Source organism: Canis aureus, chromosome 22 (genome assembly GCF_053574225.1).
Source record: "Canis aureus isolate CA01 chromosome 22, VMU_Caureus_v.1.0, whole genome shotgun sequence".
NCBI lineage: Eukaryota > Metazoa > Chordata > Mammalia > Carnivora > Canidae > Canis > Canis aureus.
Genome location: NC_135632.1, coordinates 25,906,326 through 25,978,414, shown reverse-complemented (window position 1 = coordinate 25,978,414; position 72,089 = coordinate 25,906,326). Strand labels below are relative to the sequence as shown.

General features: G+C 42.4%; 2 long non-coding RNA genes across 3 annotated transcripts; one reads left to right on the top strand and one right to left on the bottom strand.

Annotated features, from left to right (window-relative positions):
* The first annotated feature begins 41,822 nt into the window (after positions 1 to 41,822).
* On the top strand, positions 41,823 to 51,435 carry LOC144293931 (uncharacterized). Of its 2 annotated transcripts, none has more exons than XR_013361285.1 (4): positions 41,823 to 42,012; positions 46,049 to 46,716; positions 47,066 to 47,197; positions 49,166 to 51,435. It is a non-coding gene; the product is annotated as an uncharacterized LOC144293931 (long non-coding RNA). The 2 variants fall into 2 exon arrangements; XR_013361286.1 differs by having other exon boundaries at positions 46,049 to 46,134; positions 49,166 to 51,434.
* LOC144293932 (uncharacterized) lies at positions 43,845 to 57,293 on the bottom strand. The gene is made up of 3 exons (XR_013361287.1): positions 57,051 to 57,293; positions 56,085 to 56,437; positions 43,845 to 49,188 (listed from the first exon to the last, which is right to left on the bottom strand). It is a non-coding gene; the product is annotated as an uncharacterized LOC144293932 (long non-coding RNA).
* Between the last annotated feature and the right edge of the window lie 14,796 nt (positions 57,294 to 72,089).

Here is a 72,089-nt window from a genome sequence, read left to right as displayed (position 1 = left end):
TTAAAGAAAAAAAGTAAAAGTCCTGCCACAGAGAGGGAGCCAGTAGAAAGGGCAGAGCAGGGACCGGCATTGGCATAAGGAATGTTAGCTTCCTCTTCTCTCCAGACCATTCAGCTGACACTCCTCTTTGTTTTCATGCTGAAAAGGGAAAAATATTTTCCTGGCAGTTGGGAGCAGAGTTTTTCCATTAATCTTCCCTTTGCATGTTGTTTCACCAAGATCCAAAGTGACACAAAACAAACCCCAGAATTTCACACCAAGGTGGATGGAAAAATACACCCTTTCCAGAGCAGGGCACAGCTGTTCCCAGGCAAAGGAGAAAAGGGCTGTTTCATTGGGGGTATTATCAGCACCCCTACGGCAGTACCCCAAGAGCACACACAAAGCAGCTTCCCCTAGATCTCCCCAAATATTTGAATGCAGTCCTCAAACATTTCTGGACATCTAAATAAAAATGACTTGCCTAGGAAATATGAAGACTGACACTGGGGGGCCAGCCACCACATGAGTCCTATCTTCTGCCCAAAGTCTCCATCAGGGGCTAGACCCCAATTTTTACATTCAGGGCCTCATCAGTTTCCTTCCAGCCATGCTGAATAATATTTAAAGTGGATTCCTGTGGCCTGTCCAGTCTAATATCCTGTCCAGATATGGGCACTCAGATATGGAATGGATCCCCCTTCACACATATAGAATGAAATAAACAGGGAGAAGAAAACCAAACAACATACTGGCGCCGAGTCTAGTTGAGATTGACTAGAATGTGCCTTGAAGTATTCCCAGTGTTTGGCAGAAGATCAACCTCCTGGATCAATGGGATGGTTGTTTTGCCACTGAATAGCTAGCTATTGATTTTCCAATGGGTCTTTTCTTTTTCACCAGGATGGGACTGGGGTTGGGAGGGTCAGTCAATCATCTGAACATGAGGATAACATCTTGGCTCTGGACACTGTCCTGCTACTTGGAGGTCGCTGGGTCAGCAGAGGAGTGAGGAGAGAGAATAAGATACTCCTAATTTGTTCATGTCTCCCTCCAGAGGCATGTGGAGCTGTGGGACTGGTTCCTGTCCAGGCTCTACAACTCATGGCTGTGTGTGTTTGGGATGGAGGAGGGGGCCACACAGCAACACAGGCTCTCTGGTCCATCTCAAAGCCCCTCTCCCAGACCCTTCCAAGAGACTCATCCCTCTCCTTCCATCAGCTGAAGAATAAAACCCTTTGTGAATATTGACCCAAGGGTAGACCCCCAAGAAGTCATAACCTACCAATTCCACAAATAGCCAGACTCAAATCCCAGTGTGGGCTTAGCTGGAACACCCCATTTTCTTTGAACCCACAGGGTCTACTCACTCCCTACCATGGTTGAGAGCACAGCTAATGTTTACATTGATACCTTCATATGCATCTTCCCATTTAATCTTCACTCCCATCCTAAGAAGATGAGGAGGAAACAGCAGTAGGACATTGATGAACTCCATCAAGGTCACCCATGTAATAAGCAGAGAGCAGGGATTACCACAGCTGAATATTCTCCCAACATGTTTTGTTGCCTCCCACTGGCTGGATAAGCAAATGCCCCTCTGAGATGCAATTTTCTTATGTGTAAAATGGGTTTTTCTGATGTTTGCATAAGTTAATGTTTGTAAAGAGCCTCACTATGTTGAATACATAAGGCCTTTTTCTCCAGCTAAGTGTGTGAGAAGGGGTGGAAAATGGATGTTGAGTAAGAAAATTTTTAGGAAATTAAAGTGTGTGAAATGGATCTTTTCTATCCATAGATAGCCAGCCCTTTCTGAACACATTTTGCTGGTCCCTCTCACTGCTCACCACTCTCTCCTCCCAGATGGCCAGTCACAGAGTGACTGTCACAGAGTGCAACATCTAAGATGTCGATCCTACTGGGGGTTGCAGAATTATGCCATTTATGATTTTGGGGTATTTGCATCTTTTAAAGGGCCATAAGGAGAGGAATGCTTCATGTAATGGATATAATTACTTGTGGTGGGATTTGAGGCACTGAGGTGTTTAAAGTTCTGCCATTTAGATAGCCTATTCATAAGGTTGGTCCTCCAGCAGCTGAAGACCAGAAGCATCACTGCCCAAGAACCAGCAATGGCCACTGTTGAGGAGCACAAGTCTGGGTAGAAAGAAAGGTAGAAGGGTTGACTCTAGATTACGAAGCCACCTTCATTCCCATTAATAAAATTCCAGAAAGGGAAGAGTGAAGTGGGACCTATCCTGGGCCATGAAGCAGAAGACTTGAGTTCAAGCTCTACATGCCTACTCTAGACCTGGCTGTGAGCCCCGCCCAGGCTCTCCACACAGTGTCGCACAAACATCACACATCCAGCATCACCTCATCCCAACTTGCCTCTCCTCTTGAATTGTTCCCAGCATTCCCATGATGGACTGATCTGAAAGCCCCTGACATCATTGGCTCCCTCTGACCCTTGGCCTCCCCACCTTACATCCACGAGGTCTCAGACACATTCATTCACTTGTTCCCTCAGTGATGTGCAATGAGACCTGACCACAGTCGTGAGGAGCACCACCGTGACTCTTCCTGTCCTGTCCTCCCCATCAGGGCCCTCCTTGAGTAACAGGTATCACCACCCAACCTCTCTGCTCCTTCTTATCTGCCCCACAGCTTCCGGGGGAATCTTCCTAAAGAATTGCTTGGATCAGATTACTTGTTCCCTCCCTCTTAGCCCCAACATTATCATCTGTAAAAACTCAGAAGGATAAGCACCCTGGCAGAACTGTAGTGAGGAGTGAAGGAGACCACGTAGTATAGAAAAACTCTCAGCTACACAACACATATTCAAGAACAATTTGTTGAACTTACCTGACTTGTTTGGCTTTGGCCAGATTAGCCAGCTACCAGTTACCAGGGACTTTCGGGCCTCCGGGCACTGAGCCAGGTAATTTCTACACATCCTCCTTTGTTACCTTCTCATCAACCCTGTGAAGAAGGGTCTCTTATTATACCCATTTGTGGCTGAGGAAACTGAGGCCCGGAGAGCTGAAGTAATCTGTCCATGGTGTCTTAGAGCAGGGGCAGAGCGGAGACTAAAATCCAGGTCTAACTCTTGTTAAAGAGTTAGGCTCCTGAGAGCCTCTCTCAATAGTTTCCTTCTTTGTAAACACAATGCTCGGTGTCCTTCCCTCCTCACAGAGATGCTTGGAGAATCAAATGGCTAATAAATCCAGAATGGTAGACCTGGGAGGGTCCTCAGAGACCATCCTGTCCAAGCTCCTCATTTTGTAGACTAGGAGACTAAGGATCTGAGGAGAAATTCATCCAAGACCCAATAGTTACTGGAAGAATCTGGAACCACAGGTTTCTAACCACTCTTTCTTTTCTTGTGGAAAAAAATGCCATGAACACAGAAAATCAAATGGCTTAATAAAATATTTAAAATAGCCCTTGACTCAGCAAATACACTCTTGACCCAGCAGTCATGTCAAGAAATAAAACATTCCAGCATGCCAGAAGCCCCCTCTCATGCCCTATGCCCTGTCCCGCTCTTAAAGGTAACCACTGTCCTGACTCTTATGGGAATCATTTACTTGCTTGTCTTTAGAGTGTCATCCCTGAAGTGTGCATCCCTAAACACTGCAGTTAATTTTTCCTAATGTTGAACCTAATAATGTAATATCACAGTACGTCCCCTTTTGTGGCTAGCTTCTTTCACTAAATACTGTGTTTGAGAGTCTCATCCATATTGTTGCATGCAGCTGTAGCCTACTCATTTTCATTGTTGTGTAGTATTTGTATAGGGTAGTATACTGTCTCCCAAAAATTCATGTCCACCCAGGACCTCAGAATGTGACCTTTTTAGGAAATAGGGATTTTTTTTTTTCAGATATAATCAGTTGAAATAAGGTCATACTGGATTAGAGTGGACCTGAAATCCAATGATTGGAATCTTTATAAATAAGATGGCCATTTGAAGACGCAAAGCAAAACAGAGGGGAGAATATGATGTGTAGACAGAGGCAGAGACTGAAGCGATGCAGCTACGAACCAAGGAATGACCATGATTGCTGGCAACTACCATGGAAGAGACATAGAATAAATTCTCTCTCAGGGTCTTCAGAAGGAGCCAATCCTGCAGACATTTTAATTTGGGACTTCTAGCCTCCCAAATTATGAGAAAATAAATTCCTGTAAGTTTAAACAACCCAGTTTGTGGTACTTTGTTATGGGAGCCCCAAGAAACTAATACAGTATTCCACTATATACACCAGTCACAGTTTGCTTATAAATATACCACCATTTCTTGATCCATTCTGTGGTTGAGGTAGTTTGGCTATTTCAGGTTAGAAATGATTATGGATAATGCCTCTCTGAGCATTGTTGATTTATCATATGTCCTGATGCAAAAGGACATGTGATTCTCTGGATGGCATGCCTCCAATGTATCCTACTGCTACCTGAGTGGTCATCCTTCTACAGCCATGGCAGTAGAACCTCCTGGTCCTGGTCAGATGAAGGCAAAAAGGACAACAGTGCAATCAGCAGAGCTCTACTGGTGATGCAGCCTCTGACCTGCCCCAGCTCCAGCCCAAGCTTCACAATCAGGGACCTCTCAACCTCTTCTGCCCAAACTCTCCCCTACGCCTCCATCCCTGGCCTTGCCATGGCACTGACCCAGTCATCCCTTCTTGTGTTCAGGAACCACCCTCCTCTGCCCTCCCTGACTTTGGCCTTGCCACCCCAGCCAGAGTCTCTGAATTCCCTTCTTTTGTTGGTTGCCTGGGTTTAGGACCCTACTCTATTTTTTGTTGTCTGCTGGGGTCAGCCAATGCATCTCAGACAAAAAGTCCTTAACAATGGGCCCTTCATGCAAGGGGAGGCTTCTGAAATATTTTCTTTCCACCTACCAGGAAATCCATTGGCTTTAGAGAATGGCCACTCCTAAGGACAGAGAAAGGTTGAAGACAGAGAACACAGGCATTATGGTGCAGGAGAGGTAAATGGTGTATGTAGTAGAAACAGAGATGCCGGTGCATATAGCTGTAATATCGTCTTCCAGTGGCAAAGTCACAAGAAAAAAAGAATGTTTGTGTCAATCTCCAAAGGGCTGAGGTAAACGGCTGCCTTCACTGAGTGCCCATTCCTCAAGATGAGTCACTTCCTAAACTTCCAGTGTTATGAGTACGATTGTTTATCTGACACGAACATTGAGCTTGTTTTCATTGCTGCAATACTATCCCAAAGCATATTGGGTTGCCTTGTTTCTGAGTAACAACATCCTCTTATTATGAATTCTGTATTTCATTTGGACCTATCTTCATAGCATTTGTATTACTCTGTACAACTCGTTCTGGGAAATTGTGAAAATAGCAATACTGAGGTGGATAGAATTCTTTTTTTCCTTTTATTTTTAGGGAAATCCTACTGCTTTGATTTTGAAATCTGATGACAAATCTGTGGTTAACTCCACCCATCAGTGCTCAGAAGCCAGGAGTTGAATATTTTTTTCTGTGAGGATTTCAGTAGCCAATATTCATTCACTCTTTCTAAAAGTCCTACAGAGAAGATCTGAGAAGGTGGTGGGTGAAGGGGAGGTGCAGTTGAGAGCTAAAATGCCTATAGTTAAGGTAAATGCAAAATTTTAAAAAAGAACCATGACTTTTCAGTGATGCCAATGTCTTCCCTCCCAACTCATAAGTTAATTGGGGGTTGGAGGTATATTAGTCAAGGTTCAATTAGGGAAGCAGAACCTTAAGGAGTAACACAGAACAATGCAGATTTTGTATTGGGATTGACCTTGAGTAATGGTGGGAGCCAGGGAAGATGTCTGTGCAGAGCTGTTACCTCTCATTTGGTGAGGGGGGGGAAGGGTCAATCCTGAAGTTGCTGTAGGTTGGCAGGCCTGGAATGGAGGGAAGGTAGGACATGAAGTGGAGGACAGCAAGGAAAAGATAACTATAACATATGGAAACAAACAATAACCCACAAGAACAATCTGAAATGCATGAGGACCAACTGCAACCCATATCTGTCTCCCATCATCTCAACTTCAACTTCATGGAAGCTAGGACCCTTCATCATGGAGCTGCACACACACCTGGCCAGGACTCAGAGAAGCTACAGGAGGAAGTCCAAAGAGAGTAGAGGAGATGCAGGCCCAGTGCTGCCTTGCATCAGCTGGGTCAGCCTGCAGATCAATGGATGAACAGCGGCAGTACCTTGTGCCCCACTCTAACCTTCAGAGTATGGTGGCTTCAGCTTCACTTCCAGCTTCCAAATCTCATGCAAACGTTTCATATGGCAGTTCTAGCCCAGACCATATAGGGAAAAGAATTCTGGGAAATGTGGTTCTGGTAGCTAGGTTAACATAATACAAAACCATCACAGAGGTGCAGTCAGAAATACCAGGCAGATGTTAAGTGTGGTGCTCCATTCAGGAGGCATCGCTAAGCTGACATAGACATACTACTTATGTGCCAGACACATTTCTAAGTATTTACATATATTCATTATATATACTCACTTAATCCTTCCAACAGCCCTATGAAGTAATTGCTTTTATTATCCTTATTTCACAGATGAGGAAACTGAGTCCTGTAGAAGATCACAAAGCTAGTAACCGAGAGGCAAATCCTACCACAGCTGCAGTAATGCTAGGAAGTCTTTCATTCATCCTTGTTTTTGTATGACTTGCCATTCTTTAATCCCGAATTCTACTTTTATTTACTTTTCTATTTTTTAATATATTTGTCCCTCTGTCTGAGAACTGAGGGCCTCTGGTTAAGTTCCATCAATGTATTGCCCTGGTATGATTATAGCTCTCCTCTTCCCTACAAACCAACCACCTGAAAAAGAAATCTATGTATTTTCTCATCTCTTCTTCATTCCAGGGTAAAATTCTTTGCCTGGGAAGAACTCACCAGAGTATTAACCAGGTTCATTTCTCAAGGTTATATAAGGCGGCGATTAAGAGCCCAAAATTTGAATTTCATCTTCACTGGGTACCAGCTGAGTGACCTTGGGCAAATTATGGGCAAGCTGAGCTATTGTTATTGTTGTTGTTGTTTGTATTAGTTAGTTATTGCTGCATAACAAATTAATCCAAATACTGGTTTAAACAACAATTATTAATTCTTGCTTGTGAATCTGAGGCTTTGTGTGTCTGTGGGTCTGCTGATCTAGGCTGGCATCAGCTGGGTGACTCTACTTCAGCTGTGCTTCAATCTTCATTGATTTAGAGCCTATGTCTATTCCATGTGTTGCTAGGAGGCAGCAGTGACTGAGCACAAGTTCTTCTCATGGTAATGGAAGAGGTGCAAGAGAAATAAAGCACTGCCCCTTTAGACCTAGGCTCAAATCTGTCATACCATCATGTCTATTCACATTCCATTGGCCCAAGTGCAAGTCAAGGTCAGGGAAGTACAAATATATGTGGCAAATAGAGATGGCAGAGGGTGTAGACAAAGAGGGGGAAGAACTGGAGCCAATGATTTATATTTAACATTATTATTATTATTATTATTATTAAAAAGCAAACAACTATTCTTAAGTTCTCTTGTAAATACATTTTTAGATCTCAGAAGTTTAACTTTCAGAAGAAAAGCAGAAGTGAGTGGATATTTCCAATTTGGACAGTTGACTAAATGGACAGCATTCAGAGAATTTCAGGCTTGTTTCTTTGCTCTCCTCCTAACACCTCTAGGTCAAATTCCACCCCATGATATCCATTGTAAATTCTTGTGATCCATGGGCATGAGTCCATTTGCTAATGTCATCTACATAGTGATATCCTTCCCAGCATCAACTGCATGCCTTAAATATGATTAGATATACTTGAAGCCTGACCTAGGAGACACAGAGCCCACTCCAAGGTCTCACCGTCCTCCATTCCTTTCTAAACACCCAAGGACATTTCATCCCCAACATATAAAATTTGGGTCATGATTCTCAAGAATTCTCGGGAGAGATCTTGCTTCCAGGGAGAAAAGTCTGTTCCATCTTTGTGACTCAGGTATATCAGAAGCACATAGTTTGAATTTCCTTGCTTCTACACATCTGCATCCTATAGCTTCCTATTTACTATGTTAATGTGTCATTTATTTTAAAAAAATGTTTTGTTCCTGTGGTGATGAGTATCATCCATATTTACTCTCTTGGGGGAGCTTTCTTCATTTATCTTCTGGAAAAAAATAAAAGCATGTTTTTGGAGCAGAATTAACAGTGGTCAGCTGATTTCCCTGTAATTGGGGCAGCCTTCCCCTGAAAGAACCTTTTACTTGCAGAAGTCTTAACAACAACAACAACAACACCAAATCCCTTTGCCAATTCCCCACCACACTACAGACTCATTGAAGAAAACAAGTCATATTGTCTTCATATTTAAATGTACACGAGGCCTGGTACAGTTGGAATTCAAATTATCTTTGTTAATTAAGTGAGTAAATTCCAAACCTCCGTGACAGTCCTTGTGGCTTCTACTTCTGAAAACAAGAACATTGCCATGTTAAGTTGCAGTGGGTGTAAAAGTTATTTTACAGGGAAAGATCAATTCTAGGCAAAATTATGAATGGACATACAATTCTCTTCAAATCTCAGAGTCTCAATTCTGTAGATCTCACTCTTAAAGTCCTGCTACCCTACATTTCTCTGGCTCCTTCCCATAATGCAAAAATATAGATGGGATTTAAGTCTATTTCTTTATTTTTATTCTCAATGATTAAGTGAGCACCTACTGTAAGTTGGGCAATATATAGGTTTTAGAGATTAAAAAGTCAAATACGGCATGGTCACTGCCCTTAGGGAGTTCACAGTTTAATGGGTGATATAAATGTGTAAACTGATGATTATCATACAGCATGACAAACTCCCACATGCAATAGGAATCCAGAGAAGGTATTCCCAGTCCTTCCTGGAAGAGGTGACATCTGAAATGATTCTTGTTGGACAAATAAGAGTTGGGGGTAGGGTACAGTTCTAGCAGAAGGAACAGCATGTACAAGGGCTCATGTTGGACAGCAGTGAACATTATTGGAACACCACAGAGTTCAGCATGACTGGGGAAAAGGGTGTGATTTTGGGTGTGGCCAGAGCTGTAGCTGGAGAGGGAAGCTGGATCATGCCTGCCACCTATTAAGGCATCTTGAGAAGTGTTGATTTATCCTGGGGGCAATGGAGAGTCATCAAAAGTTTGTAAACAGGAAAATGACTTGATCAGATTTGTGATTTAAGAAGATACAGATGTGAAATCAGGAAAACCAGTTATGAGACCATTGCAATTATCTGGCAAGAGCAAATGGCCCTGTCCAGAGGTCTCTGCTCAGTGACAGGTCAGTTGTGATGCAGAGTTTCACACTACAATGATCTGCACATTCTTTGGTCTATGTGCCTTTAACACGTTACAAGTTTTGGCTACTTTATTCACACTAGATTTGAATTTCCTTGTTTGGTGGTCATTTCATCCTGCCAAGTTTGAAGTTTACAGCCTACAACGTTTGATGGCTTTTCAGTACATAGTTTTTGGACGTTTTATTTTTTCTTTAAGTGGAAAACTGCGGGATTTTTCATGCTTCAAACCCAGGAGTGCATGAATGACTTAGTTCAAACTTCTCCCAAAATATTGACTTTGGGTAAAGACCAAATAGCTGAATCTCAGGCCAGAGCTCAGTAATAGGTTAGATATCTTTGTTGTTTCTTCTTTAAAAAGAGAGAGAGAGAAGAGGAAAGAGAACAAGAGGTTCTCATCATTTGAAGAATTAGCATCTGAAAAAATAATATCCATATAAAGTTCTCTGATTCTATAAAGGATGGCAGTATCAAATTAGAACCTTTAGATCAAAATGTCAGACACAGTATTCCCCATCACGCTGAACCCACTCCTGCCACCTTCCTTTGCTCCCTGGCTGTCTCAGCAGTCTCTCCCTAAATTGTCACCACCGCCAGGGCAGGATCCCAAGCAAGAGTGGCTTAGGCTGCTTGTCACCAGGATATAAAAGAATTTTCCAGTGATTCTCTAAAGAGAAGCAATTAGCAAGTAAAATTAAAATTTTGCTTTCCATTTTCTCAGTCCTAGCAACCCATACCTGATGCTTAAGGCCAAGTATAATGAGATGGGATATAACCCATTTGCTGTCCCCTCATAACTCCTTTAGACCAGGGCTCTGAATGGTGTGGAAATTTAGGAGTGTTTTGGTTAACTATTACTGCACAAAACCACCCAAGGACATAGAGACTTAGAAAAACAAAATAGCTTATTTTTTCCCATAATTCTGTGGATTGACCAAGTGTTATATATGTCTTGTTTGTGTTGCCTGGGGTATTGGGATGGTTGGAAGGTTCTCAGTGGTTTCGCTCACATGACTGCAAGTTGGTGCTGGCTGTCGACCAGGAGCTCAGTGGGGACTGTCAGCTGGAGACCTCAGTTCTCATCCACTTGGACCTTCCACATGGCTAATTGGGCTTCCTCACCATGAGGCATCTGGATTCTAAGAAGGGGTGTTCCAACAGGGGAATGAAGATAGAAAGTTGCTCTTCTCCTACATAGAGTATTTCTACTATGTTTTGTTGGTTAAAGCCAGTCACGCAGCTAGCCCAGATTCAAGGGGAAGGAAAAGAAATCACGTCCTGCAGGAGAAATGACAAGGGAATATTGCAGAAGAGCCCGCAGGATGGGAGGTGTAACTGCCATGTCTCCAGCAGGAAGTGGAGTCTGCCATTCTTATTGGCAGTGAGTAAACAACTACCAGGATGCTCAGATCCTCACCCTCGGGAAATTTTAATGCAAAAAATGAATTGAGAAAGGGATGGTGGAACAGAAAGCTGAAAAGATGAAACAGAGAAAAAGAGAAGCAGAGGCAAAAAGCAGCTAAGTCATGAGGTTCTGATGGACTCAATGGGGCAGAAAGAAGTTCTGGGAAAACACTCAGTTCTAGGAAACAAGATGTTTGAGACACAGAGCAACTGTTGGTTTGAACAATGAGCCCATTAGTTCTCTTTACATCTGACATCATCACCTAGCCCTCACCTTACTCCCTGTACTCCAGCCCCACTGGCCTTTGTACTCCTTAAACTTGCCCAAATTCTCACTTACAGAGCTTTGCACCAGCCGATCTCTATGCCTGAAAGACTCTGCCCCAGCCCTTCTCCCAGCTGGCTCCCCTAGGCTCTCGAACCTCGGTTACAGTGCCGCTTCTTCAAGAAGTAGTCCTGGTCCATGTAATCTGAAGTAGCCTCACACCCTTCTCCCTTGTTCCTCTCCATCACATCACCAGATTCTTTTCCTCATAGCACTTGTATATTTGTATCATCAGTCAACCCTCACTTGAGTGGAAGCTCCAGGCAGGCAGGAACCTTTCCTACCTTATTCACCGCTAGAGTCATCAAAGCCTGGCACACTGTCTGGCATGGTTGGTGCTCAATAAATGTTGGGTTAGGGAGCATTTTCTTCATTCTTCACAACTTAAAAGAACCTCACACAGTAGGTCAAGAGCCTTGAAACCCTTCATGGTAGAAGACTTTGTGGTAAGGGACCCCTTACCTACAGCAAGGTAGTCAAAGTCATAGAATCCATCTGCACTGATGAATATTTGAATTTCCTAAAAATAGAACAGAAACTATTCCCCAAATACAAGCGAAGCTAAGGACATTTTGTTCCCTGTTAATTAACAATATTGGACACTTTCCATTCACACCCAAGGACAGTCAAGATGAGTCAAATAATTTCTGCTCAGTGGAAACTTTTGAGGATCTTCCTTCCTTCAACAACTCACCATCTGCCTTCCCACCACCGCAAACACACATTTATAAATATGTTTGGGGGCAGCCTGGGTGGCTCAGCAGTTTAGCGCTGCCTTCAGCCCAGGGCGTGATCCTGGAGACCCTGGATCAAGTCCCACATCAGGCTCCCTGCGTGTACCTTGCTTCTCCCTCTGCCTGCGTCTCTGCCTCTCTCTGAGTCTCTCATGAATAAATAAATAAAATGTAAAAATATATATGTTTGGGTTTGCAGATGATATGCAGAAACTATGTGTGTATTTTTCTGAGTCTGGCCCTCTAAGCAAGCATTCAATGTCCAGGGCATTTTAGTCACTGGGTATTATAGGAAGAGCATTTGTGGCCAAAAACTTTTGAATGCCCTCAAAAATATCTGACACCCGAGAAAAATGATATTGTTTTTCAAACAGAATAAATATAACTTAAGAAATGCTTACATTAAACATATACTGGGGGATCCCTGGGTGGCGCAGCGGTTTGGTGCTGCCTTTGGCCCAGGGCGCGATCCTGGAGACCCCGGATCGAATCCCACGTCGGGCTCCCTACATGGAGCCTGCTTCTCCCTCTGCCTGTGTCTCTGCCTCTCTGTCTCTCTCTGTGTGACTATCATGAATAAATAAATAAAATATTTTTAAAAAACGTATACTGGGCATCATACAATGTCCATTTGTCCATTGCACTATGTCTATGTGCTTCCCAGGGAGAAGAGGGATCAGAGTACCTTTTAATATCTTTGGGGGGAATGGGGATGCTATCAAAGGTAGTGTGCTAAGCATTGCTGAACCTCTTTAAATGGTTCTCACACTTTTTGGTGTGCCTAAGACTTGACCAACGTGGCCATCTACACATACATCTGTACGTGAAATCCTTGCCACACTAACAAGGTCTAGAGAAGTAAATTGGCATGTACTTGATTTTTTAGTTAGGGCTTAGTATGTGATCTGTGACTAGGATTCTTAATTTCCTGAGAGAGAACCAGTCTCAAGTACATTCCATTCACTCTTTAGTACATTTGTCCTCATCAGATCCCCACCCCACCCCCAAACCTTTTTTAATATAGAGGACAAGGATCTCAGTGTGTGACTGGGAGAAGGAAGAGGACAGTGAAGGGAGTCTCAGGATCAAGGTTCCCCTGACTCTGTCTCCAGGCTGCCTCTCTCATCCCATTCTCCTGCCTCCAAGTTTCCCAGCAAATGCAGCAATAAGGGATTAAGGACCCTTCAAGAGAGTCTTCTGGAAGCCTTGGGAACTGGAAGAGGAAGGAGGTCAGGAAGCAAGGAGGGATAGTGGGGAAAGCATGCAGAGATTACAAACTCCCTTAAATAATTAATGGAGGTGGGAGGTTACTTAATGGGAAAACCTCTGTCAGTCCAAGAGAGGTGGGTTTTGAACCGCCATTTCTGTGGTGGACATAATTTTCCATACAAGTTAACTCTCAGAAGTTCCCTGCCAAATATTAATTTCCTTCCTCCACATTGGAGTTCTAGTGTCCGAGCTTGTTGCAAAGCATCTTCAATATGTGTTTAATATTGCGCGGGCAATTGAAGAATGTGGGAATTTGTAACAAATCTAAAACAGCTTAAAATCAAGGGTTTGCTGTAAAGAAAGAGCTTTGCGGTTGTCATGTTTTCAGTCTGTTCACAGGCTGTCATTCCAGACCATTCCAGAGTGAAAAGAAGTCATCCTATTTTTAAAGACCTCCAAAGTACATTCCACTGTCTTCTTTCACAGCCTAGTCTGGTGCTGACCAGCTCTCGGAGCGGGCAAGTCCTGCTTAGGATCTAACTAACTAAACTCTACCTGCAGGCTCTGGCCACCCAGCCATGGGAACCAGAGGAATCTGCCACCATCTTTGATGCCATCTTCCTTAGGCCTTCCAGAAGGTCAGTGAGCCTTTGGAGCCCTGATAATCCTAACTTCCATAATCTCCTTTGAATCTCCTGTTGTTCTAGAAGCTCAGTATTGAATTTCCCCCACTAAAGAGGTCTTTTCACCCTCTGGAGAGAAGGAAGCAGCTCCAAGTAGCACTGTGAGCAGAGCTTAGTTTAGAGGGTGAGTGGGTGAGGGAGCAATAGGTCCTCGTGCCCACACAGGCCTGCCTGCTCATACTCCCAGGCCTGCCAGCTGCCATCAACTGCTCCCCCAGCACGCTATGCTCCAAGTCAGGGGACTAACATCCCTCCCCCACGCATGTCCTTTGCTCTTCAAGGAATAGGGGCCAAAAGTGTCAAGGAAGCATGGCCTCACCCAAGAGGAAAAGGAAGCTCAAAAGCTGGGTCAGAGGGTAAGGTACTGCTGGGTCGTAGGATGCATCTGGCCTTAACATTTCCGAGAAAGGAAGGGAGGAAAGAAATCAGATCCTAGTGGCCTCCTGAAAGCTGTTCAGCCTCTGAAATTTTTCCTACATCCCTCTGATTGCCCAGACTAAGGCTTAAACTGGCTTGAGAATCTCTTTTAGTTTATATCCTGACTCCAATATAAAGGCTACACAAGAAAGAGAATGTAGGTCATGAGCAGGAAGGGTTGCCATGCCAGATGATTCCAAAGGGTACTATTTGCACAGGAAGGTGGAACCCTGAAAAGCAAATGTGTGTGGGTAAAAGGTGTATGGGGGTGTACTGCCTATATTGGGATAGTGTCTCTGAATATACGCACAGTTTAGGAGCTCCCAGACTCCCTATGGCCCTGGTGTATGGTGTCCAGAATACAGGCTATACTGATGTGGGAAAGAACACTAGTCTTCAGGTGAGAGGTCTGATTTCCACCCTAATCTCTAGGGAGCCACTGGAGGTCTTAGATTTTACTGGGCTAGATCAGTGGTTTCTACAGAGGCTACCTATTTTGTGCCAAAAAATCTCACAGACCTCCATGTGACACATCTTCCATGGTGAGTTGAGTTCTAAAGATAAAATATTGGGTAAAACTCTTGCCCTATAAAAATGCCCCCTTGGGCAGCCCCAGTGGTGCAGTGGTCTAGCACCGCCTGCAGCCTGGGGTGTGATCCTGGAGGCCCAGGATTGAGTCCTACGTCGGGCTCCCTGCATGGAGCCTGCTTCTCCCTCTGCCTGTGTCTCTGCCCCTCTCTCTCTGTCTCTATGAATAAATTTTTAAAAAATCTAAATAAATAAGCCCCCTTAAAATCCTTTAAATTACTTGCAAACACAGAGATATACTTATTTTGATAGGACTTTGCTAAGATCAGAGACCCACTGAGGGGAAGTAGGCACATCTACCAATCATGCCCAGCCCAGGAATCCCCTAAATGAGAGGAACTGCAGCAAATTGCTAACGTTATTAAGTGGCTATGGGTTTAATTTTTGTTTTGTTGTTTGTGAGTTTGTTTGCTAAAGCCGTCTCATCAAATTTGCATAGGTTCAGTACACACATGATACAACTCTATCCTAAATGTATTTAAAAAGATTTGTTGATTTTAAAAAAATGCATTGTGGTAAGTGTGACTAGCAACTCAGAAAAGGTTTTATAGGAATCTGTGTTTTATTTATTGCAACAGCATCTATGCACATTTGCAAAAACTTTTTAAAAAGATATATAGGTGTGGTGAGATATGTGAATTATCCAGGGATAGATGACGCTAGATGCAGATGGACCAGCTGGCCTCTGGCTATATGGCCGAGATGGGCAAGTGGGAGCCGAGTTAATGAGATGGGCTAAACTATGCACAGCTTAAAATCTTAACATGTCTATGCTCTCTAGATAAGCCCACGCTCATTGACGCAGAGCCAATACCTTGGCTTTCAACCCACATTTCAAAAAAAACAATTTTGAAAAAGGGTGGTTGGACTTATTTTTATTTAGCCCCTGGATTCCAATTATACATGCTGCCTTGTCATTTTGAGGATTATCTGTGGAGCTTTGAACAGCCCTGGGAGGCAGTGAAAATGAGTATGTTTCCCATTTTCCAGACTCAGAAACCAAGCCTCCAAAATCCAGGGATCTTGTCTGAGATCCAACAGGGTAAATAAATGCTAGAATTGTAACCAGAATCCAAATTTTCTAGTTTAAAGACTATCTGAATTGTTAATGGTTCCAAAACATTAACATAAAACATAAATTTTATCGCGGTGCTTATCTGGAAGGGTTTGTTTATTCTTGCCCAAAACAGAGGAATGCCTATGTGACCGCTGAACTTTCCTTCCAGCCCCAGAATAATTCTTTAAATTCCCAGCCTGAATTCTTCTAGATGGGTGTCCTCTGGACCCTGTTCGTCTGCCCCCCTCTGGTGGCCGTTACACAAATAACAGGTCGTAGAGCAGCTCCTAGGGCAGCAGTTGCTTTCTCTCCCATCAATCATTCATGCCAACAGCACCTACTATGAGCCGGGCTCTGCACGAGGTGCTGGGCATAAAATAACAAAACCAAAAAAAAAAAAAAAAACCAACAACAAAAAAATAAGCTAGGGCATTGCCTTCATAGTGGTAGACAAGTGAAAAGATGACTACAAAATAGTGGGGCGAGGGGTCATGGGGAAGTATGCAGAAAATACCTGGAGTGTACCAAAGATGCCTGGGCCGGCCTTCTGGAGGAAAGAGTAGTTAAGAAAGGAAAGGCAGTGCCCAAGCTGAGTTCCCAAGGCCAACTAACAGTAAGAAATGAGAAGAGGTATTCAGGGAACTGCCAGGATCCAGTTCAAGATGGTGGAATTCAGACCACAGGTTGCAAGGACAAAAGCAAGAGGTAGGTCAGAAAGATTGACTGGGGCCAGATTAGGAAAAGCTTTCTAAAGCTTTGGAGCTCTGGGAACTCTGGGTGGCGCAGCGGTTTGGCGCCTGCCTTTGGCCCAGGGCGCGATCCTGGAGACCCAGGATCGAATCCCACATCGGGCTCCCGGTGCATGGAGCCTGCTTCTCCCTCTGCCTGTGTCTCTGCCTCTCTCTCTCTCTGTAACTATCATAAATAAATAAAAATTAAAAAAATAAAAAAATAAAAAAAAATAAAGCTTTGGAGCTCAAAACTCCTAGGCTAGTGGTCTCCAAACTTTTAAAATCATTTTCTCCATCAATAAGAATATTTAAATGTGCATCCCCAACATATGGGTATTCATTTAAACATTTTATACCCAAGCAGTGTTGTGTTATGATTAAGAGCATGAGGTCTAGAGCCAAATTGACTGGGTTCAAATCCTGACTGTGTTACTTATTCACAGTGTGATCTTGAACAAATAACCTCTCTGTACCTCAGCATCCTCATCGACAAACTGAGGAAAATAGCAGACCTAGCCTGTAGGATTGTGGGGAGGATTAAGTGAATTAATTCAAGGGGAAAACTTGCCTGACACATAGTACAAGTTGTATTAGCTAGTATAGTATATGCGTGTATGATTTCGTGTTATTATGAAAGTGGAGTTGGGATTTACAATAAGTAAAAGCTGGGATCCCTGGGTGGCTCAGGGGTTGGGTGTCTGCCTTTGGCTCAGGGGTGATACTGGAGTCCTGGGATCGAGTCCCACATCGGGCTCCCTGCATGGAGCCTGCTTCTCCCTCCTCCTGTGTCTCTGCCTCTCTCTCTCTCTCTATGTCTATCATAAATAAATAAATCTTTAAAAAAAAGATAAATTCAGATTATTCTAGTACTTGGTTTTGAAATAACTGAAAAGGAGCTTCACCAACATGCATAGATACCAAGTGCAAGAAGCGCTTTATGGACTATGCCTAATAAATGGTGATATTCATCTTCCTGTCTCATCCATCAATTATGCAATGTATTTGTGAAAATTTAGCTGAGACTTTGCATTTCTCCTAAAGCCAATCAGTTGTTCTTGCAAAATAATTGGACATTTTACCTTTTCAAACTATTAACAAATTAGTTGATTTTAAAAGATTTGTATATACTGGGACACCTGAGTGGTTCAGTGGTTTGGTGCCTATCTTTGGCCCAGAGCATGATCCTGGAGTCCCAGGATCAAGTCCCACATCAGGCTCCCTGCGTGGAGCCTGCTTCTCCCTCTGCCTCTCTCTCTCTCTCTCTCTCATGAATAAATAAATTAAGTCTTTTTTTAATTGTATATATAACATTAGAATATCATGTTGCCAAGTTTTTAAAATAAGTAGATAAAAAATAAAAATAAAATAAAAAACAAAGCAAGTAGATAAATGAGCTTTTATAGGTGTCCCACTTACATAATTTTCAGCCTCAAAATCACTAACTCTGGAGAAATTTCCACTCTCATTTTCAGTATAAACCCATGCTCTCCAAAGCATGGGTTTATTTTGAAAAGCTGTTACTTTCTACCACTTTGTTACAACATAACCTTTGCCTCCAAAAGACATGTGTATTTATTTTTTTCCAAATATCTTGTAGGTACATTTTACTGACACCACTTTCATCAGGGAAAAGGTCAGCAGATTGAAAACATTGTCTATTTATAAAAGAAAGATTCATAATGTGTTTACGCTCGATATCTCTAAGTACTCTGCCACAGGGAAACCCTTCTCACTTTGCCTCATATTGATGTGAGACAAGCTAGATTTCTTATCCCCGTTTTTTTCAACTTCTGGGTATGGAGTGGTACTTTGCTTTTCTCTTCTTTTTATTAAAAATACTCATATATACACACATAAAACAAAAAGCCCTCACTGGGCCTACAAATGAAATACATAACCCTCCTGCCTAGCATAATTTTAATCCAGAGGTATGCAGTTCAAGGTTTAACAACCAGGAATCTTAAAAGAGGAAAGACCCTCCCTGATTTGTAGTATTTGTCGACTTCTGTGGTTAAATATTCTCACCATGGGCAGTTTCAAGCTACCAACATCCTGTCCCTGATCATAGAGTTGAGAAGAGATGCACAGCAGCAGACCATTATATAAACTGTCCATCATCCAGATGCAAGAAATGTAAATGACCTCAAGAGCATGCATAATAGCAAAATGTAGTAAAATAATTAGGAAGTGATAAGTATATTTAAATATGCATTATTTTTGTTTTTAAAATAACTTAATTATAAGTTTCTGTAACTTTATTTTTAATAATGGCTGTGCTTATCACCCAGCTCACAAAACTCCTGAATATTTAATAATATGCTCTCATGGCCCATCATAAAACTGTTTCACACACCACTTTGACTCTGTTATGCTAAATCCCATCTGCATCTGTATTTGTACATGAGTCCATTATGTGCATGTTGACTATAAATAGTCTTTACTTCTGAAGGAAACACTTTATATGACAGACTTCTGATTTTTTAATATAATGAGCTTTTAAATTAAATATTTTTTAAAAGAATAATTTGGTCAAGTTTTGACAAAAAATGTTAATAATCTGTTTTATATTCATGTTAAATGCTAATAATCTGAATTTAGATTGTATTTCAGGGATTGGTTTGAGGATAATCAGCATCTTTTCAATATTGACTTTGGAACTATAAATAAACATGTCTGTCCATTTATTCAAGTTTTCTTTGTCTCTCTATAAAGTTTTGAAGTTTTCCTACTGTTGGACCTTTTTAAAAAGTGTGCTACTTGGTAATACATAATTCTAGTTGCCTAGTTGGCTAATAGAATGGATGTTTCCCTGATATTTCCAAACTGGTTTTTAATATTAAATGTAAAAACTACTGATATTATTTATAAAACTTACCTTTTAAATATTTATTATATATGCAGAGTTCTTATTGGAAAACATCTTTAGTTTTAAACAATGTGTAGCAGGGCTCCAGAATCAATGCTCAGAATCCCACACAGCTCCAAAATAAACGGATTCAGGTTGGAATCCCAGCTCCACCACTCACCACCTACTTTACCTTCTGGAACTTTATTTCCTTATCCATAAAATGGAAGCAACAATAAATGTGTCTCAGAGTATTCTTGTGAGGATTAAATGAGCTAATACCCATAAAGCACTTTACAGAGAACCTGGCAGGCAGGAAGCACTTAGACAATAAAAATTATTTTATATTCTTGAGGTACCTAAGTGTCTCAGTTGGTTGAGCACTTGATTTTGATTTATGTCATGATCTGAGGGGTGGTGAAATGGAGCTCCGCAACAGGCTCAGCACTCAGCAGGGGGTCTGCTTGAGATTCTTTCCTCTCCTCCCCTGCCCCCACTCCTGTTTCTGCTCAATAAATAAATAAATTAATTAATTAATTAAATTTTAAAAACTTTTTAAAAATCACTTTATATTATTTAACCTCTTGGATTTGCCACGTATATTATCACAGCTATATATAGTAATACTTTCATATTCCTTCTTAGCAACACTGACATTCTCTTTTTTCTCTCTTTTTAACTAAGATTACTGGGTTCTTTTTTTTCCCTATTGAATAGGATTGACCACAATTTTGAAGATGTCAAATCATGTTATTGGCCTCCCAATCTTACCCTTGACCTTGCTAAGTAATGCTTTAGCCTTTCATTGTTAAGTATGATGATGACAATCAGTTTAAGAAAGATATTATTGCTCCTATTTGTTTAAAAAGTTTTCCTATTTACTATTTCTTAAAGGAATAAGTAGAAGATACTTTTTCTCTTTTAGCTACTAATGAGGTGAATTATGAAATATTTGAATAGGATTCTTTTATTACTTTAGTTACTCAAGCAATATTTGACCATATTCTCCTTGTAAAAATGTTAAATAACACAGAGCTATACAGAAAAGATAAAGTTGGGCGCTTGAGTGGCTCAGTCAGGTAAGCATCTGACTTTTGATTTCAGCTCAGGTCATGATCTCAGGGTCATGAGATCAAGCCTAGCATCAGGCTATGCACTGGGCATAGAGCTTGCTTATGAGTCTCTCTCTGCCCATTCCCCACTAAAAAAAGAAAAAGAAAAAATTTTTAAATTCAAAAAGATAAAAAAGAAAAGGCTATGTTCTATTCTTTGGTCCCCATTACTATCTCCATTAACCCCATTCTCATTTCTCAAGATATCTTCTCTAGAAAGAGCCTCTTTATATTAAATTACAAACACATCTATAGATACATAAATACATAGTTCTATTTTTAAATATTAATGGGATCATTCTATAATATAATTGAGCCTACAAGTCTTGTTTTGTTGTGTATTTTTATGTAATGTGTCAAAGATTTTTCACTTTCAGTTCATATAGAGTAACACATTCTTTTTTAGTAGCTGCTTCATATTCCTTAGTATGAAACTAACACTGATTTAGTCATTCCCTTACTGATGAATATTTAGGTTGTTTCTCTTTTATGTGATAAAAAAAAAAACCCACTACAGTAAACATTCTTGTAGACATTCTTGTGCCTATACAAGAATATTTTTTAGGACACAGCTATAAGGGATTGCTGAGTCACAGATTAGATGCATTTCTAAATGTAGTAGATTGTACTAAGTCACCATTCTAAAAGGCTATTCCAATTTATTCCCCCACCAACAATATCTAAGATTTTTGTTATTGTCATGGATATATTTATGTTTTCTTCATCCTGAATAGATTTTGATCATTTTCTTCTTAATAGAAAATCATTCATTTAACCCACATTTCAAAACCTCTAGTACAGAGTTCAACATAATAATCTATATAATAAAACCTATAAATCTCTCCTTTATCTGTGCTTATGTCCCTTTCCTTATCCTATGGTGTTTGTTTTTTCCTGTTCTTTTTTCTTAATTAGCTTTGAAAAAGGTTTCTCTTTTTTTCTTGTGAAAAAAAAAATGTTTCTTTTTGGGGGGGGATTTGCCACGTATATTATCACAGCTATATATAGTAGGTTTATACAATAGCTATAATATAGTAGGTATAAAAATGGTTTCTCTTTTTTTCTTGTGACAAAAATGTTTCTTTTTTCAAAGAAATATGTCTTTGATTAACAATTGACCCTTGAGGGGATCCCTGGGCGGCTCAGCCGTTTAGCGCCTGCCTTTGGCCCAGGGCGCGATCCTGGAGTCGTTGGATTGAGTCTCGCATCGGGCTCCCAGCATGGAGCCTGCTTCTCCCTCTGCCTGTGTCTCTACCTCCCTCTCTCTCTTTGTCTATCATGAATAAACAAATAAAATCTTTTTTAAAAAATTGACCCTTAAAAAAAAAATAAAATAAAATAAAAATAAAAAATTGACCCTTGAACAGCACAGGTTTGAACTGCGAAGTCCACTCCTAAGCAGTTTTTTTTTACAGTATAGTATCGTAAATGCATTTTCTCTTCCTTATAAGCTTCTTTGTTCTAGCTAAGTTTATTGTAAGAATACAGTATATAATAAATATAACACAAAAGACGTGTTCATCAACTATGTTATCAGATCAACAATAGACTATTAGCAGTTAAGTTTTGGGGGAGTCAAAAGTTACATGTGGATTTTCACTGTGCTGGGGTTGGTGCCCCTAATTCCCATGTTGTTCAAGGGTCAACTGTACCTACAAACTTACTGATTTTCTCTTTTCTAACCACTAATCTGTTTTTAATCTTTATCAATTCCATCTTACTTTTCTTAGTCATATTTTCTTGGCTCTCTTTTTTTAACTTCTGATTAAATGGTTTATTTTTATTCTTTTTTCTTGTTTAATTATAAAAGCTGTTAAAGCTCCTAGTGGTTCAATGTGCACAGCCTTGGCCTTCTTGCTTATGTAATGTTCTTGTTATCATTGTTTTCTAAATAATCTTTAATTGCACTTTTGATTTCTCTTTGATACAAAAGTTATGTAGGAGTATGTGGGGTTTTTTTCTTTTTTAAGTTTTGGCATTAGCATTTGATTTCTCTGCATTGTAGTCCAAGACTGTGGCCTGAATGATTTATTCTCCCTGGAATATGTTAAATTTTTTTCCTGTGGCCTGATCACTGATCACACTTCACAAATATTCCAGGAGCTTCAAACAGAGGATAGATTATCTTCAGGGAACAAAGTGTGATATATATCTGTAGTTGGGAAAATATTTTTATACAATCTGATTAAAGTCCGTCAACTGAATCACTGAATGGAGTTTTTAACTCACAGAAGAAGTGCTTCTTTTATTGTAAGGGTCAGGCTTTGTTGAGACTTTAGAAGAAGGAGAAGGAGGAAGACAAGGAGGAAGAGTAGGAGGAGGAAAGAAGAAAGTTAGTTTGCTCAGAATTCTAGATACTAGGGTTTAAATATTAAGAACCAATTTTGGAGGACTAACTAACTATAGAGATTTGTACTATCAACCCTAGACTTAAGAAGGCATGAGAAATAATAGAAGCCTAATTTTCTATCCTCAAAGGGATAAGTGCACAAGGAGAACAATTAGAGAGGGCATAAGAAAGTTAGATATGGGTGAGTGTTTCTGAGTGGGGGCTGTGGTCCTGCCCCCTCCCAATGTTGAAACTCTGAAAGAGGGAAGGGAGGATTTGGGTTTGAGGATCTGAAGAAACCCCTATTTTTCCTCTGCAGCCCTAGAAGAAGGGACCCTCTCCAAGTGTTCTATGCCAACATGGTATGACCACCATGGAGTAGAAAATGGTGACAGGGCTGGCCTAGACTCCCCCAAAACTTAACCACTAGTAGTCTATTGATGACAGCTGCGAGGGCTGTCAGGGGAGTTCACCAGGGCAAGGAGTGCAGGGACATGCATGAGATAGTCAAAGGCTTTGGCACTGAAGTCACAGACAGACCTCAGGAGATCTGCCAGAGCTGACATGAGGCCCAAGGCTCCTGGGACCCTCGAGAGGGACACAGATCTGGCCAAGGAAACAGACTAGCTATGTTCTTTGGCCACCAAGAAAGAAGGCTACCATCAAAGACCAAGTGGGACAAGATTGTGCAGTGAATACTGGCCTTGTCTCACACATCCTCCAAACTATAAGGTCATCTGAGCCTTTTAAAGTCAAATGAAACCCAGAGGAATGGGAAAAGTAGCTTTCAAAGAAGCAAATTTTCTTCGTATTTTAACATCACTGGGAGGGGGATGTGAGTTATAATCAATGGCCCCTTATAGTTAGTTGCTCCCAGCTGGCCAGTTTGTAGTCATGACATAGTTGCAATTGTCTATTTATGTGTGAAGATCAAAAATACCAATTTCAAAACTTGTAGAATAAATGGGAATTAGCAACTTGGAAGAAAATCCCAAAGCAATAGGGAAGCATTCATTACCCTTAGGAATAAAATGGTTGTATGGAGGGATGGGAAGAGTCAATTAAACAGGGCCCAAAAGTAGGGGTTGAAGGTTGGGTTCCCCAGGAAGTAGATGCTGAGATGGAGATAACCATGCAGAAGTTTTATTAGGGAATGCCCTTTGGGATCAAAACCTATGGAAGAAGCAGATTAGGCAAAGAAAGGAATTGAGCTATAATGTAGTCACAACGAAGGCCTCAGCCCAACCCATGGGGAGCTCTGAAGCTGGCCAACCCTTTACAGTAGTTTCAAGTTGGGGCAAGGGTCCAGACCTTATATGCCTGTGTTGGCCAACTTTCAGGAGGCATACCTTGGGCGAAATGACCCTCTTCAAATAAGGCAATCTGCAAAGAGAACTGACAAGAAAGTGCTCTCTGCCAGGAACATTCCCAGCAGCTGGGGGAATAGGAACTTCCTGGCTGAAGGAGAATCTTGGTGGCACATCACAGCTTTCACCACTGCAGGCTTGTTCTACCTATTTGAAGATTTAGCTTCAAAAGCACCCAGCATCAAAGGCTTTTAGGTTTTTTACGGATTCATTTTAAGAAAAGCTATACCACCAAAGCTCTTGATGGCATAGTGGACAGTACTGTGCAGAAAACACATAGATGATTCTGAGTCAAAAAAATGATACCACCGGATAATGGTACTGCATACAATTGTGCAGACATGAAGGCAGACACACACCCAGGATAGGTGTCCATTGCTGTGAGAACAAATAGCCACCAAGTGATCAGTTGGTCTCCTGGAGGAGAAGTGCTGTATCAAGGGCAGAGCTTGGTCTCTGTTGCAGGCAAGTTGGACATTCAGAGTGGGCAATAACTGTATCAGTTTTTTTTAGTGGGTGTCCATGCAGTTAGGTCCATGTGGAACTTCTATCTCTGTACCATGGCCACTCCATTCATGGGCGCATTAGGTAATTTATCATGCCAATTCTGGGAAGAGCTAATGATGAAGTCTGGCTGATGTCAACTTTGGTTTGGTTGGGTACTTTGTCCACTTGGATATTCAATTCTGGTTCTGTGGTGGATGCTTTATGGTGGACATGAGCCTATAATACAAAACTCTTCACACTTGATGCTCAGTCCCAGAGGTTTATCCACTTGTCCCTACCCCAGGATTTTTTGTTCCGAATCTTCCAGTCATTGTCCTTCTAGACCTCTAGACAATACATCAACCCTTTGACCATTGCCTATGAGTACATAAATATTCTTATCTTGCACTACTTCTATTTCCACACAAAGTACATAGCAGGGGTACTACCTGCAGCTCTACCCAACAAGCTTTTCCCTTACCATTTTCAGTGCCAACCCTGAGTGTGGTTGTGACACAGTAGCTTCATTTTCAGCTTTTATCCACATACTGAACCAACAGAAATGTACATCAAGTTAAGGTTTTTCTTCTTCCATCAACTGGTCTTATGAGATCCCTCATGAGGCTATAAAAGTAAATGGAGGACAAGTACAAGTGCAAGGATGGTGGGTAGTGAGGGCTCTGAACTAGCTACCTGCCCATGAAGTTTGCTCATGTCCTCTAGTCTTGCTTAGGCTCAGGTCCAGATGTACCATTTCCATTTTATAGTGGATTGCTGCTCAGCTCACCAAATTTGTGACTGAGAAGATCCAATAGTTTTGTATGAGGAACTTAATTTCAATGTCAAAAATCAGAATCAGTGGTAGCTAGATTTTCTCCTTCTTTGGATCCACAATAAATATAGCATTTAGAAAGATTTCCCAGGATTTCAAGTTTCCAGAAGGAACAGAAAAAAATGGGACAAGAGATGATTTGGTTGTGAGGTAGGGATCCATGATGATGGGAATCTGGGATTGGGGAGCAAATACAGACTAGTTCTAGGCAGTAATGCCTGTTTAGGGACAGAGTTAGAGGCAAAGAAATTCCTAAAGGGAGTGGTTGACTAAGATGGGGGCATTCTTAAACAATGAGGCTACGTATTCTGAGTATTTATATATTCGAGGTTCCTTAAGTACCTCTTTTATTAAGCACAGCAGAGATATGAAGCACAGCTGAAGGTGAGACTGCCTGTATTTGGTTATGTAATAGATTAAATACGGTCACAAATTCTTTGCCACTCCTCCTAAAGTAGAATCTCCTTCCCTTGAATAGAGGCAACCTCTATGACCTGTTTTGACCAATACAATATTGTAGACATGCAACTGCTATGCAACTTGCAAGATTAAACCTTCAGATCACCATATTGTAAGGGAACCAAGCCTCTGAAGAAAGAGAGGCCATTTGGAAGAGCACAAAGCCACCAGAGATGTGCACGAAGTCGAACTTGATGCTGAATGCCGCCTAATGAATGATCCCAGCCAACATCTCCTGCAGGGGAGGAACACCCATCTCATCCCTGCCTGAATTCCTAACCCACAGAATAGTGAACAAACTAAATGGTTGCTGTTTTAACCAAGTAAGTCTTAGGGGGGTTTATTGTGCAGCAGTAGATAACTACAACAGATTCCTACAGTGTTCAGTGAAAGTGGGCTTAAGAGAAACCATAATCTTAATGATGACTCTTACCTCTCTAGATACAGTAGAAATGAAACTGTCAGCAGTCTGAGTGAGGAGCCGTGGAGAGAGAATTCAGAGACAGTGATTCAGTAAGTCTGTCTCTTTAAAGGAAAATTATTTTCTATTTGGTTTTCCAGGGCTCTCTGTCATAAAGGAGACACTGACTTTATTATTAGAGCAGCTCATATGATTAAGCTAATGTTTCTATATTCCTCCTCCTCAACCACACCTCCTTCTCCCCACCTCCACCACCACTGAAAACAACAAAATCCTTGCTTGAGGCTTATTCTGCAAGTATGACATATGTATATAAAATCATCCAAATAAAAGAACTTTTTCAATAAAATGAATTTAGCCAAAAAAAAAATCTTTTTAGAACTTCTACAAAGCTTTCTTGATCTTGATGAACAAGTAATTGCAGCAGGTCCCAAGGGCATCTGTCCACTCAGCTTTACAGAGAGCTTCCCAGAACTTATCCCCCTTAAATCCAGTTATCAGTGAAAAAAAAAAAAAAAAAAAAAGCCAGGACTAGATGGTGGTGTGGACTCTGGCAAGGGAAAAACTGATTTCTATTCCCAGTTGCCTCAATATTTGTGCCTTCGAGTAGGCCTCAGATTTCTCATTTTTAAAATGGAGTGTTATTCATTCAACAAGTATTTATTGAGCTCCTACTATGTGCCAGGCACTCTTCTAGGCATGGGATACACTGGCATACAAAATAGACAAAAAAAGACAAAAATATCTGTCCTCTTGGAGCTTACCCTCAACTGAGGAGAGACAATAAAATACAATGAATCTGTAAATTATATAATATAATAGAAGGTGATAAATTCCATTGGAAAAATAGAACATGGTGAGGAGCAACAGTATTACAGGAGGAGGGGAGTAAGTTTTAGTACTGAATAGTACCACACCCATTGGGGTAGAGATCAGTGAGGAGATGACTTTTGCACAAAGACTTGGAGGAGAGGAAATGACCGTGTGGGTACCTAGGGGAAGAGAGTTGCAGATAGGAGGAACAATGAGGGCAAAGGTCCTGATGTGGGAATATGCCTGGTGATTCAAGAAACAAGAAGATCATTGTAGCTGGTGAGGAGAGACTAGTAGTTGGTGGGATAAGCATCAACCACATAGAACTTTTGGCTATTGTAGGGTTTGGCTTTACCTCTGATCAAAGTGGGGGCCATTGGATAGTTCCTAGCAAAGGAATGACATATTCTGATGTGCCTTTTCAACAGAACCCCTCTGGCCTCTGAATTGAGAACAGACTCACAGGGAGCCAGGAAAGAGGGAGTCTACCACAATACTCTAAGAGAGAGCCGAGGATCCATGCCCTGACTTTCTCATTTGCTTGCTGTGGGGCTCTTTGAGTAGATGGCACATAAAACACGGGGGAGAGAATGAGAGGAATGTAAATGGTTTTTCTGGTTCTCTTTGACACACAGACTCTGTACTAGACTATAGCTGGAGGCTGAACAAGTACCAGCTGATCTTTTCTGGGGGTTATGACAAATGTGATGGAGGTAGTGAGGGAGAAAGGAAACTGTTTCCTTCCAAGTTTATTGGCAATAAACTAGAGGAGTGGCTGGCCAATCCAGAGAAATCTGATCCTCGCTTGACGTGTATTTTGGGGAACTGAGTGGTCATGCACTCTTTGATCAGGAAATTCAGGGAGCCTGTCAATAATGGCTGAGTTTTAAAGACTGAAAATACTCTCAACTAGGAGCACTGGCATCCAAGTTCCTTCCAAAAGAGTTGGGAGAGGAACCTGCAGCCAAATATGCAGCAGGACATGTGGGCTCAGAAGACAGTAACTTCTCCTGGGCTTTTGATCTTTTATTGTCACTTCCTTTTACATGTGATTCACAGATAATCTCATGCCTTCCCAATTCAAGGGAGTGTACAATGAATGTTATAAAGGAAACCGTCTGGAAGGATTTAGCCCGAGAGCCTGAATTCATCCAAAACACACATCAATTACTTGGAGTGAGCTGATTACCTTGTGACTCGTCTTACTCCTCTAAACACGTGATCATCGCTAAACAAATCCACTTCATCAAGGGTTCTTCTCAGTTGTGGTTTGGTCAATCAAAACTTGCTGCAGTTTATACAGAAGTTTAGGAACCCTGAGGAAACTTGAATTCAAAAGGCGGTCTATTGTATCTTCCATTGTCCTTTTTCTGTACATGTGGCCTCCTTTTCTCTTTTTCCTCAGCTCAGCCCCAAGGCTCTCACTGTTTCCTTCAACCAACACCCTTTGGGTGCCTTCTATGTACTAAGCACTGAGCTCAGCTTTACAGATTCAGAGTGAAATAATTCAAAATCCCTGCCTTTTGGCTGTATTTGCTGTAAAAAGTAGAAGGATATATACAGAACCCAATGGACTGAGAACAAGGGATGCAACTAAGTACCCCAAAGAAGGGTTAGGTTGGCCTCTGTACCAGGTCTTGGGCTGTGAGATAAAGAGAGAAAAGCATATTCATAGCAAAGGAAATAATAGCTAATAGTTACAACCAGCTCCCCCCCAAATATGTGTATACATATAAATTAATTGTAAATTTGTTAATAGGAAAGATGTATAGCACACAATTGACCAATAATAACAAAATATACACTCATTATTGTAAATTCCATTATTGCTAATTAATTCTCATAAAATGTTTTCATTCATTTTTGCTGAACTATTGTATCCACAACCAATCTATGGTTGCAAGTGACATGACTAGTGGTTGATATATTTTTTTAGGATTTATTTATTCATGAGAGACCCAGAGAGACTGGCAGAGACACAGGCAGAGGGAGAAGCAGGCTCCATGTGGGGAGCCTGATGCGAGACTCGATCCCAGGACCCTGGGATCATGGCCTGAGCCAAAGGCAGATGCTCAACCACTAAGGCACCCAGGCCTTCCAATATTTTGTTTACACTAATGAGTGAGATAACAGTGAGATAAAAATGCATGTCAGAACTTTACTCAGTGGTTGGTAACATGAGCAACTTTGCTGAGTTGGGTAACGGTTTCAAATGCTGGAAGAATATTTTCTCAAGTTTTTATACTATTCATAATATAATAGCTATAGACATGGCACATTTTTTTATTTAATCTGTTATTAACATGTATCCATCATTTTCTCAAGTCTAGGCACTCAACAAAACACTGCATCAAATCCTGATTTGTAGCATTTGCTGATTTCTGTGGCTGCCATAGCCAATTTCAAACCACCAATGTGGCAAATAGATGCACAGTAGCAAGCTCTCATGCAATATTTCTAGAATACAGATACAATAGACACAACCTCAAGGGCATAAATAACAGAAAAAAAATGTAGCAAAATGTAAAGTGAGGAGTTTTGAGCACTTATTTCCCTTTTTAATATAATTTATTTAGTTAAAGGTTGATATAACTTAATGTTTAATAGTGGCTATGTTTAACTATCTTGCAAAATTCCTAGAAATTGGACACTTGGCTCTCCTAAACCTGTCCAAACCACCTCCACCACACCTCTGGACCTAGCCCACAGTAGGAATTCAATTAGTGACAGCTGACGTGCTTTCTTTTATGAAGGAGCAAAAAATAGAAATGGATTAGCCAAGGTGGGTAAAAAAAAAAAAAAAAAGATTGGCATGAGTCCATGAAGAACAGGCTTTCCTGAAAGCATCGGTGATGTCTGCCCCTCCTTTGTCTGAGTGCTTTCTGTGTCATTTTCTTCCGGAAGTGTGTCAGGCCCGCTTTGCTCTGTGAAGGAGAAAGATCTCTGTGGAACGACCCACATGTGTCAGTCTCCCTCCTGAGCAGGCTGAGCGTGATGGGCTTCCCCACAGAGCAAATATTGCCCTCGCTTTGTGTCCAGACAAGGGCGCTCACCCCTGCCTGACCTCACACACTGTGTCAAGTGACAAGGAGAGACTGTCTCCAGCAGCTCAGCCATCTTCACACCCAGCAAGATCTGGAAATAGTTGTGACTGTGCACAAGGAGCATTTCTCAAGTGTCAATCAGGAAAACAATCCATCCTTCTGAAATTCATGTGACAAAACCCACAGGGAGTAAGCTACTAATATTGAAATAACAAAATCCATATGTTCCCCGACAGCAGTTTGGGTTTTAAAATACACCTCATCATCTCTGTGAGCTAGTGCTTAACAATGCCTCTTCAGGCACCTCCACCAAGCAACAATGGGCTTGCTCAGGATGGCAAAGAACCCGTGTTCCAAGTGGTGGTCCTAAGGGCTTTGTAAAATGTGATGGCACCTTTTACTTGGAGCCCTCAGCTAGGTTTCCTTTGCCTACAGGCTGGAGAGCGGGGACAAGTAAAGAGGAACAGAGAGAGTAAGAGGAAGTCACATCTCCAAGCTAAGCAAAGTTATGGTCAAGCTAGTAGGATTCCCATTTCCCTGGTTGAGTGCCCAGGGATGGCGCTCCATCTTCTTTCTCAATGGCTGTAAGAGATGGCAGAGAGGACCAGCCGACACTGGACATCTAATACTTTGTGTGACACTGTCCCTGCTTCTTGGATTTTGCCTTCCCGTTTTCTGAGAATCAAGCCACATGGTTTCCAAGGAAGCAGTGCAATATTATCCTGCTCCTCTAGCTACAAGTGATCGGTTCAATGGATAGGCATCCAGCCCAATTTAGGCTAATCAATCTTATCTCTTAGGAAATTTTGACTTTGGGCTTTGGAAAAGGGATGGGTCTCCCTCTAGGATGCTGAATCTGCCACATGGAAAACTTCGGTCCAGTTGATGGCCATGTTCCTCTATATAGATTAGGTAGGAGACAAAACTGGTCATTACAAGAGAGAAAGGAAAAGAAGACAGCAGAGAAAAGCAGAGGCAAGCCATGGTGAGAAATTGCTTCAAGTCCTGGTTCCATTGGGATCCTGAGGCCCAAATGCCCTGCTATCTCTAGGTCCATATTACTTCTATAAGCCTTTTCAATCCCTAAATAAAGAGCTAGTTTTCTAGAAAATTCTGTGGTGGCCAGCAGTGTCTTCTGATCAGCTGATTAGTCTACCATAAGTTTCCTATTTGCTGCTATGAAAAATTACTATTTTTGAACCCTTATCAATGGCAATAATAATAATACTTATGAAACATTAACAGGTAGCAAAACAGTGCATTAAGAACTGTACCTGATTTAATTAATCTAATCCTCCCAGTGATCCTGTACAGATGGTTTTATTATTATCCCTACTTTATAGATGGGTAGCATTGAGTCTTTGAGATTTCTTTTTTTTTTTATTTTTTTTAAAGGTTTTATTTATCTATTCACGAGAGACAGAGAGAGAGAGAGAGAGGCAGAGACACAGGCAGAGGGAGAAGCAGGCTCCCTGCACGGAGCCCAATGTGGGACTCGATCCAGGGACTCCATGATCATGGCCTGGGCTAAAGGCAGGTGCTCAACTGCTGAGCCACCCAGGCTTCCCGAGTCTTTGAGATTTCTATGATTAAGTGTCTCTACCTCATGACTGCACTAGAATACCTGAGCAGTTTTGTCCCTTGTGCAGTCCTATTTGTCTCACTAAACATCATGATTTTTGTTTCATAAATATAGCTATTCTACTCACTCATTTTTTTTTTGTCTTTTGTCTGTTTGAGGAAAGGATTTGAGGAGCACTTCTTTAAAATATATATAAGTGTGTGTATGTGTGTATATATGTGTGTATGTGTATAGTTATATATGTGTGCGTGTCCATATAAATATATTGCAGTGGGAAATAATAAATTTCATTGAATGCTCAGTTGGGACAAAGTGCAAATATGAAGATATGAATGCAGGAATAATGACAGTGCAGCCAAAGCATCAGACCCAGGATAATAGGGAAGACACTGATCACAGCATTGTTTACAATAATACAACACCGGAAACAAAGTATGTGTACCACAGAAAGAGACAGAATATATCGGGACACATCCATTTGAGAAAATGTACCATAAAGTCAGACTAAGAACATTGAAAAAATGCTCATAATAATTTTTTTCATTAATAAAACAGAATGTATGTTGTAATACTAACTTTGTAAAAATTTAAGGGAGATAGGAACAGATCTCAGGCCACAAATCCAAGTCTGCAAGAAATAATACTTCTTTACTTTTATAACTTTTGAGTAGTAAGAATGTACTCACATAACAGCTACACACGTACCCAGAGTTCTGGACACTGTATCCTGAAAATTCGATGGGACCGTGTTCTAACTCTTCCTACCTGTGCCTTTTCCCCATTTCCTTTGTTCCCAATTCCATAGACACTTTGGCCACTTGATAAAGCCTAAGGAGGAACAAAAATCCATTTGAAGAAATACACGTCAATATTCTCATAGGGTATGTGATACGTTGAATTATTAGTCTGCATTTGTCACTCTCTTATAATAGTTATCCACATCTAGCCAAAGATCCACAGAGGCCGCCCATGCTGACTCTTGACTGGGCTAGACTGTGTGACACAGAGTCTTGAAATGTGTTTGCATGACTAAGCCACTGTCTTGCACGGTTGGATCCACTATGAGAAAAATACACTCCAGGTAGTTGCTGTCTCTTTGGTCTGAGCCTCTATGAAACTGACCTGAACCCAACCAGAGATGGGAGCCTGGAACAGAATGCCAACCCAGCTAGATTGTAGCTGACCCACAGAACCGTGAGCATAGACTAAAGGATTGCTTGACACCACTCAACTTTGGGATGGTTTGTTACACAGCTTTGCTGTGGTAATGGTTTGCTAATACACGTGCACCATCTCCCTCCCCACAGTACTTCTGCTACAGGAAAACCACCGGATCCTACCCCTTTGAGAAGAAGAATGCATAGCTGAGCGGTTTATCCAATAAAGTTATTTGGTGTAAACAAATATCCCTGTTGTCTTTCTGACTTGGTCTCTGACAAGAACTTAGGTAGGCCACCCCATGGTATTGCTACCTCAGCATCTGTGTTGTTTGGCCAGCCTATATGGGCCTCCAATGATAGTAGCCCTCCCATGCCCACCCCCATGCAAGCATGGGCCCTAGATAATAGCCCACAGAGTCACGAGCAAATGTAAGTTCCTGATATGACTCCCACAACAGCCTCTATTATCAACAGTCTCCTTCACCTCCCAGGGCCTTCTTCTTTGTGCCCCTTAGATAGGACCTCCATGGAGCTTACCAAAACTCTGCTCTTTTTGCTTTGTATCGATCAATATGGCCTTAGCCTGGGAACTCCAAAGCACTCCCCTCATGGACCCTAGTAAAGGCATGTGCCCCAGGGTCTGTTGCTGTGTCTACACCCTGCCTGACCTCCCTCATGGCCCCTGGAAGCATGCTGTGTACTTCCTCCAGGACTCATGAGTGATAAGCTGATTTCAGTTTCTCTTGTGGCCTGTTGTTCACTCACAACTCATGATTCCAGACCCTGTGCTTCTCTTAACAATTTTTTTTTATATTTTACTTATTTATTCATAGAGACACAGAGAGAGAGAGAGGCAGAGACACAGCTAGAGGGAGAAGCAGGCTCCACACAGAGAACCTAATGTGGGACTCGATCCGGGGTCTCCAGGATCACACCCCGGGCTGCAGGTGACGCTAAACCACTGCGCGCCACTGGGGCTGCCCCCCTTAACAAATGTTAATTTAACAGACCCCTACTAGTCTCCTTTTCCAGTTCATGGGATCTGTCTGAAGTGTGTCCAGAGAGGAAACAAATGGACATGACTCAGTATGACCTCACTGCTCAGAGCCACATAGTTCAGGTGAACATCAAAACGTTTGCTAAAGACCCCAAACCCCAGGGTATGTTTCCAGTGTGGAGACCAATTGTCTCTCATCTAGGGTACATTGTCCGGTATTTCCAAGGATGAAAAACAATCATGTGTGTAAAGCTTTGTCGACCTGTGCTCCCTGGTGGAAGTCCCAGTCATCTCATATTTGAAGTAGGAACAGAAAGAGGGGCTGATACTTGGGCATGGGCCAGGCTTCCAGCTGAGGGAGAAAGCAGCCAAGCCAAAGAACTGTGTTCCAAATGGGTCATGAGGGAAATGGGGAGACTCCTTCATCAGAAGCTGGAGGGCAGAGACAAATGGGCCCAAAGAGCTAAGAATGTAGAGGCAAGAAGCAGTAAGTCATCATAGGTGAATGGAAGATGGTCTACAGAAATTCAAGAAAAGGGGGATTAATTCCTAGGACTGGAGTCTCCATGCTCCTTCTGAGGATGTGAATGGCTCTCCCTAGAGATATGCAATCTGACTAAAAAAACCAAGCCTACTGCCTCATTCATAGTAGATATTTAATAAATGGTTTTGTTTCTTTCTTTCTTTAATCTCTTTCTCTATGGCTTTTCTGAGTACTTAGGGATCTCCTTCTGGACTTCTAATATTCAAGGGATCTTCTGCCTCTTTGCCCCTCCAAGTCTGCTAATCACTGTTCTCATCCAAGTCTTTAGACAGCCAGTTTCTGTCTTCCTCAAACACAAGGTTTCACTGTATGTCATAAAGTAAAGGGCTGTCTATGAAAAAAACAAGCATTCACTTGTGTCTGTCAAAGGTTCTAAAGAAATAATTAAAATGTTTAATTTCTTGAAGTTAAATGTGACCAAAGATCAGTGCCAAAAATTGGTAACAGACATCTTTTTTCCAGCAAAGATGTATTGGAGAGAATTCAGAAGTTCAAGGAGTGGGGTGAGTTCTCCTGAATCAGAAAGACCACATCTAATATTACTCAGCCATTAGAAACGACAAATACCCACCATTTGCTTCGATGTGGATGGAACTGGAGGGTATTATGCTGAGTGAAATAAGTCAATCAGAGAAGGACAAACATTATATGGTCTCATTCATTTGGGGAATATAAAAAATAGTGAAAGGGAATAAAGGGGAAAGGAGAAAAAATGAGTGGGAAATATCAGAAAGGGAGACAGAACATAAAGACTCCTAACTCTGGGAAACAAACTAGGGGTGGTGAAAGGGGAGGTGGGCGGGGGGTCGGGTGACTGGGTGACCGGCACTGAGGGGAGCACTTGATGGGATGAGCACTGGGTATTATTCTATATGTTGGCAAATTGAACACCAATAAAAAATAAATTAAAAAAAGAAAAGAAAAAGAAAGACCACATCTCCTATCTGGGTCTGCATTGGTTTCCCCCACATGGGCCTCTATATCAAGCAAGGAATGTCAGTGTTATCAATTGACTCTGTAAAAGAATAAGCCCAGCCAACCCCAGGAAAAACAAGAGGAAGAAACACTGCTATTTCCAAGATTTGTTGATGATGGAAGGAGGGTTTCAGCCCAGGAGCTGCCGGAAGAAGGTCTGAGAGAGAGAGAAGTGCCAAAGAGCTAATGGGTAACAAGCTATAAACTGGAATAAGCAATGCTGTTCCCTGTGCCACCCAAATAAATTAATATCCCTCGTCTCCTCTTCTTGGAGTCTGCTTCTAGGGAATCCAGATTAAGACATGAAGATTGCTCAGATGCTTTTCTTCTTGTAGAGAGACTGTCTTTTTGATACAATTAGCTCATAAACTGGGTGTCTTAAATAACAGAAATTGTTGTCTCACAGTCCACAATCAAGGTGTCAGCAGGGTTGGTCCCTTCTAGGGCAGTGAGGAAGAATCCGTCCCGTGCTTCCCTACCTTCTGGTGGTTTGCTCGCAGTCTTTGGGATTACTTGGCTTGTAGATGCATCACCCAACCTCTGCTTTCATGTTCTCCTGGTGTTTTCCATATGTTCATGTCTATGTCCAAATTCTCCCTTTGTACAAGGACACCCGTCATGTTGGATGAGGAGCCCACTCCAGTGTGACTCATGATGACATAACTAATTATGTCTGCAATGAACCTGTTCCAAATAAATTCACATTCTCAGGTACAGGGAGTTAGGACTTCAAAATAAGAATTAAGAGAGGGGGACAATTCAACCCACAACAATGGGTTGAAGTACAGTATAATAGTTAAGGCGTGGAAAGAAAACTGACTTGGTTTGAATTCATACTGTGCCATTTCCTTGTACCATGACCTCGGACAACTATTTAACATCTCTGAATTTTAGTTTCCTCCTCCATAAAATGAAGATGCTAACATTGATCTCAGAGAGCTGTTGGCAGGATTAAGTTCAGTGATGATTCTAAGTGCAAAATAAATGAGAACAAATAATTCTTATTACTGTTGGTAGCTTGTTGCCCATCATTCCTTGGCACTTTTCCCTCTTGTGAAGTCTCTCTGGGCACCAACCTGGGTTGAAAACTTCTTTCCCACATTACAACTTGGAAATAGCAATGTCTCTTCCTCTTGTTCCTCCTCGGGTTGCCAGGGCTCTTCTTTCTTCAGAGTCTATTGATAACACTGACATTCCTCACTTGGTATATGAGAAAATGGGAATATGGGTATATGGGAAACAAGTGTTGTGGGAAATGGGAAAGTGAATCAGGAAAGGGGAATCTCCAATCGAAAGTCTCTGAGCATCAGGCAGCCACCATGGGCAGCTGGACCCTAATTCCACAGAGGGACTCCAGGAAACAGAACACAGGCCTCAGAGTCACTGCTCAGACGGATAGAGGAGCCAGGGTCTTTATACACATCAAATCCCATTAATCCTGCCTGAGAGCTACTCCCAAGGAAGGGTAGCACTGACCTCCTGATACTCCTGGCCCACAGTGTGGGCAGACAGAGAGGCCTCCTATAGCTTCAAAGAAGGCCCTCAGGCAAGAGTTGCAGATACTGGTTGTTGAAATTCAGCCTATGGCACAGTGAAGGCCCTAAGGATATGGTAGAGACACTTCTTTAGATTTTTACTCAGGTCCAATCAGCATCCCAATGGTTTGGTGAACCATGTTATTGAGAAAATTAAAGTTGAGCATGAACAGCAAATGATCCAGGACCAATATCACAAGAGCCACCAAATTAAAATTAAAATTTCTGGAGAATACTCATTCTCATTAGCAGGAACACTGCTAGCATAAAGCCAAATTCATTTTCAAAAGCAGTCCAGGGAACTTCATATGAGATTAGGATCATTAATGTTAGTAAATCTGGTGCCAAAAACCAAGTGCCAGTAAGTCCAGGGTGTTGGCAAATTCAGAGCTTGGTATTGTCTGGGTCAAAGACACCTGGGCTAATGACAGGTTCCAGCATCCAAGGAAATGCTTTACTCACAAAATAAACTTCTGGACTTGTGTTTGGGGCCCTTTCTTCGATCCATGTGGTACCTTTTTATCCATCCAGATAAAAGGTGCAGGTCAAGTTCACCACTCCCTGTCCATCCGCCCTGCAGTAGGCGCTTGGTCTGAACTTTCAGAACACTTGTCTGCTCTGGTAACATCCTAGGATGGAGTGTAGCAGGCAAGAGGCTGCCCCGGAGTCCAGCTGGGACATGTAAGTCCTTCATGCTCGCCCTCCTCAAATGAGGGTGGGCTGCATCAGAACCCTCAAGTCTGGGTCTCCTCTAAGATATCTCTTCTATCACTTATGTTCTTATTGCCTTATATTTTTTTCTTAATTCTCATTATTATTCAAATGTCCCTGCATACATTGTGTCTCTGCAAAGCCATCATTAACTCCTTGAGGGCAAGGATGACTAATTCTATGGTTTGGTATACCCTGTAGCTTATTTGGCCTTCTTTCTTGCCAACAAAACTCTTTTTTTTTTTTTTTTTTTTTTTTTTTGAGAGAGAGAGAGAAAGAGAACAGAAAGGGAAGGGGCAGAGAGAGAAGGAGAGAGAGTATCTTAAGCTGGGTGTGGAGCCTGACTGGGGACTCAGTCTCAGGACCCTGAGATCATGACCTGAGCTGAAATCAAGAATTGAATGCTTAACTGACTGAGCCACCCAGGCACCTCCCAGAACTCTAATTTTGTTCAGGAAACAAAGTGTCCAATTTTTGGACAGTGAGAACTGCAAATAAATCTGTTGTGAGGGCTTCTGGGAAGGCTTTTGCCTTAAATACGAAGAGGGCAATAATAGTGATGTTGGTCCCCTTTCCTACTTTGTTTTCCTTCGAATAGAGATGTGATGACTAGAGCTGAAACGATGGCCTTGTAACCATGAGGGAAAGCCTGAAAGAACTGCACAAATGCTGATCCTGACATTGCTGAACTCATAAAGCCTACATCTAAACTTCTTGTTATATGAGAAAAATAGGCCCCTGTGTGTTTAACCCACTGTGGATAAGTTGTCTGTTGCTTGCAGCTTCACAGTCGTCTTTGCCAGAAGAAAGAGCAGAAACAGTGGGAGCACAACCTCCACTGCACTGTGTTCATTTCTGCTTCCCAAATCCCACAGAAGTACATCCACTTGGCAAAACTTGTGTCTCCTGTGAAATCTGAGCTATAAATAGATATCTGAGATGTAAGGAAGTATCCGGTTTTCTAGTGTTTAGATTGCCTACTACAAAGGGGTTGGGATGGAGTTGAGAGAGCTAGTCTGCACTACCTGCCACACTATGATAAGTAGGGAAATGGGAGTCCCCTGCAGGCATTCCTAAACCAGGCCTGTTGTATCAAAGTACCACACTAGCTGCTTAGCAGACAAATCCCAACATCTCAATGGTTTAGCACAATAGAAGTTTATCACTTAATCCTGGGTCTTGCTAATTGTGGAAGGAGGATGGGAGTGCCCTGTACTGCAGTCATTCTGGAGTCCAGATTGACTTCTTTAGTATTAAACTGGGAGAGAAAGAAAAAGAAAGAAAGAAAGAAAGAAAGAAAGAAAGAAAGAAAGAAAGAAAGAAAGAAAGAAAGAAAGAAGAAAGAAAACGAAGGGGGCATGCTCACTTCTTAAAAGTCTTGACCTGGAAAGGACACTATTTCCGCTTATATTTCATTGATGAGAACTCACCATGTCAATTCTACCTCATAAGATACGAGAAACATGGTCTCTGGCTTGGCAGCAATCTCCCTACGATACTTCTACTTCACAGATGGAGAGAACATATCTTTGGTGGACAGCTAGCTGTCTGCCAACCGCTAAACTTGATAGAATCACTTTGGATGGTTTCCATCCCTAACACAGGGCATTGGGGCTCAGTGAGCCTTTAGTAGATAAATGGATGAATAAACGAATCTTTGCATCTCAACTCAATGATTAAATTTAAAGAAGCTAAAATCTTTTTAATGTCAGTGTCTAAAAAATCATTTTTTCGTACAAAAAAAAATCATTTTTTCCTAAAAATCATTTTAAATTGTTGCCAAGTCTTTTGAAGCAGTGGAAACATTTATTAATAATTTGAATATATCATTTTAAGCTCATTTTATGATATTGAGGTTTGGGGGGGGTTACATTTATTTATTTATAATCTCTATACCCAATGTGTGGCTGGAAATCACAACCTCTAGATTGAGGGTCGCCCGAGTCACCTGAGCTACTGACTGAGCCAGCCAGGAGCCACCAGTATTGAGGTCCTTTTTATTTATTTATTTTTTATTTTAATTCCAGTATTTTAACATACAATGTTATATTAGTTTTAGGTGTACAATATAGTAGTGATTCAACAATTGTATACATTATTCAGTGCTCATCATGTAAGTGTACTCTTAATCCCCTTCACCTATTTCACCCATTCCCTCACCCACTTCCCTTCTGGTAATCATCTGTTTGTTCCCTATAGTTAAGAGGTTGGTTTGGGGGCTGTCTCTTTTTATCATTGTTCATTTATTTTGTTTCTTAAATTCCACATATGAGTGAGATCATACGGTATTTGTCTCTGGTTGATGTGTTTCACTTAGAATTACACTCTCTCAAAAAAAAAAAAAAGAATTACACTCTCTAGATCCATCCATGCTGTTGCAAAAGGCAAGATTTCATTCTTTTTATGGCTGGGTAATATTCCATTGTATATATATCTACTACCTCTTCTTTATCTATTCATCTATCAATGAACACGGGCTGCTTCCATAATTTGGCTATTGTAAATAATGCTGCAATAAACATAGGGAAGCGTGTATCTTTTCAATTAGTATTTTTGCATTCTTTGGGTAAATATCCAGTAGTGGAATTACTGAATCACAGGGTAGTTCCATTTAAATATTTTTAAGGAAATTCCCTGCTGTTTTCCACAGTGGCTGCACGGGTTTGCATCCCCACCAACGGCGCACGAGGGTTCCTTTTTCTCAGTATCCTAAGCCAACACTTGCTGTTTCTTGTGACATTGTGGTTCTTAACCTAGGAAGTCTGTGGACAGGATTCAGAAAGTCTGTACTTTGGATAGGAAAAAGTAACATTTTATTTTCACTAATCTCTAATTGAAATTTCACATTTCCTTCAACTCTGGGGGCAGGTAACCCATCATAGGAACGTTAGCAGCACCTGTGACTGTCACTAAGCAAAATCAAAGACAGTTTTATATTATTTTAACATCGTTGTAGCTAACTTAAATTATTGCTAATGCTCATCACTGCTTTGAAACTATCATAGTCAGTGGATCTGCTACTAGGTCTTGGTTGCATGCTAGCAGAGAAGCACATATTCTCTTTTAAATATCTTGATAGTTGTGCTTTAATAACATAGTTGTACTATTTTTATGCATTTAAATTTTTCTTCTGCAGGGAGGTCCAGAGGCTTCACTAGATTGCCAAAAGGATGCACGGATCAGGTGAGATTAAGAGGATGGAACTGGAGGGTATGATGCTGAGTGAAATAAGTCAATCAGAGAAGGACAAACATTATATGGTCTCATTCATTTGGGGAATATAAAAAATAGTGAAAGGGAATAAAGGGGAAAGGAGAGAAAATGAGTGAAAATATCAGTGAAGGTGACAAAACATGAGAGACACCTAACTCTGGGAAATGAACATGGGGTAGTGGAAGGGGTGGGCGGGGGTTGAGGTGACTGGGTGACAGGCACTGAGGGGAGCACTTGGCAGGATGAGCACTGGGTGTTATGTTATATGTTGGCAGATTGAACTCCAATAAAAAAAATATTAAAAAAAAAAGACCTCCTGCTCTGGAATGTGTGAGACTGTTCATGCAAACAGCTGCCCACCACCCTTTTAAGTATTGTTTCTTTCCCTTTCGCCCCTCCCCCACTGCACTGCCAGCCTAGCCCCCCTCCTCCATTTTTTGGGGGTTCTTTGATTGTCCTGATCTCTTCTCAGAGGCTGGTGGGAGGCCTGTATCCTGCGGAACTGGATAGGGTGGGCCTGGCGGTGCCCCGAAGGGAAGGAGAAGCAGGGGTGGGGGTGGGGGGATGTGGTCACGGCTGATTCCTCAGCCTCACATCAAATCACTGCACATGTCTGAACTGTGAGGACACTCTCCCCTAAGACCCGAGGGCACCAAAGCAGCCTTCCTGTTTCAGCTTTCTTCTTCCCTCCCAACAAGCCCAGGGCTTTCGCCTGAACAGACAAGCTTTGGCAATGAGGTGCAGAAGGGTTGCTTTCCTCCCTGGCCAACATTCAGCTTCCTCTTGCACTGTTCCAGGAGATGTTAATAAGTGCTATTAATTGGGGCCTGATTTGCATATCTTATGGATTATTAGCTGTTTGTAGCTAAAGGGGATCAGAGCTTGCGCATACGCCCCCACCCCCCTCACGCCCGCAGGGGCCTGGATTACCCCAGTCTGCTCTCCCGAGCCTAGTGACAACCGGGAATACCAGGTTTAACATGCCAGGGCCAGGGCGCCCCTGGAGATGCGGGACACCCTCTCCCAACTGAGGGAGGACACAAAGGAAGCCCTTCCGCGGCGGCGCTTGGGAGCACGGCTGCTCGACTTTGGGGCTGTGCTGTGTGATTTCGTCCGCGGTAGGAGATTTTTGCTGGCACCCCTGCCCCCAAGCCCTGCAATCACAAGCATGCTGGTATTAGAATTTTGAAGAGGTTTTTTTTGTCTGGTTTTGGGATTTTTTTTTCTTTAAATCATGGTCTTTAAGCGCTCTTTGTGCTTATAATTAGTCGTAAGCCCGGGGATGGCTCAATTCGCTTCGCAGTGCCGGCCCCGCCCCCCCTGCTTGCCCAAGTGCTGTTAATTAGCGCTGCAAAGATCCGCAAGCCTGATTGGCAGCAGCTTTTGCAAAGGTTCCCGGCCCCCTCTCAGCAACAAAGAGAAAACGCCTTAGCATCTCGACATTATAGCTGTCATCCGATTCTCGGCTTTTTCGTTTTGCCACTGCTGAGGATTTCATGGACGCATTTATTTATTTAGAAATGTGAGCACCAATGTTTTGGTAGGAATTGGTAAATCTTGTGTTGGAGAAATAACGTCATGTTCAAGAATTGTCACAACGGTTAGAAGGGATGGAATGGGGGCAGGAAATTCATTTTTAGATTAAGGATAGGGCTAACAGTTTAGAAAACTGCTTGGCAGTGTCACTAAATCTAAACAGAGCCACACGCCCAGACCCAGCAATTCCACTCCCGGGTAGTTCCCACGGAAATGCACTGAGTACTGCGCCCAAAAAATACGGGATTGTACTATCATTGTAGCCTCCTACTGGAAACTGCCCACAAGCCCATCAACAATATCATGACTTTTTTAAATTGGGGGAATTCACACAATGGATCATGATACAGCAATGAGAATACAAACTGCAGCCACATGCAACAATGTGGATGAATCTCAGAAGCGTAAAGTTGAGCTAGACACAAAAGACAATGTACTGTGTCATTCTGTTTACAGAAAGAACAAAAATTGGTGAAAGTAATCTATGCTATTAGTCCAAAGAGCTGTGAATTTTGGGTGAGAGGGGCAGTAGTGACCAGAAGGGTTTCCTGGATGCGGTCATGTTCTATTCCTCGACCTGTGGGTTGGTTATAAGAAAGCTGACAGTGTATGAAAATGTATTGAGTTATAAACATGTGTGTACTTTTTGTATATTGTATATTGTATTTCAGTTAATATTTATTTTTTTGAATGGGGCTAGGCTGAGGTTACTTACTCAGTAGGAAGTTTTAAGGTTGACCTGCTCATTTAGTAATTTGGAGTCGGCAAGGTTGATTCTCCTCCCTGGCTAGGTGAACCCTGTGTGGAATGTATTATTCTAGAGGGCTGGGCTGCTTTGAGGACAGGTCCCTTGGCCATAGACTGTGGTTCTGAAAGCCTAGGAAGTCATCCTAGTCACAGCTCAAAGAAACCCATGTAGAGAACCTGAAGAACGGTACATACAGCGGGGAAAGTCAGGGATGCAGACAAAGGGATGTGACTGCATGCAAAGTCAGCCAAGTTCATCTCCTAGGCCCCCTAGGCATGGTGTCATTTAAAAACCCTATGAAAAGTTTTGAGGGCTTAAAAATACGTGTAATGATTCCAAATAGCAAAGCAGAAAATTATATGATTGAAGTCAATAAATAATTAAATGTCTACAAAACATAACATTATGTAAAGTAATTCAGTGTTTCTCAAATGTTAATGAGCATATGAAACCACTGGGGATCTTGTTTGAACTCACATTTGGATTCAGTAGGTCTGGGATGGGGCCTGTGACTCTGCATTTCTAACAAGCTCACAGGTGATACCAAAGCTTCCAGTCCATGAACCACACTGAATAGCAAAAAGCTGCAGCTCAACCCAACTCTTACACAGTTGCAAATATGATAGATACCAAAAATATAAAATGAATATTTCATTTCTACAAAACTCAAAATAATAATTTTTATTATGGTAAAATATACAGAATGTAAAATGTACCATTTTAACCATTTTTTTAATGTACGGTGAAGGCACAATAACATTCATACTATTTTGCAACCATCAAAATAGAACTCCCATCTCCAGAACATTTTCATCTTCCCAAACTAAAACTCCATTCCCATTAAACAATAATTCTTTGTACCTGCCTCTCCCTAGCCTATGGTAAGCACAATTCTACATTCTGTCTCTGTGAATTTGTTAGCTAACACATTTGAATTTGAATTTAACTATCAGTTATAGCATGTAAGTAGAATCATACAATATTTGTCTTATTTCACTTAGCGTGATGTCCTCTAGGTTAATGTCATAGCATGTATCAGAATTTCACGTATCTTTTAGACTAAATAATATTCCACTGTATGTATATACCATATTTTGTTTATATATTCATCCGTTGATGGGCATCTGGGTTGTTTCCACCATTTGGCTATGCAGCTGAGTGTGCAAATATTTATGTCCCTGATTTCAATTCTTTTAGGTGTATATACCCAGGAGTGGAATTGCTGGATCATGTGGTATTTCTGTTTAATGTTTTTGAGAGCCACAATAATAAGTATTTTGAGACTTATGGTAAATTATCATTTGGTGACCCAGACGAACATATCTCCCCATATTTATGCCTGATGTAATTCCCTCCTGCATTAACAATCGGCTGGGCCTGTCACTGCTTTGAGTAAAAAAAAAAAAAAATGTAGAAGGAATGCTATGCCAATTCCAAGACTAGACTTTAATTGATCTGGCAGCTTCTGCTTCCTCCCTCCTGGAAAGCTTACTCTTGGAACAGTCCTCCCTGGAACTCAACCACCATGCTAGAAGGCAGTCCAAGCAGCCACACGGAGAGGCCCACAGGAAGAACCAAGGCCCCCAACTGATAGCCCCAACTGAACTCCCAGTCAAGCTCCACCTGACTCCAAATGCCCAGGCATTCCAGACATTTCATCCTCAGCTGAGCAACTGCTCAAGCATTCGGACAATTACAGTTACCCGCTGTTCTAGCTAACCCTACTTGGAGGAGAACCATCCCTGAATGGTGATACATTGTTGTTTTAAGCCACTAAATTTTTAGGTGATTTGTTACACAGCATTAGCTAACTGAGACAAAACCCTTTCAAATGTTTTAGAGCAAGAGCAATATGCATTTGATGTGAAATTTGGGAAGAATGTAAGATATTTGATAGAGAATGAAATTGGCCCAGAATCTTCAAAGACCTTAACTATCCCAAGAAAGATGCAAGGTAGCTGGTGGGAGTCAGGCTCCTGAATAACTCCAGTCCCTGGAACCAGCAGCTGCTGCAGGACTTTTGTAGTTGTTGTGGCTGTTGTTTTGTTTGAGTTAAAGGCCTGGCAGGCCCAGATCAGCCTGTCAGTTAGCTATTATCATCCTTACATCCAAGAAGGCAGCTGGGTATTTTCCCACATATATGGCTTGGCATATGGCTTCCGGGGGATCTGAACTCGTAATTAGAAGCTTCCTTTTGCCCAGAAATTATTGTGAAGCTGAGCGATAAGAATGAAATCAGCCAAGTCTGGTCTCAAATTCCCATAAGCATGGCAAATAAGCAGACTGAACAGGCCTCCAAAGAGTGGCTGGGATACGATAACCACTCACCCTGTGCCTGAGTCCCTGAGCCCTCTCTCACTGCAAGACAGACAAGGCAACTGGCTTCTGCTTTGCTCTGCTCTCCCAAGCTGGGGCCCCATGGCCCATACCTGCAGGAACCACCCTGACCTGAGGCAGAAAGAATGGTGGGCTGTGGTTCACTCATTATTCGATAATATATATTATGAATGTCCTATATGCCAGGCAGGCATTGTGCTGAGCATATGTTGGTAGATAGAATAGATACAGTCCCTCCTGTCATGGAGGTTGCAGCTCAGTGGGGGAGACAGATGATCAACAGGTAAGCACATAAATACCATCCAAATGCATCTATTCCTACCTTGGAGATCCTTTGCATGATGTCTTCTGGAGTTTCTCTTTACTCTCATACTTTTGTTGTCAGGTGTCAGCGTCAATGTAACCTCCTGGCAAAGGCCTTCCCCACCACCCAGTCTAGTCCATCCCTCTGATTTCATTCTTTGAGTAGCACTTACTATGATCAGATGTTTTCTTATGTGTTTATTAGTTTATTATCTCTTTCTCATCCACAGAAGGTGAACTCCAAGAGGAAAGGATCTCATTTATCTTGTTCACTGCTGTGTCTGGAGCCCCTAAAACATTGCCCAGCATATAGCAGGTGCTCAGTAAATTTGAATAAATCAATGAATAAACCATGGCATATAGTTGGCACCTCACCTTCATACCACCAAAAAAGTTTTCTTTTTTATCATGTGCAACTTCGCTGCTGATTTTACTTACTTTTTGGCTTAAATGAAAGAAAAAAGAAAGATTGTGATTATCTGCACATTTTTCTTAAAGAACAAGTATGTACTGACGGCCAATTTTATCTCCTCATGAAAAGCCTGGGGTCATCAGAGAGGACTGACAGTATTCCAGCCAGAAACAATGCAAGGGGACATTTTAGTCAGGGGCATCCTTAACCTGCGTAAATGTGTTACATCCAACAGGCCTTTAGCAATCTTGAATAGTGCCTGCACCCACATTATGATTGTCACAATCAAGTGACAATCCAGTCAACCCTGGAACTCATTATCAAGTATTTCAAGATCATTGTCCATCCAGCCCTCCACTGAGCACCTACCTGCCTGGTGTGGAACAGATCCCTTGCTGGACAAGGGTCTACAAAGATGAACAAGACACAATGTCTGACCTCAAGGTGTTCAGACACCACAAAGGAGGCTAAGACCCAAACCAACAGGTATTACCTTGAGATTCATGCAGTGATGGAGCTGGGCAGAGGAGCACACTGGTAGGATATCTAACACAACCTGGGAGGGTCAGGGTCAGGCGCTGCCCAGAGGAGGCATTTCCCAAGTTGAATGTCAATGAACAGGGAAATGGGAATGGTGGAACAGAAGGGACAGAGAGGAGAAACAGCTTGAGAAGTCAGAGAATAACAAGTAGCAAAGGGTGCTGGAGCAGAGGAGGGGAAGAAGAAAGGGGTGAGAGATAAGCTTAGCCAGGCAGCAGGAACTATTTGGCACCACCCTGGACCCCAGTTCTGATGATGAGATGCTATCTTGCTCCTTCTGTCCTTCCTGTCTTAGTCTCCCACGTGGGACCTAGTAACCTGCTGTGCAAGAACAGGATCCAGATTGATGAAGCGCAGCGTGAGCATGTTTGTCATCGTTGTTCATTTCTTTAGGAAGACTTTTTCGCCTACATTAGAGAGTCTGAAGGTAAGCATTTTTCTCTTGTCCTTCTTTTTGCCCCTAGTAACAGCTAGCTTTAAAAAAGTCAGCATATGTCCATTAACATTGAAAAACTGCAGCAAAGAATCCAGGAAATTTCCATTGTTTGGACAACTGGCGAGGAGCTTTCTCCCAGCATCAGGCCACTGTCTCCCCCACTCTGCAGTGGGAGAGAAGGATGAACAGCACACTGGAGGGACAGATTAGCATTTAACAGATCCTGATTTTTGCTGTTTTCTTAGAAACCTTGGAGACCTGAATTTTGTTTTCCTCTTCCACAATGAAAACGTGAATATTTCTTGTGGTTCCTTCTGCTTTGTTAATAAAAAATTTAAAACAATTAAAAAAACAACAACAACAAAAGAACCTTGGCCACTAAAATAGGAGCCATTGTGCTGTGAAACCTGAAAGGGAAAATTTGGAAGAAGCCCTTCTGGAGTAGATTTCCAGCTCCCCTCCCGGGCTGTTCACCAAGGGGCAAACTAAATCCCTTTTAACATGAACTGCTCAGCAAGAAATGTTTTGCCCACATTTAAACTGATACCCAGAGTTCCCTTGTTCTCTTAAAACCTGTCATGCTGGATTTACACGCACTCATGTTGGGAGACTTGGAGTGGTGGGGGCCAAGTGCTGTGGAGCCTTCCAGAGAGGAGCAGAGGGACCTCAGATGAGCCTGTGGCATCTCCTGCGACATGCTGTTCCTGCAGCTGCCTGGGGGACTAGGGACAGGGGGCCGAGAGCAGCAGGAGACAGCAATATTAACACCAGATCATGGCCACTGGAAAGGGCAAGGAAGTCCCTTTTGCCCCACAGCAGTATGACCCTGAGAAATGATGATAGGTTCGGAGACAAAGGGGAGAGATTGATCTTGTAGTAGGGTTGCCAGATTTAGCAAACAAAATTAGAGGATGCTCAGTGAAATTTAAATTTCAGATAAAAACAAAAGAAATATTTTTTAGTGTAAGTCTATCCCAAGTATTACATGAGATAGCCTCATACTTTAAAGTTTTATTTTCCATTCTTTTAATCTGACATTCTAATTTAACTGGATGTCCTCCATTTTACCAGTGAACCCTGCCTTATAAATCTGTAGCCCATCAGTCCCTCCCCCTAGCATTTTCTTTTCCCTTTCCTCCTCTTCTGGCACACCTTCTTCCTCCTTCTTCTCCACCAATACAAGAAAGAATCTGACAACAGTTCCCAAAAGACTGAAGCTCATTCAGTACCAGTATGTTCTCTTGCCTCAATTGGCATGTGGTTTTTTTGTTTTTGTTTTTGTTTTGTGGTCATCAAATGTCTGAAGACTTCATTCCCTGCTAAAGTCACCCAAGCAATATGCAGCCAATAAGGGGAGAGATGGAGGCAGCCTGCCTTAATTCAGGTAGACGATGCTGAAGTGTTGGAGGGTTTGAGCTGTTCTCACCAAACTCTCTACTATGGCAGCACCTGCCCTGAGAAATTCAGTTCATAGCCTGTGGATCTCATTGTTGCTACCAAAGCCTGTTGCTGCTCAGGAGGCAGCGAGTAACCCCCGACTATTGCATGGGCAGATCTAGGATCTTTGTTAGTTTCAGGGAGTGTCAGAGTTTGCATGTGGGGTGATAATTAAGTGGTAGGTGGTTTGGGGATGGGGGGAGGGGGGTGGGTAAACTATCAACATGGAAGCTGATGAAAGGCACCTGGGACCTAAACAAATCAGCAAAGTTAAATGGGTTTGGCTATGTAGAAGGAATACTAATTACAGTCATTTGGTGCGCCTTCTATCGTGGATGCCTAACTGATGCCACAATACTGAACATGTATCGTTATATATGCCTTCCACTACCTCTGTTATAAGTGGAATTTGATTAAAACAGGAGACTCCGTGGGTGCCTGGGTGGCTCAGTGGTTGATCCTTTGGCTCAGGTCGTGATCCCAGGGTCCTGGGATCGAGTCCCTTCGTGTCATCCCTTCCAGGGCAGACGGGACCTGACTTGCTCCTGAAAAATGGAACACAACAAAAGTGATGGATGTCACTTCTGAGATTAGGAAAATGCCTCTGACTTCTGCCCTTCTGGCCATCTCTCATGCTCCCCTGCTCTCTGGCTTGCTCGCTCTGGGAAAATCCAGCTGCCCTATGGAGAGGCCCACACGGCAAGAAACCAAGACAGGCCTCTGGCTAATAGCCAGCAAGAACCTGACACTTGCCAACAGCCACACAAGTGGGCTCAGAAGAGGATCCTCCCCAAGCTGAGCTTTGAGGGGCAGGCAGCCCTGATGGTCTCCTTACTGCGACCTTGTGAGAAGCTCTGAACCACAATGCAAACTACTCCACAGGAAGTGAGAAACAATAATAATTATGGTTATTATTAACTTAGTAATAATAAATGTTGGTTGTTTAATCCTGCTAGATTTGGGGGTAATTTGTTATGCAGCAACAGATAGTAAATATAGTCACTTATTCAAGACTGTACCTATGGGGTGCCTGTCTGGCTTAGTCAGTAGAGCATGAGACTCTTGATCCCAGGGTCATGAGTTCAACCCCTACATTGGGCAAAGAATTTATTTAAAATTAGAAAAATACTATGTGATAGGTATGTCACTGAGAGAAGTGGTTGGAAGTATAACCATTCATTGTATTCTACAGCGCAGACACAGCAACGAATGAGGAATCTACAATGCATGCCCGTGTGTGTATATGTGTGTGTGTATGTGTGTGGTGGTTGGGGACCAGATAGGAAGAAAGATGTAGAAACTGGTGGTTTACTGCATCAATATTGCCAAATTCTTGTAGCTCTAGCGGCATTCCTGCCTGTCACTGAACAATCTGGAAAACTTGATATTATCACTCAGACCTGCTGACTCCTGTTTGCAAACTGAATCTCCAGTCACTGTCTGGACCCCAAATGGTGTCTTTCTTCTCCCTTTGACTTATATTTGTGGGTCAGCTTGTGCCAGCCGGGTCACAGACCACTTCTTTCCCTGACTCCCTGGGTGTTAATGAACTCTTTGGGAAGGTATGCCAGTTATTCAGAGCTCTTGATCTTTGACTTCAAACCTACTCTTCTGTACTCAGCTGTGTGACCAAGACCCTGGGACTTCACAGACTCAAGTTCTGCTTTGTCAGCGGCTCCTTGCCAGGTTCTGCCAAGAGGGGGCGCTAGAGGGCGCTTGCAAGGCTGACGGAAGAGGCAAAGACTTGTTCCCTCAAGGTTGTTTCCCCTTTAGTTTCCTGTTCCTACAAGCATCGCCCCAGCTGAGTCAGGTCCTGTGGCAACAGCTGAATACAGCTTGCAACTTCTTTAACACTGTACAGCCAACCTCAGGGGTCCCCTCAGAAACACCAGCATGCGCTGAGTAGCACCCACTTCTCAGAGGTTGGGGGTCCCAGTCCCCAGGACCTCCTTTGAGTTCCAACTTTTAATAATATCAATTTCTTCTTCGAGTCCCCCAGCCCGAGGAGTGGTGGCTGCTTCCTATAGTTGCTACCTCCACAATACCTTAGAGAGCTTGCCTTTTCAATTACCTAATTAACAATTATGTCAATCAAGTCCTCTCTTGTAAAAACAAATGGATGTAATCTCTGTCTTCTGATTGTGTTCTGGCTGATACAGGGGCTCCCCCTCTACTCCCAGCCTCTGACCAGGCTCAGTGCCAGCTTCCCACCTTACCGCTCCAAAGACAGCTGCCCACCCACAAGGTGCACAAGCCTGTCAGGGCCTCTGTCAGAGGTTGTGCGCCCTAGGCCCTTGCTGACTTCACCCCAGTCCCAGCCTGGTCCTTAGGAGAGAGCCAGGAAGTATGGACCAGAGACACCAGCCAACATCAGGGCCAGACACATCGACAGTAGGGGTGGAGGAGAGAGGCCAGTACAAAGAAGCCAGAGCCCAGCTCAGAGATCACTGGTGCCTCATAATGATGGTCTCTGACTTACGATGGATCAACTCAGATTTTTCAATTTTATGATGGTGCCAAAGCAATGTGCATTCAGTAGAAACAGCACTTTGAATTCTGAAGTTTGATCTACTCTGGGCTAGTGATATGCGATCCGGTCCTTGCTCATGATGCCTGGGCAGAGGCAGCAAGCTGCAGCTCCCAGGCAGCCACACGATCACCAGGTACACAACCAATACCCTTACAACTGTTCTGTTTTTCCCTCTCGGTACAGTATTCAATAAATTACATGAGATATTCAACACTTTGCTATCAAATAGGCTTTGAGTTACATGATTTTGTCCAACTATAGGCTAATTAAGTATTCTGAGCATGTTTAAATTAGGCTAGGCTAAGCTATGAGGTTATGTGTATTAGATGCATTTTCAATTTACAATATTTTCAGCTTATGATGTCCTGACGTAACCCCATCATAACATGAGGGAGATCTGTATGTCTATACTCAGGGGGAGTCACAGGTGACAGTTGAGAACAGGCGGTTATGTGGAACAGTGCTGGGCCACCGCGTCTGAGTACCACGGGGGCTATGGTTCACCTGCTGTTGGCTGGTTTTACTTGCTGATGCTACACCTTCATGGTTAGCTCTGTCCTTTCTTTCTGTCAAAGGGCCCAGTGTCACAAGTCTCCAACTGACAGGTGGTCCTGAGACCAAGGAAAGGACTGTATTTTTAAATATTTTGGGGTGACTTAGGGGGCCCTTTAAAACACAATTGCTAAAGAGAGGAGGCCAGAATACAAACTTAAATTTACATGTGAAACTCACTCAGTATACCGGGCAGGGTCTAACCAGAAAAACTGAATTCAATATAAGTATCTAAGCAGACGGGGATATAATGCAGTGGATTGGTTACATAGGCAATGGAAAATCTGAGCGTCCAATCAGTGCATGGTGGGGCCCCCCAGAGATTAGCACCACAGGAAGCCACTTCAAGGCAGGAAGGACAGGGGGAAGAAGTGGTGTTGTAGGTCGGGTTCACCAAAAGCAGACTTAAGCATAGTTTGGGGTGTAGGACACTTAACCAGGGGTCAACCCCCAGGGAAGGGAAGCAGAAGCAGCCGGACATCAGAGGAAGAAGGCACACCGCCTTGTAGACTAAGGCTCGGCCAAGCCTGGAGGGCGGCCCTCTAGGGTGTCTCCATGGAGTCAACATGAGGAGGCATTTACTACCCCACCCCCTCAGTCCCCAGCTGTGGGCTGCTTTGGAGAGAGGCATGACCTCCAGCCAGGCCCACCCTGCAGGAGCTGATGCTTGAAAGCCTGCGGGCTGCACCCCCTGCTGTGGGGGCAGCCAGTCCTTCCATGAAGGAGATTTGACCATTTTGTGTTTACCACAGTACCAGAACCCAGGGATTTAGGTTCTCTGCATGAGGCAGGAAACACTGGGGACCTGAACAGGGGAGGTAGAGCCAGGAGACAGAGCTGCTCACTGAGATCCTGCCAAGGCAGAGAGGGAAGGGAAAAAACACCTGCCCTCCTCCTGTTCTCCTCCTTTTAATGTCTGACCCGTGGCTCCTGCTGGCCTGGCCAGAAAGAGCTAGCAGGGAGCTCGAGGAGCTCCTACAGAAGCTTGAGAGACTCAGCCTGTGGGTATCAGCAACCTTGGGCAGAGCTGGGGAAGAGAAAGGACTGGGCCATCAGGCCCAGGAAATCAACTTCTCCTCTCATTTTCTCTGCAAAGGCCACCTAGCTCACCTGTGATAAGCTCTAGGCTGGCCCACCCAGCACCTTCTCCAAGAGCAAAGGGTTCGCCCTCTCAGCTGCTGGGAATGCTGCTGGCAGACAGCCCTTCAGCTGGGACCCTCTCTGGAGCTGGCGAAGGCTAAAAAGCATCAGTGAGCCCAAGGCTGGACCCCTTCCCATGGTACCTGATACCTCGTGGCTGATGGAGACAAGGCAAGAAGGTCAGGCCCCCTCACTCCAATTGGGGACCACCCTGAGTGGTCAGTTGAATTCAGAACTCCCAAGGGTTGGGGCACCTGGGTGGCTCAGTGGTTGAGCATCTGCTTTGACTCAGGTCATGATCCTGCAGTCCTGGGATCAAGTCCTACATTGGGGTCCCCACAGGGAGGCTGCTTCTCCCTCTGCCTATATCTCTGCGTCTCTCTTTGTGTCTCTCATGAATAAATAAAGTCTTAAAAAAAAAAAAAAAAAAGAAAGAAAAAGAACTTTCAAGGGTTGATGGACACCCCCTCTGAGACTTTTCCTTCTGTCCGATCTCACTGTCTCTCTTCCCTCACAAATCCCTTCCTTTACCCTCATAAACCTCCTACACACCAATCTCAGAGGCTTCTTCTTGGGAACCCAAACTGGGACATAAGTGTTAGGTTCCCAAACTGAGTTAACTTTGCTGTGATATTATCAGCCTTAGGGGAATCCTCCTATCATACCAGGGAGTGAGGAGCCCTGTACCTGTCCTTCCTGTGGTCACTCAGACATCCGTGGCTGGAATGTTCTTCCCAGACATTCAACAGGCGCAGTCCTTTACCTCCTTTAGGTCTCTGCTCAAAGGCCATTCTCCAGGCCAGACTCCACCTCACCTTTCTTCGTGACATTTATTGTCTCTGGCTGATGATTTACAATTATGTGTTTACTGTGGCTCCACCCTCTCAAGAACAGGGACTTTGGTATTGCTCCTGTTTAGCATAGTGCGAGTTCAGTTAAATTGACTAATGAATTCACTCAGTCACTTAGTGCCAAGTGCCTTGCCAGACACTAATGATGCCTCTGGAAATTTCTGGTCCAGTGGGGAAATTAGACAAGTAGGAAGATAGTGATAACACAATGTGGCAAGTGCAGGAATCAAGGCATAGTTGTCAACCGATGAGAACAACTCAGGCTGCCAGGGCAAAGCTCCAGAGAGCAGGCCATGAGGGATTGGCTCTCCAAGGAGGAGCAGGTAAGACAGGTCCTGGAACGCGTGAACGGTAGCATGGTCCCGGCATGCAGGTGGATGACAGCCGAGGTCTCTGGGACACTGGGGTCAAAAGGGCAATTAGACAGGGAAGGCCAGGCATACCCAGAGACCCAGCACTGCTGCTTCTGGAAACCTGTTCCTCAGAACACTCGCATGAATGTGCAAAGATTCGTGTACAATGAGGATCACTGCCACACTGGTTACAATGGCAGAAAATAAGGAGCAAAGTAAATGTTGATCGAGAGAGACATGGTTAAATAAATCAAGGAAGGTCTGTACTTCGGAGTACTGCAGCTATTAAAGAGTTATATGCACTGACTTGGAAAGACTGTATGTACATGATGCAATAGTAAATGGGAAGAGAGATTGTGGAAGTATAGCAACATATTCATGCTCCTTTTGTTCAAATACACACACACACACACACATGCTTATTTGTGTTTATGTAAATAGAAAATCATCTGGAAATAAACTCAGCCATTGACAGTGGGACGGTGGGATGGGAACAGACCAGGGGAGGCTTTCATTTCAGGGTATTATTTGAGTTTGTTGAAACTGGCATGGATTAACTTCCAGATTAAATAAAAGGAAAGGAAGAGAGAAAAGCTCCTAGGAGCTTATGGTCACCAGGCAGAAGGGACAAATGGAAGGTCCACATATACAAAGTGGTCAGGATAATTGACCAAAGCAGGTCAGAGGAGTTAAAGCAAATGAGAGGTAAGCATCAGAAAGATGAGCTGTTCAAGACCAGGGCAGGGCAGTGGGGAAGGAGCAGAGACCTAGGTGACCTGATTCCAGGAGCAGCATCGTGGACTCTGACCTCGAAGCCACTTCTGCGAGCCTTATGTGTGTGCAGCAGGCCTTGGCAGTCAGAAAGAGCCACCCATGGTTCCACTGTACCCCGGAGGGGGCAGGAATAGGAGAGTTCAGAGGATGAGGAGGTTCTCCCAAGGCAGGCCCAAGCCTTCTAGCTTTCTCGAACCTTGTCATATCCCCAAGGACAGAGAAGATGAAGCATTTCTGCCTTTTCTTATCAGCTCCTATCACCAAAGATCTTTTCTTCTTTGCTTATTGCAAGACTTCTCATGACCTCTAGCAAGCTTTCCTTTTTCATTATCAGTCTCTAAGAGGGGATGCTGTATACAGCATTTCCAAAAAGTATTGGGCCACAGAGCACTCCTTCATTAGGTAATATATTATTTTAATTGCCATCAAGTTTTAATTACACAAGTATTATGTGGGTGCTTTGTCCTTGTCAAGAACTCCAGGCTACCATGCTGGAGAGAAAGACTGTGTGAAAAAAGAAGACCTGGAGGATGAGATACCCCATGGAGAGAGAAGCCAAAAAGAAAAGGTCCAAGGCATGGCCGCCTTGCAGGTGAGGCCATCTCCACCCTCCAGCCCAGCCCAGCTGAATGCAGTCACAGGAGAGAGTCAGATGGTTCTCTGTGGAATGGAGACAAGCCAGCCCTGCTGAACCCTGCCTGAAGCGTTGACTTGGAGAGTCAACAATAATTGATTTTTGTTTTAAGCCACTTAAGTTTCAGTTTTAAGCCACACATTTCAGAGTAATGTGGTTCATTACTCAACAATAGATAACAGATATATCCTCTTATCCCATCCCCAATGTCAATCTCCCCCTTCCCCAAGGCATTTGTTTTTATCATTACTTGGCTTTTTAAAAATAGTTCTATCAAGTGTTTTTTGTTTTTTTTTTTTTTTTTTGCAATCTATTATGTGATTTGCAGCTGTTTCTGAGCATTATATAGACTCATGCTGACATAGAGAATAAAATTATAGAATACTGGGCAGCCTGGGTGGCTCAGCGGTTTAGCACCGCCTTCAGCCCAGGGCATGATCCTGGAGACCCGGGATTGAGTCCCACGTTGGGCTCCCTGCATGGAGCCTGCTTCTCCCTCTGCCTGTGCCTCTGCCTCTCTCTCTCTCTCTCTCTCTCTGTGTGTGTGTGTCTCTCATGAATAAATAAATAAAATCTTAAAAAAAAAAAAGAATTATAGAATACTCACCCAGTGAAATAGTATTACAACAGTGAGAATGAATGTTGCCACACACAAAACGTGAATGGATGAAGCTATCATAGCGTTGCTTTGAGAACAGCAAGTTGCAGAAGACTGATACAGATCATTCATCTTTTCATATGATTATTGGCCATTTCATCTTCTTTGATTTTCTGATTCATTTCTTTTGTCCATTTTTCTTTTGGGTTATTTGTCTTTTTCTTATTGATTTGTTGGAATTCTTTGTACATTTTAAGAAGTGTTCCCCAAAAGTAGAGTACTAGGGATTACTTGACTCTTGAGAAACATTTCCAAGAATAGAGTTTAAAATTACCAAACCAAACCCACGAGCAGAAACCACCCTGGAAGGTATTGAAAAAAAGAATGGACAAAATTAACAACAAATTACCAGGCTCTTTGACTTCTGGGCTAAAATTTCAAGGATCAGAGATCCAAAAGAGTTTCAGGCTCTGTTGCCAGATAAGAAGCTATTTATATAAATTCACAGTGCACAGAGTTCTATTTCATATTTTCTTTGCTACCAGTAGGAAATGCATCATTTAACCTGAGATATGGCCCCCTTTTTACCCATTTCTTAGGATAGACCAATGAATTATTATTCCTCTTCGCAGTGAATTTATATTGCACTAAGGAAAAATAGACTCCTTTAACCCCTGAAGAGTCACATTTCTTTCACTTAGGTCACTTGATAGGGCCATTATAGGCTCAGATAAGACACGTGGGACTCTGCTTAATATCAGGCAATTTTCTTGTGCCTCTTCATTTATTAAAAGAATGTATCCATTAGCAGTCATTAGTACATTCTGTCAAGATGGGGGCTAAATTATCCTCAATGGCTTAAGAGAAAATGCTTTTTGAAGAAAAATAATGGCATTAATTGCTCAGTGGAATAGATAGGGCTTTCTTTGTCACAACCTCCCCCTCCTCCCCCCAGTGCAATCGGACACTGCTTACCTCTGTGAAAGATCCAGGCCACGTTCTCCCTACCCTATGAGTCAGCTCCTCGCTCCAGCCCGTGGCCTCTCCAGTGGCAGACCACTATCCACAAGGAGTACCCACAGCTCCTCAGCCCATCATGGTGAGGAGCCTTGACCAATTCCTCTTGCTCCCTAATTCATCCAAGGGTGAAAGAGGAAGGAGACGCCTCGCTTAGCAAACAATCTCATTTGGAGGGATCAGGAAAGCTACAGGAAGCAAATCACATTAGAGAAATAATTGCCCTCCTGGAGCTCCAAACTGAAACCCATCTCCTTTTTGACCTTTCATTTGGAACGTATGCTCTCTGGAATATGTGGTTCAAGGAGGGAGGTTGTAGGTGTGTCTGTTTGTGTGTGGTATGTTTTCATAATTACAACAAGTTTCCTCTGTAGCTTTTTTATTAAAAAGCTCAGTTTAATTAGCGAAAAGCTTCCATCTCCTAAATATGGGTGCATCTCCAGGCTTCATCTTTCTCTTCCTCCCTCGCTCTCAGGTCACATCCATTCTCACAGGCATTAGTAATTATATCTGTTTCAGTTAAGATATGTTCAGAGGACGGTAATGAAATACCGACTAACAGTAACACGAGTAACAAGGACATCTAATAAACTTTTGTGTAACAAGGAGTCTGGATGCAGGCAATTCCAGACTTGGTTCAGTGAACCAACAAAGACATCAGTGACCCAAGCCTCTGACCATCTTTCTGCTTTGTTGCCATCAGTGTGTCAGCCATACCTCTCAACATGTCAAGCCGCATCTCTCCAATAATCCCATTCTTTCCTGACGGCATCACAAGAGGAAAGAAAGAGATGGAAGCAAAACAGCCTCTCCTCATGGAGGTCTGTTTTATCAGGAAGAAAATCCTTCCTAGAAGCCCCCTGGCAATTGGCCAGAACTGGATCACATGCTCACCCCTTGATCAATCAAAGGGAAATAAGTTATCATATTTGGACTTCAGCCAATCATGACTTATCCTCTCCATTTGGGCCATGGCAACCCAAACACAGGTGGGATTTTCTCAAAAGAAGAATTGAGGAGGCAACAGCCCTCAGATCTCCATTTCCATTTCTCTGTTCTTCTCACCTCTAACTACATCTTTCCAACTGCATGATGGGCAGCACTACCTCATTGTCCTACTGTCACCTCAAGCTCAGTCATTCTAGAAACAGATTCCTTTTCTTACCACTTAATACTGCCTCCCCTTTTTGCATTTCCTAACTTTTCCAGTGGTAATTTCATCTACCTGTTATGGAGGCTCCAAACCTTAGGATCACTTTTGAGGCCCTCTCTGTCTAGACTTCCTGCTCCCGTTGGTCCCTAGGGCAAGTCAATTCTTTGTCTCCCTCACATCTTCCACTCTGGCTTATCATTCCCACTCTTCTCACCACACTCACAGTCATGCTGTTCCAGTTGCACATGGACTACTTCATGTCATCTGAAATGGGCCCCAGCCTCAGGATCCTGCACTCTGCAAACAGATTTGCCTTCTTAAACCCTGAAGTCCTCATTTCTCCCATACCAAGGACCATACTCCTATGGGAGAAAGATTCAAACTTATTAGTTTGGGTTTTAAGACTTTTCTACATTACCTCATGAAAAGGATTCCCCATTTTTCTCTGCTCTGGCCAGACAGGTCAATTCACTATTCCCTGAAATATGCTTTATGCATTCCATTTGTCCATACTATTCCCTTTAAAAAGAAACTTCAGGGTTAAATAATTAGGCAGGTTATATGGCCACAATGGCCATATCACCAGTGCTTTGCAATGTGTCAAAATAATAGTTGCATGGTAAATAATGGTATAATACTCATTGTTGAATATTGAGGAAAGTTTTTTAAATATTCCATTCTAATTATTAAACTTCAGAGAGTTCAGAGCCCTTTTAAAAGATAATGGAAGAGGTACCAAGGTGGCTCAGTTGGTTAAGCGTCTGACTTGGTTTTGGCTCAGGTCATGATCTGACCCACCTCTTTCTCTCACTCTCTAAAAAAAAAAAGAAAAAAAGATAACAGCACTCTAAACCAGGTTTACAATGGATCCTTCAAAAGAGTAGCAGTAAATCTATACAATATGAAGTCATTGATCAGTGGAGAGACCATTCATTTGCTCATTCATTGGTAATCAAGGGATTGCAATTTTATTGCCTGACAACTGCCACCAGAATTCTTGGCAGGAGAACTCTCTATATTTAGGAAAGTATCTTGACAAATTGCTTGGGGATAGAAAGTGAGGTACAGACAGAATGTGACTACACTATTTTTATCAGGATGCCATGCTCATGTCTAGGTAAGTGAAGAACTTATCTTCCTATTTCTTCATAAAGAAAAAATAAACCACTTAAAGAAAAATGGCAAGGTTATCAAGACAGAACCTTGTGTAAAAAACCAAGAGACACATTGAACTATTTTCTGTTCAAATATTTTATGATAACTACAGCAAAAAAGAAGGAGGCCTTGGGCTTAGCTGCCAAGATAGGTGAAGGTAGGGTCTGGTACCAAGTTGCCCATAGGACTTCTCTGAAGGAATTTGTCGAAGTACAGCTTTTTGTTGCTATCTAGGGTTTATAAGCCTAGTGGGAATTCTAAGGCTGTGTCTCTTCAGAGCTTTGTCGAAACTCTGAACTCAGTTCTTCATTTGGAAGATAGTAGGTGGGGGTGGGGGTGAAGGGACACTATATTACACCCAGGCCTGGTTTCTATTGTATTTCCTATGTGTATCCACACATTTATGTTAATCTGACTTCTCATTTTTTTATTCACATTTCTTTGGTAAAATTGTCTATATCAGTAGTGATGCTTTTGGCTGAAATGACAGAAACTCCGTTTTAACTGACTCATACCCTAAAGGAGATTTACTGGCCCATGTAACTGAAAGAGTCCAAACGTAGAGTAGTGTCCAAGCTCCCTCTCCTCAGCCTCCAAGCTCTCTCTCTATCCTTTGCTTGGTCCCTCCCTCTTTTGTGGATTGCAACATACTCACTATTTTTAACAGGATGACCATAGCATCCCCTGGTTTTTCAGTCTGGCCATAACAATGTCCTCAAGAAGAGGGACCACTTGGCTCAATAACACCACTCTTAAAAAAAATAAAATAAAATAACACCGCTCTTAAAAGTGAGACCTTCTGGGTTGCCTGGGTGGCTCAGTCTGTTAAGCATCTGCCTTTAGCTCAGGTAATGACCCCAAGGTCCTGGGATCAAGCCCTGCTTCAGGCTCCCTGCGAGAACCTACCTCTTCCTCTGCCTCTGCCTGCCATTCCCCCTGCTTGTGCTCTCTTTCTGTCACATAAATAAATAAAATTTGTTTTAAAAAAGAAAAGAGTGGAAAATAAATACATAAATAAATACATAAATAAATAATAAGAAAAGAGTGAGACCCTCTTACCCCGAAACTCTTAAAAGTGAGACCTTCTGGGTTGCCTGGGTGGCTCAGTCTGTTAAGCATCTGCCTTTAGCTCAGGTAATGACCCCAAGGTCCTGGGATCAAGCCCTGCTTCAGGCTCCCTGCGAGAACCTACCTCTTCCTCTGCCTCTGCCTGCCATTCCCCCTGCTTGTGCTCTCTTTCTGTCACATAAATAAATAAAATTTGTTTTAAAAAAGAAAAGAGTGGAAAATAAATACATAAATAAATACATAAATAAATAATAAGAAAAGAGTGAGACCCTCTTACCCCGAAACTCCTGTCACACCTTCCATCTCATTTCATTGGCCAGAATTTGGTCAGATGTCCACTCCCGAGCCAATCCCTTTGGCCTGAGGAATGTCACACACTAACTGTCTCAGGTCTGGATGCGTAGTCTAATCTCTGTGACAAGGAGGCAGGATTACTAGACCAAGCAAACCCACACTGCAATGGGAGATGGAGTTGGCTTCCCTAAACCTCAGGCCCTCATGGGCCTGAACAAAACTTCCTGAACAAAAGTCAGGGGACTGGCCAGAAACAGGCAAAAGGAAATGGATGCTGGGCAAGCATCTTCAAAGTTCCTTCTGTACAAAATTGTAGAATACCTATTTCATCTCATACCATTGAACAGGATACAGGCCTGTCTGATAACCAGAGGCTGTAATGTTCACAGAGTCCAAGTCTGCTAGATCTTTATCTAACAAAGTCTAAAAATTTCCACAAGGAAATGGGAAACATGTAAACAATTACAGCTCTGTGGGTAACTGTACACCAGCATACGTGAAACCAATTGTTTCCACTCCATATGGGATACTAATCAGCTTAATTACATGGAAAAAAAACAACTCAAAGAATCAAAACTGCTCCAATGTTTCATCAGAGTAAACCAAAAAAGCAGAAAAACACACTTTCTTCAAACAGAAAAACAGGTAAAATGTTGGAAAGGATCAATCAAAAATGAACTAGGCTTTCATTGCCATTCTTTTCACCAGGGGAACATAAAGACATTGGAAAATATATTCTTTTCAGATAGAAAAATAGAATGTTGAAAAAGATGAGTCAGAGACTGAGAAGCTTTTAGTTGTCAATCATTAATATCCATTTTTCTTCTGCCACCAAGTTTACACTCAGAATTTGCATAATATCTGCAAGATACTGTGTTTATTGGTTTTGTCGGTGTGGTGAGCAATATGTCCATCCCTCCCTGTTTGGGGCTCAAATTGACTTAGAAGTACAGTTGATCCATTCTTCCAACAAAACATCTATTGAAGGGCCTCTGACGTACCAGGCTGCCCCGTGCCTGCTGCCTAGTCACGTGGCCAACCAGCTGCTTTCCTTCCCTTTCAGAGGAAGAGGGTACTTTGGAGGCCATCATCCGATGCCCTTCTTTTGAACCCCTTGATCCTTCCTCTGATGCCAGCTCAGATGGGTCACTGACTTACTGGGCTCCGACTACCAAGAAAGAACAGTACAAAATGCTGTATGGGAAGATAAAGAGAAATCACTAACATAGCTCTTGTTCTGAGACCCTCACAACCTTTCTGGAGACATAGCACCACCAGAAAAGAAAGAAGAGCCCATCTTCTTTCAAAGAGTTGGTGAACTGACACCCGAAGGGTAGGTAGTGCAGAAATGAAATATGCTCTCTAATTCCCAGGTTAACATGGTTTGTACGCAAGGTGGGAGGGTCACTGGCACGAATGGAGAACAGTGGGAATGAACCAGTAAAGGCTAAATGCTAGAAGGCTTGGAAGTCAGAGATAGGTTTAGATCCTGTAAGCTAAGGGAAAGGGAAATAGTTTACATCTCAAAAGCAAGGCTGTGAGACAATGCTTCCTCCCCAACCCAAAAAATCACGCGTGTTGAAACAGCCAATGCGATACAGTGGAAAGAGTAAAAAGCCTTTGGTGTCTGGCTAGCCTCGGGGTGAACCCTGGTTCAACCATTCACCAGCCATGTGACCTTGAGAAAGCTACTTATCCTCTCTGAGCCTCAGTTTTCTCGTGTAAATAAAGAAACGAAATCTGTGATCTAAAGTTGGGTTGTCTAGTGTGGTTGACATGAGCCCTTATGCAGCTATTGCACTTGAAATGCAACTAGTTCAAATTCAGATGTACTCTAAGTGTGAAACATATACCAGATTAGGAAAATGTAGTATGAAAAAGTAAAAGGAAGAAAAATATCTCATAATTATTTATATTGATTACATGCTTAAATGGTAACATTGGATAGATTGGGTTAGATAAAATACATTATGGAAATTCATTTTATCTGTTTCTTTTTACTTTTTTAAATTAACTACTGGAAACTTTAAAGTTACATAGCCATAATCTTAGGTAAAGCAGGAAATGGTTATTTTTCTCTAGTTGAAACTGGAAGTAGGTGGGGCACCTGGGTGGCACAGTTGGTTAAGCGTCTGACTCCTGATTTTGGGTCAAGTCATGATCTCAGGGTTGTGAGATCAATCTGACATGGGGCTCTGTCCTGGGTGTGGAGTCTGCTTAAGATTCTCTCCTCTCTCTCCGCCTGTCCTGTCTCTCTCTATCTCTAAATAAATAAATAAATAAATAAATAAATAAATAAATAAATATTTAAATATTTAAAAGAAAGAAAGAAACTGGAAGTATAATTTTGTTCCCTAATGTCTTTAAAATCAGTGAATATGGTAATTTGTAAACATGGCCACAATTTCCATCAATGCCATTTGGCCGTGTCCTCCTACTCAGATTCTGGGCTGGACTTGCTACTTGCTTTGCCATTGTGACTTGAGCAAACAGGATGCAAGCAGAGGCTGTCAGACTGCTCTTGTGCATCAAGGCTAATTCTCTTGCACTCTTGAGAAACTCACAGCTAAGTTAATAAACCCAAGCTAGCCTGCTGAATGACAAAAGATAGATGGTCAAGTTTCCCCACTGCCCCAGCTGTCACAGAGCCTGCTACCAGACATGTAAGTGAGGCCATTCTAGGTCATCCTGCCCCACTGAGCTGATCTAGCTGACCCATAGAATCATGAGAAATAATAAATGTTTATTCTTTTAACATAAGTTTTGGGCTGTGTTGTACAGCAAAAGTTAACTGGAAGAGTGTGGATGGATCCATGACAATCAGGATATTAGTAGAATCTTCACCAGAATCTAGGGAAGAATGGAGACTGATAAAATCCAATTAATCTGGTCTCTATTTGGGGGGTGAGCTTCTAGTTTCATTCACACACACACACACACACACACACACTGTGATGTGCACACACACATACACACCTCAGAGAATTGGAAATGTGGGTTCAAATAGATTGAAGATCTCACACAGAATTTTCCAACCCTTTGAGGCATAAAGATTTCTTTTTCTGACAGCAAAACACTTGTACATCTGTATTCTGGTAGTTGTTTATTAATATCTATCGACTGAGAACATATATAATGCCCACAGAGCTCCTGTTGGTACTTAAATGCATTTATGAAATTGAGGTAAAAGAGGGCTTTCCACATGGATCAATTAAAAAATGGTGCCACTCAGGGATGACTCAGCCCCAAAGTAGGACAAGTGGCTTGTGGAAAGGAGTTGGGGCTGGTTTCAATCCTTGTATGAGCCCCCTCAGCTGGGCACTTTGGGCTGGAGGACAAACCATGTAACCAGAGAGAAGCCCTGATGACCCAAAGACTCATGGATTCAGTAAAGCTTTGAAATAAAGTTGTGTTTGGCTCATAGGAATGGTGTCTGGGTGGATTTGAAAAATAGTCACTATTTCTTTTACAGAAAAGACCCAAAAAAAATCTTTGAGGGTTGAAATGGATTCGGAGACTCCTTGCTATAATTTTACATTCCCCAAGGGTCTGTAGTCCAAAGCTGGGTTGAGACTACTCAAGATTGTATCTAATAGCCACAGTGAGGCAAGAATGAGACCGACATTGTCCATCTCTGGACCAAACTGAGTTTACCACTGCAGATCAAGTGTGAGAATTGAGGAAGGAAGTACAGTGACACCTTACCACTTTGCCCCACATTGAAATCACAGGACTTGGTGCTAAATGAATCCTTTTATGTTTTGTTCACACATATTTTTCTGTGGAAAAAAAAAAGCCTACACATGAATAATCTTAACATAAAATTCTGAGTTATTAATAACACTTAGCTTAAGCCATGAGTTAATTTAGCCACTCAACTATCCCAGCGTAACCAAAATGTGCCACCTTTAAAAACTGCTTCAGTGTGTCAAAACTCCCCCCAAAGGGCACCCTTCCAGAGTGGGCATTGATGCATTATTCTATCACTCTTCTCATCCAGCCAAACAGTAGATTAAATATAAAAATATGCCTTCATATCATGTTGACTGCTCCCTTGAGACCCTGTGATCCTCTGTAACAATGCCCCGTGTTTATATAAGGTATTCGCTTTTCTAAAGCCCTTTTGTTAAACCACAGAATCATAAACCACAGAACTATTTTTAACAGTTAAAATAAATTTTTCTTTCACAATGATCTTATGGCATGACAAGGGCAAGTATTACACTTTTGCCTGCTTTAGAGAGGGTGGAAATTGAGGGACAGGGATGGTATTCTTAAAATTATTAGTGGAACTAGTCAATGCAGAGCTCTCTCCACTACGTGAAGCTGCTCTATACAGGGCAATAGGAAATCACAGGTACCATATTTTTCAACTCATTAGTTAACCCAACCCAGCGGCCTACTGGCAAATGTTAAGCAACTGAATCTCCAAGTGACAAAGCCATGATTTGCAGCACTTGTCAATTTCCATGGTATAAATACTCCAACTGAAGCTGATTTCCAGCTACTGTGTGCTATCACCGAATGCAGTTAGGAGATGCTCAGCACCACAAGATTGTTTAGTGTTTCTATACAATAGAGCTAAGTAACCTTAAGAACATGATAATAGTAAAATGTAGTAAAATAATTAGCATGTGAAGAACTTTGAGTGTTTATTACCTACATTTTTAAATATAATCTATTTAATTCTAAATTTATACAATTTAGTTTTTAATTATGCCTGTGTCACCCAATTCCTGAAAATTTAACAATTGGCTCTCATCATTCCAGAGAAGCTGACTCTGCAAGCCCCTGACACAAGCCCTCCTTTCAAGTTATTTGAAATTTAAAATAAAATAGGTATCACCTCTAGGGGGCATAGCTAATTGTACACCTTACCACCATCCTCTCCAACCAACATACATATTTTGAGAAATTTTAGGTTGCACAAGTGAACACATAGCAATTTGTGGATGACTTAAGCTCAAAGTCAAAGAAAAGTGCTAGAACAGTGGTTTCCCATGTAGATGGCACATTAGAATATCCCCACGGAGCCTTACCATTCTGATTCCTGGGTCCCACTCAGATCTTAATTCAGATTTGTTCTGAGATGGGCCCTGGCATCATCTTTGTCTATTTTTAAAGCTTCTCTGTGATTATGATATGCAGCCAAGGTTGAGAACTATAGCACAGTAAAAACAACAATAATAATAACTACCCAAGTAAAAGACCCAATTAGTTAAGAAAGGGTAGGCTTTATTTATGCCGGGGTCTTGAAGATCAGTGTTTGTGCTCTTTCCCATTGTTGTTATTAATTCAGTGTATTCTCTGCATCCATAAAACTACCTTGTTTAAGAAAAAATGAAAATCAAATAAGCAGGTAGTACCTTGGCCTGGATGAAGGCTCTGAGCCCGATTTAGTCTCAGTGCAAGACCTTGCCCACCATAAGACAATCACAGTGTTCCAGCAAGCTAGACTTTTTTGCACCCTCAGTGGGAAAAATACTTGTAAGGTATATCAATATATAAATAAGAGAAATGCTTATTATTCTCTCTTTTTTTTAAGATTTTATTTATTTATTCATGAAACACAGAGAGGCAGAGACACAGGCAGAGGGAGAAGCAGGCTCCACGCAGGGAGCCCAACGTCGGACTCGATCCCAGGTCTCCAGGATCAGGCCCTGGGCTGAAGGCGGCGCCAAACCACTGAGCCACCCAGGCTGCCCAATGCTTATTATTCTTAAGAAAGAAAGCTACAAATTATTTCTGAGTACTTGTAAAATTATTTTGAATAGAGCCATTTGACCAAACAATGACTTTGCTAATTTACAAATCATTCCTTTTATTGATTGAAACACAGAGGATCCTCCAAAGGGAAGAGTGATTTTACATTTTTTTTATCAGTGTTTGTCAGGGATTTGAGAGTAAGGGTTCTGCATTTATTCCAGGACTATTCTAAAATACGGGCTTTTCAATAACACAGTTGTACTCAGAAACCCCTAATTTACTCAAGAGAAAATGTAAACTCTATCAATCAACTTGTGGTTGTGGTTACCTGATTGCATACATTTGTCAAAACTCAAAGGACTGTACACTAAAAGTGGTGAATTTCACTATAAGTAAATTACATACCATTTTTTAAAAAATGAACACAGGATCTTTAAAAAAATTAAAATTAAAAAAAATTTTTTAAAGCCTGAGTGGCTCAGTTGGTTAAACATCTGTTTTCTGCTCAAGTCATGATCTCAGGGTCTTGGGATCAAGCCCCACATCAGGCTCCCTGCTCAGTGAGGAGTCTGCTTCTTCATCTTCATCTACCTTTGCCCCAGTTCATGCTCTCTGTCTTTCAAATAAATAAAATCTTTCAAAACTTAAAAAAAAATGAACACAGAGATGGGCACAGATAAATCCTTGCAAAGGGGAAAAAAAGACAGGAAGACTGTCTTTTTTCATTTTGCTAAATTGGAAAGTTTTCACTCTCTGAATAAAACTACATTAGTCTCGACTATTAAAATAGCTCTTCTGAAGGTACCAGTTGCATTGCAGGCCAGTGTCTCCTTTGCCCTGAGACTAAAGACCTACTCAGTTGCCTGCAGAATTGTGGGTGTCCTGTTTAAGCACAAGCTATTTGTCATTGAGAACCAACAAAATCAGGCATTAGAAATCATGCTACCGCCTAGCAGAATAAATCTTCTGTGAATTTAAAAGCAACCATAATAGACTGTTTGACATATGTCAGGCACTGTAATGAGATGATCAAACTTTTCTTTGCAGTGGAACCACTCTGGCTTCTATTCTAAGAAGTGATGGAGGTGATGGGAGGAAGGTGTTATGAATAGAGTGGAAGCGGGGAGGCTCATTAGGAGGGTATTACAACATACAGATGAGAGATGACGATGGCTTGGTCCACAGTGAAGGTGGTGGGAGAGGTAAGATGTGGTTCTGAAGACAGAGTCCACAATCTTTGCCAATAGATTGGATTTGAGATGTCAGAAAAAGAGAAGTCCAGAATGCCTGACAGGTTGGAGCCTCTTAAGAGCTAGAAGGATAGAGTTGCCATTTCCTGGGATGGGGAAGATAGAGGAGAAGCAAATTTCAAAGGTCAAGTGTTCAGCAGGTGAAGTGTGAGATAATCTACTAGCTGTCCAGTAGGCCTCTCGAGTGGGCAATTGGATAAATGAGTCTGGAGTTAGTGGAAGGGTCAGTGCTGGGGGTGGACGAGCTACAGCCATGATGCTGGGTAACTAACCATTAGGTGAAGGAGGCAGGAAAGAGAAGAGGTCTAAGGACAGAGATCTGGAATATTGCAACCTTAGGAGGTCATGGAGTTCATGGGGATAAGGAGAAACCAGCAAAAGATTGCCCCACTGAGCAGGAGCAGCTAACAAGGTAGGAAGCGGGTGGAAGAGAGTGTATTAATAGGGGAAAGACCTACTGTATCAAGGAGGTCTTGGAAGCCAAAACTTTAGCGAGGCACCCTGAAAGCTGAGTGGCCAGTAGGCTTCCCCGGATCCCAGCCCAAGAGGCCACTCTTCCTTCCTCACTGTCACCTTGTCAGTTTCTGTCTCTGTCACATGGCTTATTACACTCCCCTGTAATCTATCTCAAGCTCTCCTCTTCATCAGTTCACTATTTCAAGTGCCCAGCATACTCACAATAAATGGTTATTGACTAAACAAAGGATGAGTGAGTGAGCAAATGGTCAGGAGTGGGAACTGGACCTGAGAGAAGTTGATATGCCTCCCCTCCCCAATATCCGAAGAAAATGTACTCTGTCTTCAAGTGCCACCAGAGTTAGGGTTGAGCTGGAGCCTCATAGGTCGACTCCCATGAACTGTTATATTTTCAGGAATTCTGAGAGCTGGCCATTAAAAACAGCCATAATTAAAAACTATATTATGCAAACTTACGCCCAAATAAATGCATTAAAAAACAAAGGTGATAAATATTCCAGAATCTCCATATCCCAATTATTTCACTATGTTTTACTATTCTTAGGTTTGCCACTTCTATTGTATTTGAATGATGGAAACATTATAAAATGGGTGCTCCTGGCTACTGCTTCCCAACATCACATTCAGTGACACCATGTTGGTAGCTTGAAACAGACTATGGTGAGAATATTTGCACTACAGGAAGAAGCACTTTCTAAAATCAGGACTCCTTCCCTCCAGTCTGTTGTTAAACATTCGCCATCTTACCACTTCTTATTCTATATTTCCTACAACGGCCTCCAGTAGGCAACCCTTCTTCGAGGAGGAGAAAAGATCACTGAATTCTCTGAGAAAGCAGCATTTTCCTCTTTCAGTTGTTATCTTTTACTTGTGTGGACTGCAGGTGGACAAAACAGCCAGTGGATTTCACTGAAATCTTTCTCTCCCACCAGCGGTTTGACGGTGCACAAACAGCCAGTGTTTAGCGCCATCAATCAAACGGGTTTCAACATCACCACTGAAGACTCCTCCCCCAGCCACCACCCTGCAGACTCTTCTACTGGGTTCTCATGAGAGAAAAAGTTTAGATTTATAAAAATCACTCATTATTATTTAACTGGGTCGGCAGCTGAGCTGGTTATGAAACGTGTGTCTGGATCGGAAATGTGGGTATAAACTGCCAGACTTTAAGGAATTTTTAAAAAAAACATATATGGTAAATGTGGAGGAGAGTAGGATTATTCCCTTTGAAAGCTAAGACTCCAGCCTGATTCCTCTCCAGGTCTCTTTCCAGCTCCCGGATGATGCAATTCATCTCCCCACTGGAGTGCATTATGCTCTCTTTAAAGACCCAGAGCTAATGGAATGCTGAGAAAATCAATCCTTTCTTATTATGCAGCCCTGCTGTTTGGTAAATGGAAAGCAAATTCTTTCTCCTTCTAAGTAAGCAAAAAGACAGCCCTGGGAGACACCTTGATTATACCCTCTACATGTCCTGAATGAGAGTCTCCACACCGTATCTGTGTCTAACATACATTTAATTTGAAAGGCCAAGTGCATATCCACTCACAGTTCCATGGAGAAACAGCACACACGCACTCTATCCTTCTTTCTCTTCTGAAGAGGGCACACATCATAATGCAATATTTTGGAGGAAATAGATTCAACTGACCTCTAACATCCATAATAATATCTACCATTTATTAAGCATTTACCATGTGCCCAGTATCATGGTTTAAGCATATTTTTTAAACAGCAACAATAATGTGTATTGTATTTTCACACCTGTTTTGCATTGAGCCAATTAGGTGAGATAAAGAACTGAGGTCATTGTAGGGAGCATAGTCTGGATTGAAACCCAGTTCTGTCTGACTCCAATACCAGGGCTACTAAACGCTTTGTTCCATGCTGATGATCATGCCTCACTTACACCTCATCAAGTGAAAAGCTATGGGCAGTTTCAGGTTTAATATAAGGATTTCTGTTACAAGGGAGAATTCATGGCCTTGCAAGAAGACGATGAGCTCCCTGTTATTGGAGGAATTCAAGGAGAAATTGAAAGAATACTTCCCAGTGGAAGCTTCATAATTTGGTAGGCTTCTTGTTCTAAGAGGAATGGTTGGTCAAATCTGTTACTTCCCAAAGCTGATTTGGCACCAGTGAAACAGAGAACATATTTCTGGTAAAAAAAAAAAAAAAAAAAAAAAAAAGGTGACTTCCACAAAACCAGACTAAAAATGAAGAACAAAAATGCAATGATTTAGGCCATCATAAGGAAGGACTTCTTTTTAGTCCAGGCAGTGAACAAGGCTCCTCTGGGAATCATGATCTTCTCTCTATGAGGTTGTTCGTAGAGAAGCTGATGACCACACATACAAAGTTCCTATTGCCTCTAACCCTTGTCCAGAACTTCATTGTCTCTCACCAACAATTTTGCCCCATTTTCCTGATTCATCCCTCCACTGGTGTCTCCACAACCTAGATCCTCCTCACACTGATCTGAGTTATCACTACCACCACCCAAGCCAGTTTTACTTTTCACTCTCTTGCTTAAAGACTTCTTAGCTCACATTGGCAGGCTGAGTTCCCAGGGAAGCAGGTGAGACAGAGACTGGCAGGTCTGATGTTTACTCAGGAGAGCTCTTGAAATTAATACCCGTAGCCAGGAGGAGAGGGGACAGGATCAGACACATGGAGAAGTCATGGCAACAGAGCTTCAACTAATTCCCAGGGGGGCTTTTTGATACTGAGATGGCCTTCAGAGTTCTCCTGAATTGGGGTAAGATTGACAGGCTCTTTCTATTCCTCTGTAGACCAGTCATTGGATGCAGGCTGCTCCAGGAAGCTGGCATGAGCTTGGGCAAGGAAAGAGTGCAAGAGGACTGAGAGGAAGGGCCGTGAAGCCCACAGAATGAGCCCTTCAGTCCAGAAAGAGGATCTGGGCAACACAGCACAGCCTCTCCGCTCTGCCCTATGCCGGCAGAATAGACTCAGCTCCTTCCCCCGACCTGCGAGGCCCTTCACAGTCTTGCCCCTGCTACCTGTCCAGCTCCAATTTCCTCCATTCCCTATGGCCTAACACAGATGCATTCAGCTTCTCAGGGGATTCTTAAATGTGTTGTCACTTTCATGATTTGTGCATATGACCCTCTCTCTTACTAGGATGCCCCTACCAGCTGTGTTAGTCTCCTCTGCTGTTGTAACAAATCACCACATGAAGTGCCTAAAAGCAACGTGCATTTATCTCCTCACAGTCCTGAAGGTCAGGAGTCTGATCTCAGTCCCACTAAGCGTGGAAACGGAGGTGTCAGCAGGGCCGTGCTCCCTCAGAAAGCTCCGGGGAAGAATCCAACTGTCCTTTCCAGCATCTAGAGCTGCATTCTTCGCATTCCTTGGCTGGCCTTTCCTTCCTCTCTCTTCAAAGCCAACAGCAAAGGAAGTATCTTGCTTCATTGTCACCTACACTTCTGTTGCTGTTACATCTACCTTTGTCAGAAGTACCTCCTATGAGGGTACTTGTGATTGCATATGGGGGCCCACCCAATAATACAGGATAATCTCTCCTACCCCAAGATGCTTATTCACATTTGTAAGGCTCTTTTGTCATATAAGGTAACATTTGCAGGCTCCAGGAATAAAGGACCTAGATATCTTCGGGGTATCTGCCTTGACCCACCTCCCTCTCTTCCAAGTCCCAGATCCAGCATCTCCTCTTCTGTGAAACTTTCCCTAATATTCTCAGGTAGATTGAACTGGCACCCCTTTCTTATTCCTCAGCACTTTGTCCACATCTTTATTCTATCAGTTACCCTGTTATTCAGTAATTCATTCATGAAACCACCCATTCATTGAGCACCTCCTGTGTGCTAGCCACTGTTCTTAATTCTTGGGGTTAGAGCAATGAACAAACAGGAC